At 40.3% G+C, this 61,233-nt stretch overlaps 1 protein-coding gene and 1 long non-coding RNA gene across 2 annotated transcripts; one reads left to right on the top strand and one right to left on the bottom strand.

The window, feature by feature from the left end:
- Positions 1-14,889: 14,889 nt before the first annotated feature.
- On the top strand, positions 14,890-18,994 carry LOC121857188. The gene is made up of 2 exons (XR_006087126.1): positions 14,890-15,268; positions 18,442-18,994. It is a non-coding gene; the product is annotated as an uncharacterized LOC121857188 (long non-coding RNA).
- A 4,436-nt stretch (positions 18,995-23,430) lies between these two features.
- Positions 23,431-59,106, bottom strand: LOC121857081 (very-long-chain 3-oxoacyl-CoA reductase-like). Its single transcript, XM_042352932.1, has 7 exons — positions 58,785-59,106; positions 52,254-52,300; positions 50,618-50,693; positions 50,253-50,424; positions 32,731-32,893; positions 26,833-27,048; positions 23,431-26,595 (listed from the first exon to the last, which is right to left on the bottom strand). The coding sequence occupies exons 1-7, from the start codon at positions 58,924-58,926 to the stop codon at positions 26,467-26,469; spliced, it is 945 nt and encodes a 314-aa protein (XP_042208866.1). The 5' UTR covers positions 58,927-59,106; the 3' UTR covers positions 23,431-26,466.
- Between the last annotated feature and the right edge of the window lie 2,127 nt (positions 59,107-61,233).

Raw genomic sequence — 61,233 nt, 5'->3', positions numbered from 1 at the left:
ACACACACACACACACACACACACACACACACACACACAAACACACACACACACACGTGTTTATAATAGTATATATAAAGTGAAGGATAATGTTATAGGTGAACACACACACACACACACACGTGTGTTTTATAATGAGTATATATAAAAGTGAAGGGATAATGTTATAGGTGAACACACACACACACACACACACACACACACACACACGTGTTTATAATAGTATATATAAAGTGAAGGGATAATGTACAGGTGAACACACACACACACACACACACACACACACACACACGTGTTTATAATAGTATATATAAAGTGAAGGGATAATGTTATGGGTGAACACACACACACACACACACACACACACACACACACACGTGTTTATAATAGTATATATAAAAGTGAAGGGATAATGTACAATTGAACACACACACACAAACACACACACACACACACACACACACACACACACGTGTTTATAATAGTATATATAAAGTGAAGGGATAATATTTACAGGTGAACACACACACACACAAACACACACACACACACACACACACACACACACACACACACACACACGTGTTTATAATAGTATATATAAAGTGAAGGGATAATGTTATGGGTGAACACACACACACACACACACACACACACACGTGTTTATATTAGTATATATATAGTGAAGGGATAATATTATAGAGGTGAACACACACACACACACACACACACACACACACACACACACACACACACACACGTGTTTATAATAGTATATATAAAAGTGAAGGATAATGTTACAGGTGAACACACACACACAAACACACACACACACACACACACACACACACACACACACACACACGTGTTTTATAATAGTATATATAAAGTGAAGGGATAATGTTATGGTGAACACACACACACACACACACACACACACACACACGTGTTTATAATAGTATATATAAAAATTGAAGGGATAATGTACAGGTGAACACACACACACACACACACACACACACACACACACACACGTGTTTATAATAGTATATATAAAGTGAGGGATAATGTTACAGGTGAACACACACACACACACACACACGTGTGTTTTATAATAGTATATATATAAAGTGAGAGGATAATAATGTGACAGGTGAACACACACACACACACACACACACACACACACACACACACACACACACACATGTTTTATAATAGTACTCTGCAAGTGAAGGATAATGTATAGGTGGTACACACACACACACACACACACACACACACACACACACACACACACACACGTGTTTATAATAGTATATATAAGTGAAGATAATGTTATGAAATTGAACACACACACACACACACACACACACACACACACACACACACGTGTTTATAATAGTATATATAAAGTGAAGGGATAATGTTATAGGTGAACACACACACACACACACACACACACACACACACACACGTGTTTAATAGTATATATAAAGTGAAGGGATAATGTTATAGGTGAACACACACACACACACACACACACACACACACACACACACACACACACAAGTTTATAATAGTATATATAAAGTGAAGGGATAATGTTACAGTGAACACACACACACACACACACACACACACACACACAAACAAAAACGTGTTTATAATAGTATATATAAAGTGAAGGATAATGTTACAGAACACACACACACACACACACACACACACGTGTTTATAATAGTATATAAAGTGAAGGATAATGTTACAGGCACACACACACACACACACACACACACACACACACACACACACGTGTTTATAATAGTATATATAAAGAAGGGATAATGTTACAGGTGAACACACACACACACACACACACACACACACACACACACACACACACACACACACACACGTGTTTATATATAGTATATATAAAGTGAAGGGATAATGTTACAGGTGAACACACACACACACACACACACACACACACACACACACACACGTGTTTATATAGTATATATAAAGTGAAGGATAATGTTACAGGTGAACACACACACACACACATATATATATAAAGTGAAGATAACAGGTGAACACACACACACACACACACACACACACACGTGTTTATAATAGATATATAAAGTGAAGGGATAATGTTACAGAACACACACACACACACACACACACACACACACACACGTGTTTATATAGTATATATAAAGTGAAGGGATAATGTTACAGGTGAACACACACACACACACACACACACACACACACGGTTTATAATAGTATATATAAAGGAAGGGATAATGTTACAGGTGAACACACACACACACACACACACACACACACACACACACACACACACGTGTTTATAATAGTATATATAAAGTGAAGGGATAATGTTACAGAACACACACACACACACACACACACACACACACACACACACACACACACACACACACACACACACACACACACACACGTGTTTATAATAGTATATATAAAGTGAAGGATAATGTTATAGGTGAACACACACACACACACACACACACACACACACACACACACACGTGTTTATAATAGTATATATAAAGTGAAGGATAATGTTACAGGTGAACACACACACACACACACACACACACACACACACACACACACACACACACACACGTGTTTATAATATATATATAAAGTGAAGGATAAGTTACAGGTGACACACACACACACACACACACACACACACACACACACACACACACACACACACACGTGTTTATAATAGTATATATAAAGTGAAGGATAATGTTATAGGTGAACACACACACACACACACACACACACACACACACACACACGTGTTTATAATAGTATATATAAAGTGAGGGATAATGTTAGGTGAACACACACACACACACACACACACACACACACACACACACACACACACACACGTGTTTATAATAGTATATATAAAGTGAGGATAATGTTATGGTGAACACACACACACACACACACACACACACACACACACACACCGTGTTTATAATATATATAAGTGAAGGATAATGTTACAGGTGAACACACACACACACACACACACACACATGACGAAGGGTCAGGCGTACCAGGCGCTCTCTCGGGCAGCCAGGTCAACTGTTAAGTTGGCCCCATACCATCCCTCACAGACCCTCCTCACCGGAATATCAACAAGTTCACCAGAAGTTGCTGTTTCATTTAGGAAAGGAATGGAACCAGTGTTAAACAGGGTGAACAGTGGTGAACGGTGCTTGGGTCGTGAGAACAACTCAACAGTAACAGTGGTACAGGTTGACCTTCACAGTGGTCCCAGGTACCAGTGATAACGCCCGACCAACCAGCGAGTGTTAATCCGTCTCACGATAGGCCTGGGACCACACCTCACTCATAGAACACCGTCTGTAGGGGGCTGCTACACCACGTGGGGCCCTCATGGCACCGTCTGTGATTGCTACACCCGTGAGGCCCTCATAGCACCATCTGTGGTGCTACCCGTGGGGCCCTCCTTAGCGTCTGTGAGGGTTGCTGCAGGTGAGGCCCTCATTGCACCATCTGTGAGAATTACTACACCACGTGAGGCCCTCATAACACCATCTGTGAGGAATTACTACACCACGTGAGGCCCATATAACACCATCTGTGTGAATCACTACACCCGTGAGGCCCTCATAACATCTGTGAGGAATTACTACACCATGTAGGGCCCTCATAACACCATCTGTGAGGAACTACTACACCACGTGAGGTCCTCTAACACCGTCTGGGAGGGTTTACTGCGTGTTTGCTGTTTCATTAATCTGTTTGTTCACTGTATGTTCCTTCTTTCTCTAATAGAGGCTTTTGTTAAACCACCAATGTATGTAATAAGTTATTTGTGTTCAATGTATTTTCAGCCTTAGGCTGCAGAGCTTTTCAATAAACCGTTAATTATTATTATTATTATTATACACACACGTGTTTATAATAGTATATATAAAGTGAGAGATAATGTTACAGGTAACACCACACACACACGTGTTTATAATAGTATATATAAGTGAAGGATAATGTTACAGGTGAACACACACACACACACACACACACACACACATTTTATAAATATATATAAGTGAAGGATAATGTTATAGGTGAACACACACACACACACACACACACACACACACACACACACACACACACGTGTTTATAATAGTATATATAAAAGTGAAGGATAATGTTACAGGTGGACACACACACACACACACACACACACACACCACACACACACACACGTGTTTTAATAATATATATAAAGTGAAGGATAATGTTATAGGTGAACACACACACACACACACACACACACACACACACACACACACACGTGTTTATAATAGTATATATAAGTGAGGATAATGTTACAGGTGAACACACACACACACACACACACACACACACACACACACACACACACACACACGTGTTTATAATAGTATATATAAAGTGAAGGATAATGTTACAGGTGAACACACACACACACACACACACACACACACACACGTGTTTATAATAGTATATATAAAGTGAGAGGATAATGTTACAGGTGAACACACACACACACACACACACACACACACACGTGTTTATAATAGTATATATAAAGTGAAGGGATAATGTTATAGGTGAACACACACACACACACACACACACACACACACACACACACACGTGTTTATAATAGTATATATAAAAGTGAATGGATAATGTTATTGGTGAACACACACACACACACACACACACACACACACACACACACACACGTGTTTATAATAGTATATATAAAGTGAAGGATAATGTTACAGGTGAACACACACACACACACACACACACACACACACACACACACACGTGTTTATAATAGTATATATAAAGTGAAGGGATAATAATGTTACAGGTGAACACACACACACACACACACACACACACACACACACACACACACAGTGTTTATAATAGTATATATAAAAGTGAAAGGATAATGTTACAGGTGAACACACACACACACACACACACACACACACACACACACACGTGTTTATAATAGTATATATAAGTGAAGGGATAATGTTACAGGTGAACACACACACACACACACACACACACACACACACACACACACACACACACACACACGTGTTTATAATAGTATATATAAAGTGAAGGGATAATGTTACAGGTGAACACACACACACACACACACACACACACACACACACACACACACACACACACACACGTGTTTATAATAGTATATATAAAAGTGAAGGGATAATGTTACAGGTGAACACACACACACACACACACACACACACACACATGTTTATAATAGTATATATAAGTGAAGGAATAATGTTATAGGTGAACACACACACACACACACACACGTGTTTATAATAGTATATATAAAGTGAAGGGATAATGTTATGGTGAACACACACACACACACACACACACACACACACACACGTGTTTATAATAGTATATATAAAGTGAAGGGATAATGTTACAGGTGAACACACACACACACACACACACACACACACACACACACACACACACACACACACACGTGTTTATAATAGTATATATAAAGTGAAGGGATAATGTTATAGGTGAACACACACACACACACACACACACACACACACACACACACGTGTTTATAATAGTATATATAAAGTGAAGGATAATGTTATAGGTGAACACACACACACACACACACACACATACACACACACACACACACACACACACATACTACTACTACTACTACTACTACTCTGTCACTCGGAATCGAGTATGACGATCATCCAGCTATGATAGAATGATATGGGTTATTAAGGATGTCGCCTTCATTGGTGAGTTTTGAGGTGACTAAAGAGGCCGATACGGGACCTGCAGCATCCTCAACATTCGTTGCACATGTGGAGGGCTCCATCTACTGTGGGAGGGGCTGTGGCAGCGTCTCTCCGACGTTGGCGCTTGTCTGCATCGGTTTGAAGTCGGGCTTACTTGAAAGTATTGACACTTTCTTGTGTGGTGCTTCTCCAAGCATTATGGTATGGAGTAATTGACTCCCAGGTGAGGGGGTCTATTTGGCACCTTTTCAGGTTTTTCTTAAGACTATCTTTATATCTTTTCAATTGCCCGCCGGCATTACATTTACTATTTGTTGGGTGACTGTAAAGTAGCTGCTTTGGCAGAATACTGTTGTCCATGCGGGTAACATGGCCAGCCCAACATAGTTTTTCATGGATAATGGTAGCCTCGATGCTCCTACAGTTGGTGTCAGCAAGAATACTGGCATTTGTTCTCCCAGTGAACTCGGAGGATGGAAGATAGACTACATTGGTGAAAGTTTTCAAGTGCCTTGAGGTGCCTCCTGTATGTGACCCATGTTTCATTGCCATATAGTTGGGTGGGCAGGACCACTGCTCGATATACATGCAGCTTTGTGGATAATTTCAGCTCCCTACAGCTGAAGACACGATTTTGGAGTCCTCCCAAGGCTTGAGATGCACATCTGATCCGATCATGAATCTCCTCATCGATGTTTGCGGTGGTGGACAGGTGGGAGCCGAGATACCGAAAGGAGTCAACATTAGAGAGGGTAGTACTGTTGAAAGAGAATCTGAGTCTTACCTACATTCACCTCAAGACAGAAGTGTGCATACTCACCTGCATAGGTGATCTCCTGTAGGTCGTGTTCAGTGTGAGCAACAAGGGTGAGGTCGCCTGCATACTGAAGCTCAGTAATGGAAGCTGCCGACACCTTTGTTATTGTCTGGAGTCATCTTATGTTGAAAAGACCCCCCTTTACCCAGTATTCGATTTTCACCCCACTGGCTAAATTGGCACTGGTACCAGTAAGGAAGGCAGCCAAGAAGATGTAAAGGCGAGTTGGTGCCAGTACACACCCTTGTTTAACCCCTGTTTGAATGTGGAAGAACTCTGACTGGGTGCCGTTGTGCAGGACACTGCTGTTCATGCCATTGTGGAGTTGCATCACAATGGCCCATAAAATGTTTTACTAGAATTGAAAAATTTTCACATCTTGTGCTGATCTGTAAGTTTTTGTGCTTCACATGCTTTATTTTTAAACCAGTTGTTCCCGCTGGGCTGCCATTTTCTTCTTGCGGAAGGTATCAGCTTCGATCCGAGACTGAAGGTTGTTCTGCCAGTCAGTAAAAGCATCACGTTTATCATTGATGTGTACTTTGATTGCCAGGTCATTTTCTTCAAACCAGTCCTGGTGTATTCTTTTGGTCTGGCCGAGGGTCTCTGCAGGTCTTTGTTAAAACAGTATTAAAAGTATCCCATTCGGCACTGGATTTACGTTGTTTGCTGTTGGGTTGTTTATAAGCCCATGTTCGAGCTGCTTTCTGAAAGCTTGTGCTACCGCTGGATCCTCCAGATGCTTAGTATTATAACCTCTTCTGGAGGCTTGCTGCCTTCGCCGTTTTGGGGCAACGTGAAGTGAGGGCTTGGATCTGACAAGTCAATGATCAGTGTCACAGTGGTCTGAGCCACGCATGGCACGGGTGATGAGGATATCTCGGCGATCTCTTTCTCTGACAATGATGATGCCAATGTTTGGATCGTGGGTGTTTCCACGATCCCTTGAACTTGTCGGCCTGCCTAAATAAGGCATTGGTGATAGTGAGGTTATGAGCAGCACACTTGCTGAGAAGGAGTAGGCCATTGGGATTACAGTGGCTAGTCCATTTCTCCCTATGGTTCCCTGCCAAATGTTAGCATCTCTGTCAACTCTGACATTGAAGTGACCAAGGAGCACAACCTTGTCTTCTCTGGGGATTGAGGTTAGCACTCTGTCAAGGTCGGCATAAAAGGCCTCCTTGATGTCATCCTCTGCATCCAGTGTTGGGGTACATGCACTGATGAAGAAGGCATGATGTGAGTGATTCAGTGGGACTCGAAGCGTCATGAGGCGCTCGTTGATCTCAATAGGCATATCAGTTAGCCTGTGTAGGATGCATTGACGGATGGCAAAGCCAACTCCATAAATGCGGTTTCTCTCCGCAGCAAGCTTACCCTTCCAGAAGAAGGTGTAGCTAGACCCCCGTTCTGTGAGTTGGCCCTCATCTGGGAGCCGGGACTCACTGATGGCTGCTATGTCGATGTTATACCTAGCCAGCTCTTTTGCCACAAGGGCAGTTCTTCTTTCAGGATGCGTATTTGTACCAGTATCCAGAAGGGTCCTGACATTCCATGCAGCGACCGTGAGAGGTTGTATGGTTTGTTTTTTGTTTGGATCTGTGATTTTGATTGTGTTTTCGACCGCATAAGGATGACCTTACTGGGTGCGGTTGCCCAGTCAGGTTGGGTTTTAGGCAGGCTATATTTAGGGCACCTTTTCTAGCCCCCTCCCCGTGTGGGGTGAGCAGAGTGGCTCCTCGTAAGGGCTGTTCAGGACCGGATTGCACTGCTGCCTACAGTAGATCCCAGTGCTTAAACGACCATCTTATCTCTGCCGCCCATGTGCAGAGTTGTGACTAGAGACTCCCGATAGTCATCTCTGCCTGTCCTCATCGCCACTCGTCCGTCGCCATAGGACTTTTGGGAGTATAAGGGGTTTTGATGATGATGAGAGATATGGTGAACTGGGTGATAGCTGTGCGTGAGTTGATTTATGTGGTGAGGCAGGAACGCAGGCTGCAACCACACATCTTGGTTCTTCCTTTTCCTGATCCAGTGGTGCAAGTGTTGCAACGACTGGAGAGAGGGAAAGTTGCAATGGACTGCTGATAGCCCAGTTTGCTGGGTTTCGCCTGGGTAGCCTGTCCATCAGGCATTGCCTTCGTCCGCCGGTGTAGTCGTTGGGTTTCCGTGGTGGTCACCTCTTCCGCCTATTCCGCCATTGGGGTCTTGTTGGAGCTCTGTAAGCATGTCTGCCTGATGCAGGGCTCCGCCGCAGATTTTTTGTTTGTGGTTTACTCCTGTAGCCATATACCTGCCAAGGTTAATCCGCAAGGCAGCGGGGCAGTGGTTGGTAGGCGCCAGGACATGTCCACATAACAGTGAGCCTATGCGCCATCCCTCTAGGGTCCACTGCTACTCCGAGATCCCCTGCTGATCTAGCCTGAGCCCACGAGGCACCCAGTTACCGTGTGTTGCCACGAGGAGGCACCCAGTTACCGTGTGTTGCCACGAGGAGGCACAGCAGGAATCTTGATGGTGAGGAGGCTGTGTACTGGCAGGGGAAGACTTATGTAAGTTTCTTCCCTGCTCACCACGAGAGCTAGCCAGCGGCGGCAGCTGAAAGCGGGATTGAGCAAGCAGTGCTTGCACCTTAACACACACACACACACCTCCCCCTGGGGAATTAAGACAGCAAGCATGAGGAGTGAGGGTCGTATTGTATGACAAATTTTCGTGTGTGTGGTTGCATGGTAGCGAGTTAAATATCAACTGTTGAGGAGCGCTTGGCAACACTCATTTCCACTCCATCTCTCTAATCACCCACACCTTTCTGCTTTCTCACTTCATATTTTATAATGTTATGTAAAGTAATGTTGAAGGGATACAACTCTGCTCATTTATACTTATCACAATCTCCCTAAAAATACTTTAGCTTTCGTGTTTATTCAAGACATCTTTAGGTCATAAGACCCACTCATCTCCCACCCAAGAAAGGATGACCTGACATTCCATCAGAAGGTCAGTAATATGAGACCACTAATCCCTCACAGCTCCAAGGGAGTGGGAAATACCAGTCTTTGCTGTAACACACAGCTTCATTTATGCTCATATCATATAAATTTTATATTTTTAAATGTGTTTATTTAACCAAACTTTTAGATTAACTATTCTGTATTATTATAGTAAAGAAATGGAGTTTCTAACTCATTAGAACTGCATTTACGGATTCTGGTAGTTTAGGCTCAAGGAAAACATCTCTAGCACCCAGAAACATTCTCGGGAAGTGGGCTAGTGTCTACCCGTGCAAGACTTCTAGTTTATACACTCAGAACCTTTCCGGTGACAAGGAATTTTTCCGAGTTTGAAAAAGTCTTCTGGTTAGCCAGAAATCTCTCATCCCTAGAAGTGTTCTGCACCAATTGTTTCCATACTCATACAATCTGTCTCACTTCATAGAGCTGGTTTTCCTGCATCTTCGTGGTGTAGATTAATATAACCTTTTCCTTTTCTATTTTTAATTTCTTTTTACTCGTATTTTTTTTGCCCCCTGGGCCCCGTTGTAGGTCGATGACATGTGCCTGGGTGGGCTATTCCCTGTAAAAAAATTATATATATACAGTCTCTCCTCGACTTACGACAGGGTTCCGTCCCGACGACCAGGTCGTAAGTCAATTTGGTCGTAATTCGAAAAGGCGAAAATAATTCACAGAAATTCTAAAATGGGTGTCTCTTTTTCATCTCAGCACCACGAGAACTTTCACTTTTAAGCTTGCCAGCCATTTTAAAGGGAATTACAAATGAAAATTTTGTCGGTACACAACGCGATCACTAACGTCAGGACTTGAAAATACGTAATGTGAAAAATATATTTTACGACCATGGCCGTCGTATGTCCGGGTTGCCGTAAGTCGAGGAGAGACTGTATATACAGGCATCCCCTATGTTACGGAAGGGTTGCGTCCCTGGAAAATTGACCGTATCGTGAAATTCCGGAACACGAAACCTATTTTCCCATTGACTTCCATTATAAAACTGGAGATGCGTTCCTTAGGAATTTTTTTCGGCCACAAAAAAGTAATTCGAGCACTTTTATGAATGAAAATAAACATTTATAAACACATACAATACAGTACATTAAATAATTTATGATATACTGTACCTTCTTAAAACACCAAGTTTAATATCCAATGTAATACCTTTGCGGCTTCTTTTTGCACTACTGCGGTCACTTCCACTTGATGGCCTCTTTCCAGTCACCTTGAATAAGGGTAATGCACTGTACTGTACTTACTGTATGTTTGTAAAAGTTAAACCCAACTGCTGGGGCGAGAAACATGCGAGCACAGTGGATGTAAACAATGGAGTGACTCTTGGCGGCAGCAAACACCAAGAAATCCACACCAAACAAATTATAATTTTTAACAAAAAATTATAATTTGATATAGTGATTTTTTTTAGATTGTTAAAATTTACCCTAATTTCCATAATAGCGGATTTACGGGCCGTATCACGAAATTATTGATCATAATTTACAAATTCCGTAAGAGCGAAATTCCGCAACCCGGGGTTCCGTAACGCGGGGGATGCCTGTATATTTCCCCGTTAGCCGGAACAATTGGTGCAGAGCACTACTGGGAATGAGAGATTTCCGGGTAACTAGACGACTCTGAAAGCCAGAAAAAAAATCCCTTATTCCCGGAATTTTCCGGGTAACGGAAAAATTTTCTCAGTAGTTCCAGAGATTGTCCATTGCATCATCTCTCGAACCCGGAAAAAAAAACTCCCCCATCCCGGGAATTTTCCAGAAAATTCCGACTTTGGGAACGATTTTCCGAGAAAATTTCAATTCTGGCTATCGGAGAGTTCCGGGTTTGAGGAAGATATTACTGTATGTATGTATGTACTGTATGTATGTATGTATGTACTGTATGTATGTATGTATGTACTGTATGTATGTATGTATGTACTGTATGTATGTATGTATGAATGTAATAATAATAAATAATTTTAATTAATGGTTTATTGAAAAAGTTCTGCAGCCCGAAGTCTGAAAATATACATTGGACAAAAATGACTTATTACATACAAAGACATAGGGTAGGTGGGTCGTTTAACAAAAGCTTTCATTACTGAAAGAAAAAGGAACATGAATTGAACATAAAAATTATTTTAGTTTGCAGTTGATGGCCCGGGCCTAGGCTGGTCATGGGAACACCGGGTGGTGTGGTGTTCATGTGGTGAAGTAACTCATCCTCGGTGATGATAGGAAGGACCTCACGTGGTCATGGGAACACCAGGTGGTGTGGGGTGGTGTCACAGTACCTCATTCTGCTGGATGGTGTTGTGTTTATCTCATAGTCAGGTGTGAAGCCAGTCCTCTGTTGTTCCCAGGGTGGACGGACTAGCACCTCCTGGTCAGAAGATGGTGGTCAGTTCCCAGGGGTACTTATCTCACTGGTGGGTCACGGCTCTCACTGGTACTGTCTGGTGCTGAATTCACTGGCCTAAACACTGTTCATCACTGTTCAACACTGATCCCACTTCTTCCCGAAACGAAATTGTCACTTTTGATTATGTAGATATCCCGGTGGTGAAGATGAGTCGGGGAGAGGGACTTGAGGAATGGGCTGAACATTGGCCAAGGGGGGCCGCTGCTCAGCAGCGCCTGGTAGGTCTTGACCCTCCGCTGGTCAAGGATGTAGTGTGTGTGTGTGCGTGTGTGTATGTGTGAGATTGATCATATGTCCCCTTTGAGGCTATGGGGACTTTTGTAGATGGAGTGGAGATGGCACTCTGACTCCCACACAACCTCTGGGGAGTCCGGAGAGGCTGGAGGCAGAGTGGGAGTCGGAGTCCTAGAAGGGGCTTTGTCTTGGCTTTATAGAAGGTGAAGTTCCTGGGTGAGACTGGAGAGGTGGCAGAAATCTGGTGCGCCTCCTTCTTCTGAAGGTAGAGCTCCTTGTAGCAGAGCATGCCCTTCTCCACCACTGCCCTCACAGACGATCTGTTGATGTTGGGGTCACTCTCAGCAACGTGGTTCATGGCTGTGTTCAACACCTTCAGAGTCAGCGTCACGGGTGCAGGGTTTTCCCCCCTCACCTGCTAACTCCTCCAATCTGTTGCTGTTCCAGGAGCAGCAGGTCCTCTGTGCTGAGCTCCTTAGAGTGGCTCTCCAAGACCTCAGCCACATTGTCTTCATCCACCTCCTGAAAGCTGGCTTCCTGGGAGATGCTGGCAATGTCACAGTGTACAGCTACAACATCAGTGAAGCCACTAAAGTCGTGCAAGCACTCGGGCCACACTGCATTCATGCAGCTTTGTGTGACCTTCCATGACTTGTTGATGTTGTGTATGGTGCTTCATCAACCTCCTCAAGTAGATGACACCCTGATCCATCGGCTGGAGGCCAGAAACATCACCCTGGTGCAATGGCACATTGTCAAGGATCGGGATAAGCTTGTTAGCGTTGTTCTGCTTCTCGGCGTACTCCTTGAGGTGCCTGGAGAGGTAGCCAACCATGTAACTCTGGCACAACACTATTGTTGTCCAGGCCTTCTCATTGGAGTGCCAGATGACTGGGAGATGCTCCTTAATAAACACCTTAAGAGCTCTAAGGTTCTCAGAATGGTACACCAGCATGGGAGTCAACTTAAGGTCCCCCTCAGCATTACTGCCAAGCAGCAAAGTAAGGTGACCCTTGGCTGCCTTGAAGCCTGGTGCAGTCTTCTTCTCTTTGGCCAGGAAAGTTCTTGATGGTATCCTTTTCCATAAGAGGCCAGTGCCTTTTTGATGATAGAAGTCATGGTAGTCTGGGCCAGGCCAAGTGCTCCAGCAATAGAGCACGCTCCTTCACCCATCTCATGCCACTGCACAAAGTTAAACTTCACCCCCAGAGACACAGTTTTCCGGGTGTTTTGGCCTTCATCGATGCAGGGTCTCAGCAACACACTTACTTGCCATTCTCACTAACTATACAGGTACTACAGGTAGTCACAAAAACTTAACAAAAATATTACTGTAATGTACAGTTTTAACCTGTAGTGTAATGTACTGTACTCCACTGTATATTTGCACTGCATCACTTCGAAGTTCCATTTAATGTGCCAAAATATTACTGTAATGTATAGTATTAACCTGTGGTGTTTAGTTAACTGTAAGAAAAAAACAGGGATGACAACGTAACCACAGTGATATCGGCCAGCTCGCACAGTACACATGTTCACGGAAACAGAGGCGACACACTTTACCATCACATAAACAAAGAAAATATCACTTCACAGTCACCATAAAACAGGTCAATCTAAAGGTTGGTGCTGTCCTTTCACTGTACAGTATAAGTAAAAATAAACACCGATGATTAGTACAATGTACGATGCTGGCCAATATTCGTGGAGCCATGTGATGGCGTGTTTTATGATCGACAAAGAACCAAACACAGGGCTGTAGTGGGAAGGTTGGCCATGTGGCGGTGCTTGGGTAGGCTGACAAGTGAAGGTAGAGATGCAGTGCTCGTTTATGCGTTTCTACATTTACGCGGTACCTTGCCAGAACTGGAATTCCCACTTTACGCGGTGCGTCTACACATATACGCGGGTGAAGTATAATTTTTTTATTTAGCTCATAAAATTCATACAAATTACCCGGCCAGAATATAATTTACATTGCTGGAATTCTTACAATATGATGATCATTTTGAATATAAACATCATAGATTTTGCATTAGACATACAAATTTTAGACCTAATGTAAGAATTTTGTTTACTCAGAGCAAATATGTTATCTTTTGTGCAAAATATATGAGGTGTATATTCAAAATATTCCTGGTCTTGCAAGGAAGCCAGCAATGTCAATTATATTATCCTAACTTTAGTTTGAGGTATTATTTATTACTATACCTTGAAATCTAGTGTTTTCTCCCAAACATTTCTCAGAGAGGGAGGAGCCAGCGAGCGTGGGAAGAGGGGGGGGGGCGGGCGGGAGTTGAGTCCATTATTTGAATGGACATTAACCTGGCGACTGTATTTCTCTTAAATATTAATTGTCTGTGCATACCATCATAGAATTAAGATGTTATTTTTACTACAACATAGGTATTGTGTAGGAAAAATGTGGAGTTTGGGAGTCGGCCCAGTCTCTATTTCAATTAATCCCATATGTTCTGTTACTCCATTTACACGTTTCTCGTTTTACGCGGGTTCAATTGACCGTGTAAATCGGGGTATTGCTGTAAATAACCCAGAGTTTGCATCACATTAAAACAAATCTGACCAATGGCTATCGGTGGCTATTTGATGGATGTCATTAAAGTGATTTGTTTTAATCGTATATAAGGAGATGGTGTTAATTTACATCATCGTTATAGTGAAATATCACATCTCGGGCTTTACCTGTATAAAGGTGTTTGTCTTGGCAGGTGAAGTGTGTTGAAGCAGCATTAAAGGAAACTGGTCAGAAGGAACAAGTGGCAGAGTTTGAGAACATTGTGAGAAGTCTTCAGGAAACCAACATAATTTCTGATAAGGTGAGTTACATAATTTTTCCTTGGTTGTAAGTTGTTTTGACTGATATAAATGAAGAGGAAAATTATGTTTGGTTTCTTATTATTATTGAGGTAAGGATTGTACAGAAGAGAAGGAGGAGGATTAGACAGAGCCAACAATAAAAGTTTGAAGTTGTGACTCCCCTTCATGGACTGTTACAGATAGAGGTCATAACACTGTACTGTACTGTTCTGTCACACTGGCTCCAAGTTATTTTTCTAGTCTGGCAAGCCATTTTGTGCCAAGAATACAGTAAATACAAACATTCTCCTTCTGTCAGTGTTATTTAATCATTTTCCTAAAAGATGTTATCGACTCAAAAACGGAAAAATACAGAAAGTCCCTCTGTGAACTTCATTCAGTATAACATTAAGGTAATGAAGTGATTCTCAGAGTGTTTAAGATCTGAACCCTACTTCTTTAAGTCTTATTATATGTAGGTACAGTACATATACAGTCGTGTTGCATCATACACACATTCAACTTTATACGCTTGGCTTTGGGGAAAAAACCCACTGAGTGTAGGTGGTGGACACAGTGGCCACCTGTTGTGAACAACAAGCTGGTGATTAGTGGCCACCAGGTTGTGAACAAAAAGCAGGTGACAGTGGCCACCTGTTGTGAACAAAAAGCAGGTGACAGTGGCCACCTGTTGTGAACAACAAGCTGGTGATAGTGGCCACCTGTTGTGAACAACAAGCTGGTGATAGTGGCCACCTGTTGTGAACAACAAGCTGGTGATAGTGGCCTGTTGTGAACAACAAGCTGGTGACGTGTACCTGTTGTGAACAACAAGCTGGTGATAGTAGCCACCTGTTGTGAACAACAAGCTGGTGACTGTGTTGTGAACAAAGTGTACCTGTTGTGAACAACAAGCTGGTGATAGTGGCCACCTGTTGTGAACAACAAAGCTGAGATAGGCTGGTGAAACAACAAGTTGGTGATTATGTTTACCCTGTCAGAACAATGTTGGTGATAGTAGCCACCTGTTGTGAACAACAAGCTGGTGACAAAAGTAGGTGACAGGGCTGTACCTGTTGTGAACAACAAGCTGGTGATAAGTGCCACCTGTTGTGAACAACAAGCTGGTGACAGTGGCCACCTGTTGTGAAATAAATAAGCTGGTGATGCGGGCCACCTGTTGTGAACAACTGGTGATAGTTAAGCGAAATAATAAATAAGTTGGTGGATAGTGGCCACCTTCAGAACAACTGTTGACCTGTTGTGAACAACAAGCTGGTGACGAAACCACCTTTTGTGAACAACAAGCTGGTGACGGGAGTGGCCACCTGTTGTGAACAACAAGCGGGTGACCCAATGGCCACCTGTTTGTGAACAACAAGCTGGATAGTGACCACCTGTTGTGAACAACAATTGATAGTGGCCACCTGTTGTGAACAACATAAGCTGGTGATAGTGGCCACCTGTTGTGAACAACAAGCTGGTGACAATGGGCTACCTGTTGTGAACAACAAGCTGGACAGTGGCCACCTGTCGTGAACAAATAAGCTGGTGATAGTGGCCACTGTTGTGAACAACAAGCTGGTGACAGTGGTGACAGTACCTGTTGTGAACAACAAGCTGGTGAGAGTGGCCACCTGTTGTGAACAACAAGCTGGTGATAGTGGCCACCTGTTGTGAACAACAAGCTGCCTGTTGTGACAACAAGCTGGTGACAGTAGCCACCTGTTTGTGAACAACAAGCTGGTGATAGTGGCCACCTTGCCAGAACAAAAGCTGGTGACAGTGGACACCTGTTGTGAACAAGCTGGTGACAGTGGCCACCTGTAAGTGAACTCTAACAAGCTGGTGACAGTGGCCCTGTCATGTACAAACAAGCTGGTGACAGTATTACCTGTTGTGAATAACAAGCTGGTGACAGTGGCCACCTGTCATGTACAACAAGCTGGTGACAGTGGCCACCTGTCATGTACACAAACTTGTGACACTGGCCACCTGTCATGTACAACAAGCTGGGTGACAGTGACAGTGGCCACCTGTTGCTGTACACAACAAGTTGGTGACAGTGGCCACCTGTCATGTACAACAAGCTGGTGACAGTGGCCACCTGTCGCCAGAACAACAAGCTGGTGACAGTGGCCACCTGTCGAGAACAACAAGCTGGTGACAGTGGCCATCTGTCATGTACAACAAGCTGGTGACAGTGGCCACCTGTTGTGAACAACAAGCTGGTGACAGTGGCCACCTGTTGTAAACAATGTTATGGTGACAGTGGCCACCTGTCATGTACAACAAACTGGTGTCACTGGCCACCTGTCATGTAACAAGCTGGTGACAGTGGCCACCTGTTGTGAACAAGCTGGTGAACACCTGTTGTACAACAAGCTGGTGACAGTGGCCACCTGTCATGCAACAGAAGCTGCAGTGGCCACCTGTCATAGAACAACAAACTGGTGACACTGGCCACCTGTCATGTACAACAAGCTGGTGACAGTGGCCACCTGTCATGTACAACAAGCTGGTGACAGTGGCCACCTGTCATGTACAACAAGCTGGTGACAGTGGCCATCTGTCATGTACAACAAGCTGGTGACAGTGGCCACTTGTCATGAACAACAAACTGGTAACAGTGGCCACCTGTCATGTACAACAAGCTGGTGACAGTGGTCACCTGTCATGTACAACAAGCTGGTGACAGTGGCCACCTGTCATGTACAACAAGCGGGTGACAGGGTCCACCTGTCATGTACAACAATCTGGTGACAGTGGCCACCTGTCATGTACAACAATCTGGTGACAGTGGCCACCTGTCATGAACAACAAGCTGGTAACAGGGTCCACCTGTCATAAACAAAAGCCAGGAGAATATTTGAAAAGATTTATGTTTTACCAAAGAACACTTTAATTATCGTAAATTATGAAGCAGGTGAAGAAACATCTTGCATTAAGCAGCCGGAAAACTAAGACCTTCTTTGCTTTCTATTTTAATATCAGTTTTGTGAAATTTTCCTAGGAGAAATTTAGACTTGTTGTAAACCATTAGTGTTTAAACCTCATTGTGTAGCACTAACTCATACATGATTGACAACTATTACTTTAATAAGTTTAAATTTATGATTGGCCATGTAAACTATTTTGGCAAGTTTACAGAATACTGTACAGGACATATACTTTAATCTATCTTGTTCCCCAGACTCTAGATATGATCCTGTCAGAGCCCATTGATGCATTTAAGAAGCATGAGAACACGAGACAAGACAAGGCGATGCTAGCGTCATTCCACGGTAAATATCAAGGGAGGGGACAGACCCGCAGTCGCCCACACCGGAGACAAGGCTGCTGATATGGAGTAGTACATGTTAAAGTTAGAGCCAGTCATGCCAGTGTTACAGTACATCAGAGCAACAATCAGGCATTAGTTCTATACATTGTTTAATTCTCCATATTTTATTGTACTGTACAGTGTATACATGTTAAATAGTTACCATAAGTCACTGCATAAATCATCAGAAGTTACTATAAGCAAAATAGGAAAAATAGGTCATTATAACAGAAGCAGAATTAGATAGTTATAGAGCCTTTTTGTCCTCTGTAAAACTGTTACTAAAGTGGCATGCCACCCATCTCTTACCCTCGAGGTGAGCCCAGTGTAGCAAGCTGTCCTTTGCCATGAGCATATGTTTACAAACACCTCTATCATACTATTATTTAAGGCAGAGAGAGCACCCACATAACCATTTACAAAGGCACCATAAAATATATTGCATCGATTCGCGAGCAAAACATTCTTTCGTTAATGACATATTGATCATTGGCTTGTGAGAGAGTAATATTGGAGTCTGTACAGTACAGGCTAATATAGAACTTTATGTGTTATTTGTCAAAGTATTGTTCCAGGAAGTGTCTGGCCGGAGGTTGTATATATTATGAACTGACCAAGTTTCCAGTGTTTTTTTGTTTTTTTTTTACCAATTGATACATGTTATTTTGTACAATATGTTACTTTACACTGCAATATAAATTAACAAAACTAAGGAAAATGTACAGAATACTGATTAAACAATTGAAAAAATATTTTGAGTTGTATTATTATACAGTATAGTACACGAGGAAATATTTTAAGATATGAATACTGTATACATGTTCTGGCACCATTGTTTATGTAGAGTATAAGAAAAACACCAATTAACTACTCAATAACCCTCACTACAAGGCCAGAGGTTGTCCTTCCTCTCTCTCCCTCTCTCTTCCTCACTCCCTCCCTCTCTTCCTTCCTCTCTCTTCCTTCCTCTCTCTCACTCTCTCTTCCTCCCTCCCACCCTCTCTTCCTTCCTTTCTCTCCCTCCCTTCCTTCCTCTCTCTGCCTCCCTCCCTCGATTCCCCTGTGCTTGTACAACAGTTCTATAACACGTACTACAGTATATTGGGTTGATGTACACTCGCAACAAAAAGTATCGGTGCATACTGTAGTGTGAACAATTTGAGACCAGTGACGATAGGCATTGGGAAAGGTGAGTTGTTCCAGCCGTATGTTGGCAGCTCTGGTCAAGTGAAACAAACCGTTATAAATGAGGTTGGGAAGTGATAAATAGAAAGTATGAAATATGAGGAGCTCCCTGTTAACAAAATTATTTGTGATACTTGTGAATATTGCCACATTAATTTATGCGACCAAATAAACCACTCAACCTGGTCATCCTGAGGGGTGGTGCAGCGTGGACGGCCGCTCCGAGACCTGTCGTCTGTAGCACCAGTTTCGAGGTATCGCCGAATCCATCGTGCAGCGGTGTTCCTGTGGACACCAACCCACTGACTAATCTGTGGCGCCGAACCCTTCGTTATGAAGGGCAATAATAGCTCCTCGTGTTCCCTCTGAGGTTTCCATGTCGTCTAGCATGTGTAGATCTCTACTGCTTCATATTGCCTCTGTTTTATACCCATGTTCACCGAGACCGAACCCTCGCTCATCATTCAGTCGACACAAAGCAACAATCCGAAAAGAGGAAACAAACACACTGATTGTCAGCCATATGGCAACACCTAGTGGAGGGGGGGGGTTATGAGGATACACTTGCCAACCTTCCCGGCATATCACAGTGTATACGTATCGTTTCGGAAGTCGTCGATCACACCCTGCACCGATACTTTTGGTGCGAGTGTACCTTCAGTAGTGTTTTAAACTCCTCTCTCTTATCAAGGAACGTGTCAGTACAGTATTAATGTACATGACTTTCAAGTCGGAATTTGTTCTCGGTAACGTCTCTGCTCTTGGTAGTGATTCCGGCCCCCCGCCATTCTCAGCAGCTTTTGCTAAATACTGTACTTTATATTTTGCAGGGTGTAGTCAGAGATGTCGTTGTTTACATGGCGCTCCTCTCCACCTGGGTGGGAAGTAGAGCGGGTGGGAGTGTCCTTCTGTCCCCCAGCTCTGTGGTGGCGCTCTTGCTTCCACTACCCTCCTGGATATAACCCATGTACGTACACCCGTTCCCGTTGCTCCTCGACTCCTCCCTCCTCTGCTTGAAGCCCTGTAGGAGTTTTTTGTGCTGTTCCCTCTGCATTACCGTGCAATCTGTGCGAATGAATATATTCCGAAATGCCTCGCTCCTCGCTAAGTGTTTGCCTGCCGAATAACTTCCCATTTCTTATTCTCACTCACTAACGTAATCTTGAGGGGTCGAGGCTTGTCCTCCTGCTTTTGTCCTAGCTTCCTCACATCCTGAGGGGGGTGGGGGGATGACATATTCAGAGCCTCTGTACAAATATTCTCAAATTGTAACTTATCGTGTGTTTTCCTACTCTCAACTTCCTCCGACTGGTTCTCAGGGACTTCTAAAACAAATACGTTGTTCCTACGTGCATGTGTTCTGGGTATCAAGTTCTATCTACAGGAGTGAACACAAACACTTGTAGAGTTTTCGTAGGTTCTATTTACTGGATAAACGAAGGTACACAAGGAAGGTGGCTCTCCTTACTCTGTATGGGGGGGTCAACTAGCCTCTCGGGCGACATGTGGTAAGTGATACATTAGCAGCTTCCATATGTCGCCAGGCACATTAATTAAGCATGTGGGACATGGTAAATACATCGCCACACGCTGCTAGCTAGGCTGAATAAATAATGTATATAAATGGAGCACATACATAATATGCATACATAATATACATACAGCATACATAATATACATACACCTCCCTCCTCCCTATACGCTCATAGCAAAGTCTTGAGCGGACCTTTTCTTTTGGATCCGTTCTGAGCGTCGAGGGACTTGATCACTGGGAAGAGTATGGGACTCAACACTGGTGGTGGGGTCAGCAGAAGGCATTGTTACGGGGCGGAGAAAACGACGGTTCCTCCGCCACACACTTCCACTGGGTAACCGCACCTGGTAGTCCCGTGACCTACCGAGACCCATGACTACGCCCACTTTGTCCCAACGTAGGGAGGTCGGGTCCTGAACACGGACTTCGGTGCCGACGCTCAACCTGGGGAGAGGACGGGCGTGGTCGTTGTAGTGGGCGACGACGTCATGAACACTTTCGGCGGCTCGGCGATCACAATCCTCTGTCTTGGCCTGCCACTCCTTGGAGAACGATTGAGGGTGAGCAGGGACACAAGAACGAAGGGGGCGTCCATACAAGACCTGGGCGGGGGAGCGTCCGGTGTAATTAGGTGGGAGTTCAAGGAGACCCCGGTCGAAGGCCTCGCAGTCAATATTCCCAGAAGGGGCCACCTTAAGGATGAGGTGCTTCAGGGATTTGACAGCAGCCTCAGCGTGGCCATTGGACTGCGGGTAATGGGGTGATGACAACACATGCCATACTCTCCATCGGTCAAGGAACACAGCAAAGTCCCGGCTTGTGAACTGGGGCCCTCCGTCTGTTCGCAGGCGCACAGGAACGCCCACATCACGGAAGTAGTGGCGGAACTTGCTGATGGTGGCGGCAGACGTCGTGTCATTACCGCACTTGATGACAACCGGCCAACCAGAGAAACGGTCGACGATAACAAGGAAGGACTTTCCTGACACACAGAAAAAGTCGGCCGACACAGACTCAAAGGGGCGGGTGGGGTTGTCGTCACTCATGAAGGGTTCCTGCTGCTGGCTGGGCTGTAATACTTGGCAGGGCTCGCACGCACGGACAACATTGGAGATGTCGGAGTCGATGCCGAGCCAGAACACAGTCTGTCGTGCACGTCGTTTGGTGGCCTCAGCTCCACGGTGACTGTCGTGAAGGCGAGCCAAGACGTGGGGACGTGAGGCAGCAGGGACAACTACACGTGCTCCGTACAGAACAAGGTCCCCGTCGCAGTAGAGTTCATCGCGGAGTTTCCAATACGGTAGCAGGGTGTTGTGAAGGTCGTAGCGGTTGCTAGGGAATCCATTCCTCACATACTCGACGAGTTGGACGCAGGAAGGGTCATCTCGGGCCGCTGTTCGAAGGCCCTCCATTGCCTTGTCGTCATCTGGTGACAGGTCCGAACGAAGGGATTGGACGGCGTGTAGAGTGACCACAGTCCTGACGGAAAGAGCGAGGTCGGCGTCGAGCACATGGTCTTCTAGAGTAGGGCGGCTGACAGGAGAGCAGGATAAGGCATCAGGGATGCAGAGCTCCTTACCAGCACGCCACACTGCTGTGAAGACGTACGCCGAGAGCTTCTCTTTCAGATGCTGGAGGCGAGGGTTCTCAACGGCGTCCAGCGTGTAGCGGTTGAGGATCGGAACAAGCGGGCGATGGTCGATCACTAGGTGAAAGTGTTGCAGGCCTATGAGGTAAAACCTGCACTTGGACATCGCCCAAACCACAGCCAACAGCTCCAACTCAATAGTGGCGTAGCACGTCTCGGTGTCAGAGAGGAAACGCGAGCCACACTGGACAAGCCAGAACTGCCCTCCACCATGTCTACTGAAGTGAGGGCTAGTAGACCTGTACCCTCCTCCTAGTCAGTGTCCAGTCCCCCCATTGGCGAGTTCCAAGGATATTGACACAGGCAGCTGGGACTGTACAATGGGGAGGTGACAATGAATGTGGAGGTTGGTAATTATCTGCTACTGTATATGGGAGATGTTTCATGTGCACTGACAAATTTGTGCACTGACAAATAGAGAGTTCATCAGGCCAGTTAAAATATATATCGATACACTGTTACTTCTTAGACACTAGGAAAATAATAAAATATATGGTGTATTAATTTATTTTTCTTTCTTCTCAAATTTATCCATACATTATTTTGTTTAATTTATATTTAACCAAAATATGATATTTTCAAGGAAAACTTCACCCTTTAAACATATTAATGACTGCAGACACCAGTTAAAATTACTTAACACAGAATGTGTGGAAGGTGATATAGAAACTATTTCCAATAAAATTCTGTAACTCCTACATCTTCTGTATGGGATGAAACAGAGGAAACAAACAGCAAGGTGGCAGAGTAGAGTACTGTGGTGAATGAACAGTGCAGAAAGAAGGTGCTAATACAAGATGTAGATATACTGTACAGTCTACACATTGACAACCAGACACCTACAGTCCTACAGAAGAATCCTCAATCTATAATTTCCTAGAAGATGAATTGAGGTAACAAGGATAGGAATACCTAGTGATAAATCCACCATTGCTATGGAGTTGTACTTTAACATGTGATTGTTTCATGGAATCAATACATCAGTACGATACAGCAGAGATAATTTCAATAGGTGCCCTATAAGTTCATAATTCCACTTGTTGTAGTCTTCAATTCGTTTCTCTTCAACATATAATAAATTTCAAAGGCTAAAATACATTATGAACAAAATATTAGCAGTAAATTATTTTCCGAATGATAATTAATTTTTTCTATGGAAAAATTGTATAACTTCAAGCAAGATTTTTCTGAAATGACACTTTCAACAAAGTAAGATAAAGATCTAGTGTACAGGATATTACAATAATTAATACAATAGAAATATGTAAGTAAACTATGTAAGGGTTATAAAAAAAAATAAATTAAAGTTACTAATTGTATAGACTTTATTATGAATGATACTAATAAAATGGGTTAAAATGTAAGAACTGTGTATTAAATAAATATAAATTAAACAGATGCTGGTATATATTACTTCACCTGAAAGAGAATTACCATACTGCAATATCATAATTCAGTTATTATCTCCTTGTCAAATGTACTGGTGATATATCAAGTACACTTGTGTTTTATCAACATCCACCTCCAAATAACATGATATACAGTACTGTACACTGGTAGCCTATTTAAGGGAAAGGCTTCCCAAAAAAGCCTCACATCATCCATAACTTAAACCAAACACTTGCCAAGAGACTGAAGCCATTCCAGAGGACAAGTTACATTGAACATTCACCAATATGGAAATAGCTTCATATATGACAGTCATACTTTACTGTAATAGTAGCAGAACTCTGGAGCTACCAGCGAGTGAGTCCCCCTGAATGTGCTACAAACTCTGTAGAATAGAATTTAAAGTCTCAGTCTAGTCTACAAAGAGAAGGTACAAATTACATCTCTTTATGAACATTTTTGGCACTATAATACCTTTAAAAATATTGAATTACTGTATACATTCCATGATCACAAACTTTACAGTACCTTATGTGACTAAGAAAATATTCTGTGTCAACATGTAGATCATTCACCTTTTTCTAAATTGAAGATTTTAAAATGTAAAAAGAAATGATCCCAGACATTTTAGTTTGTTCATGAGAGAGAAACACAATAATGATACCCAAGCGTCCTCGACCTTACTAAGGGTTTTATCTTTCCATTAATTCTGTTAATTTTAGCATCACATTCTTTATCCATATGGCAGTACCAAAGTCTCTAAATGGCTGAGAAGACTAAACAAGCACTGGGTACCACCAAGCAGTCATGCATAATTCAAAATGCTGACTATACAGTTGATAGCTTTTGCACAGACCATTGTTATACAATCAGATGAAAGTGTGGACATACAAATTTAGAGTTTTCATCCAAAATACAAGTAAGTAAATCATACAATATTTTTAACATTTGTTTTGCCTTTTAGAATTTATGTAATTTAAATGGTTTTATGGAATGTTTTTTATTAAAGCTCCCTAAATATAATCTTAAGAATGATGTCAGTTGGCATCATATTGTATGTTTTTTTTTTTTAAGTAACATCTTTCACCAAACAACATAACGCGGTAATAAATTTCTGCTTACTAAAGACCACGGTACAGTACAGCAGCACCATTTTGGCCAGGAGTCTTTATACAAGATGTAAAAGTTGCCTAATATGCTACAGGTAAGCAACAAGACAAAAGTTTACAGTATTAAAATTGTAATGTGTCCCCAGCACCAGGAGCCCCAGGGTGTCACAGGAATGTATGCTGTGAATACAATAACTAAAACAGTAATGAATTTACCTAAACACTGTATGGCTGTATCCACGAGACATCAGGTGAGTTTATTAATTAATGTAGTATTTTCTGTAATTATTGACTACAGCCACAGCCCTTCACTGTGGCATGGTGGGGGGCTTCAATGCCACCTTTGATCTACTGAGTACTGTATTCATTTAAATTAACCCATCAAGAACACAGAAAATAGATAATTAACTGTCAACATTAACTGATAAATATTAGTCACAAGCACCACAAATGATCAATATAAACACAAAATTCATACACAGTACAGAAATAAAATATGACCACTTCACTTTGTGCGTTAATGAGGAAACATGTACAGGTATTTAACTGCACGATCTAAAAATTAAATTGTGTTCTCTAACTTTCTATTGTAATCAAAGATTTTATTGTGCATAAGTTTAAACATAAGTATGTACAATACAGTATATGATGGTTGTGTATTTCTGAAGAATGTTTGTATCTGTATTCCCGCTTTCATTCTTCAATATTAATAAAATTACCCTTTAGTGACCTCTGGTTGAGTCCAGTACACATTGCTACATCTCACTTGCTGTTTAAACCGTCATAAAAGAGGTTGTGTAGTAAGTTTGTCTTTATAGATTATGCTTTACAAACAGTTGACATATTAATGTATAGTATAGTTCTCATTCTTGACACATTACATATGAGGGGAAATAACATAGCCATAATACATTACAACCATTCACCTTGTTCTTCCTGACCAAGGCAGCAGTCCAGTAAGAGCACTGTACAGTAATGGTTTTGGTCACAACTCATTACTGGACAACATAATTATACTGTATATGATGTGTTCACTGAGCTTTGGCTTCCCTTTCTCTCTTCTTCAGACCCTTGATGCGGATAGTCTTCAGCTGATTAAACACAATGTGTGTGAGGATCCCTCCAGGGAGGTAAGTCTTCATTACTTCAATCATGTAGATCTGAGGAAATAAATTAATTAGCAAAGGTACAAGAAATGGCATCTAAAATCAACTTGAAATGTTTGATGATGAAAGTGTGCATAAAGAGACCTAGACATTAGCTACAGGAAACAAAGTAATTAATACAATCAAATAAATTACTAAGGCAAATATATTAAAGGTAAACAATCATTATCATATGCAAATATGCTCATCAAATTTGGAGGAAAAAATCACCAACGCAACAATTCAACCAACCTGAAGCTTATGCATGTAGTAGCCAGCAGTACGTGCCTCAACACCAATAGTCTTTAGAGAAGACTTAACATATGCCATGGGTGTGGGGATCATGAGGGAAGGTCGCTTCACCTTGGACATGTTGGACACAACAAAACCTGGCAGTACACACTGCACAGTAATGCCTCTACTGCGGTACTCAGCGGCCAGGCTCACACTCAGGCTATCAACATAAGCCTATGGGAGAAAATCAAAATTAGACTATTCAGTACAGTATCAACCATACCATACACACATTTACCACTAATGATTGTCTCACAAGAAGTATAAATGTACAGTAGTTATTTTTTCCTCACCATTCACCTTACAGCTTTCAACACAATCATTTAAAATAGGCCAAAAATTAGACAAGAAAAAGAGTAATTTGATGTAAGGGCTGAAGAAAAATGGATTAACGTTAATAATCTGCACATTAATATACTTATTGTAAACTGATCATTATAAAAATTAAATAATGTACCTCATATCAAAAACTTCTTGAATACCATAAGCTTTATGCAATCTAAAAAATTAACAAAGAACCTGAAACCATTACTAGATGACAAGCCCCATTCTGCTCATTCTCACATCCATCGTGCCCAGATGTTCAAGAAGTTTTTGTTGAGTGTGTACATCCAGTACAATACTGTACTAACCTAACCAAATAATTATGTACACCCATCAAAACAAATTTCTGCACCTTTTCACCTTCAGTACAAACAATATCAAACAACAAACCAAGAATTCTGACAAGTGGCCATGAGTCCTGGTGCCTAATTCACAGTCTCACAGTTGACTTAGACACTCCAAGCAGCACAATCTCAGATTTTTTTTATTTTTTATTTTATTTTTTTGCCGGGCACAGGTCATCGACCCACAACAGGGCCTAGGAGGCGAAATAATAAGAGTAAAAACAAATTAAAAATAGAAAAGAAAAAGATTTTATTAATTTACTCCACGAAGATGCCGGAAAACCAGCTTCTTGAAGCAAGACAGATTGTATGAGTATGGAAATACAGACGGCAGAGCATTCCATAGTTTGGCTGTGTGAGGAAAGAAGGAGGTATTATAACAAGTTATTCTAGTGTGACCGACATCCACAGAGAAACGATGGGCACCGAAGCCAAGACGAGTGTTACGAGCCCATGGCCTTGACGGTGGTACACAGGATGCCAAATCCACCGAACATTGCCCGTTAAAGTACCTGTAAAAGAGAGAGCGAAGCAATATTGTTGCGAAGAGAAAGGGAAGAAAGATTATCAACTAAAGGAGAGAGTTAATAAGATGAAATGCCTTTGATTCCACCCAATCTAACAGTTGGGCAGAAGAAGAGCCACCCCAGATTTGAGAGCAGTACTCCAAGTTAGGGCGAATGAAACCTTTTTAAACTGAAGCAACTGCTCAGGAGTGAAGTAGCTACGGCATCTGTACAGCATTCCCAGCTTTCGGGAGGCAACTTTAGCAATGTTGTGGATGTGTGGCTTCCACGACATATTAGAGGAAATGGTGAGGCCTAGCATATCAGCCATGTTAATATTGTTATTATTATCCACTCTGTATCTGTATTTTTCTGGCTAAATAAACTGTTACTGTTACAATATTTATTTTACAATTTGGTAGCATGATTGCATCCTGAAATGTGATTGGTGGGAGTTCATCTAATTTGGAAAGTGTAATTGATTAATTCTGAGTTTTATTACAACTGAATTTAAACAAGCTTCTACCTCCCCATTTGGGGATGCTGTACAGATGTAATGATATCAGCTCTAGAAACAGATCTAGTTTGTGAATTAGGGGGAAGGGAAAAATGTGAAGAAGAGTGAAGAGTAGAATCATCAGCGTAAGAATTAGTCATAGAGTGAATGTAAATCATTGATAAAAAGAAGGAAGAGAGTAAGTGAAATAACAGAACCCTGTGGGATACCACTATTGGTAGAGAAAGAGAGAGAGATCCCTCGACAACAACTGCCATGAATTGGTTCTCAAGGAAGCTAAAAATTAGAGAACAAAGTGAGGGAGAGAAACCATAAAAGAAGCTTAGAAAGCAAAGACTTGTGCCATACCCTGTCAAATGCTTTGGAGATGTCAAGGGCCACAGCGAAAGTTTCCCCATTATCCCTAAGAGAGGATGACCAAGGATGGGTGCAATAGGAGAGCAGATCACCAGTAGATCTCGCCTGGCGAAAGCCTTACAGGTGATCCGACAAAAGAGAAAGGCATTCAAGGTGACGGAGAAAATGAGCTTAAGATAGTTTCGAAAATCTTAAGAGAGGGATGAAGTTAGGGCAATAGGGAGTTAGAGGGATAAGAATGGTCACCCTTCTTCAGGATGGGCTGAACCGGGGCATGCTTCCAAGAAGAAGGAAAAGTTTGGGTTTTGAGGCAAAGGCGAAAGAGGCGAGCAAGCACAGGGGGTAGAACTTCAGCACACTCTCTCAGATCACGAGGGGGCATTCCATCCGGTCCATGCGCCTTACTCATATCCAACCTGGATAACACACCAGCTACCCTACAAGAGGAGATTATAGGAAAGTGCATAGGTTCAGTAGAAGGAGCAGGAGGAACAGAGTTGAATCATCTAAAGTGGAGTTAAAGGAGAATAAGGTGCCAAAGAGACTGGCTTTGTCAGGGGGAGAGTTAGCTACAGAGTTATCAGGTTGGAAGAGTAGAGGAAAAGAGGGAGTGCAGAAGTTATTACACGTTTTTGTTTAAGGACCAGAAGGATTTACTGGAAGAAGAGTTAGTCAGGACAGCGGTCTTTCGTTTTATAAAGTTCCGCTTGGCCCTACGAAGAATAGTCTTACAATGATTCCTAGAAGTAATGAAAGAGGAGTGGGTAAAAGGAGGAGATAGTTTCATAGCTTGATATGCCCTATCTCTCTCCTTACATGCAAGAGAACAGGAGCGATCAAACCATGATTGTAAAGTAAAAGTTTTGGTATTAGAGGGGATAAATGCATTCACACCAGCCTGTTTTATCCCAGCAATGCTGTCAGCACCTACTGAGGCGTCCCGAGAGGAAAAGCAACATCCACTCCAAGGAAAGTCGGAGAAGAATTCTCACAAGGATTGCCAGTTTGCCCTCCAACAGTGCCATAGTTGGCATTTAGAAAGGGGTGGGGGAGGTGGTTGTGCCCAGTTTGATTTAATAGAAATAAGATTGTGATCAGAAGACCCTAAGTGGGCAGAAATTGAATATGAATAGTGTGAGGGGTTAGAGGTAAAACAAAGATCAAGAATGTTAATAAGTTGATCTTGTCGATCAGGAACGCATGTAGGGTGTTTGATTATTTGTTCCAGATCATTAAGTAAGGAAAAATAGAGTGCCTCAGCTCCACCTGGGTCATCCCTTGCAGAGACAGGCCACGCTCTGTGATGTACATTGAAATCCCCTCAGTAGAGGATCTCGGTGTTGGGGTGTGTGGATAGCAACGACTCATGGCAAGAAGTGAGATGCACAAAGAGTTGAGAGAACAGTATAGGAAACAAAGAAAAAGTCATAGTTGGTAGAGATATTTTGAGCCAGATGACATCAAAAAGAGAAGATTCAAGATCAGTGAGTCAAGCTATAGGTTGTGGAAGGCCATGATGGATGCCCACATAGAGTTGACATATGCTTGGTGAATGACAGAACCATGGTAGGAATAACAGACATGTCATCTGATACTTTACCATGCCCTTGTCTAATTTGTTGCTAATAAACTTCATGGCCACAAAACTTATTACCAACAGTAGGGTAAGGTTTGCCAGGTCTCTTAGGTTGGGTTTGAAAAGGTTTTGACTGTGACAAGTCTCAAAGCAGGTTTTACATCTATAATTTGAAGGAAGAATATAATATGTTTCATGCAAGATGGCTAGGGAACAACCTTTAAATAAATATAAATACAGTACTGAATACAGAAACATACAATATATGCATGTAGTCATAGTTTTATTCCCACTTCCTGTCATATATGCATGTTCCCATATGGCAACTCAACCTTATTGTTGAATGATAAAAGTTCTCAATGTTTGTTATCCAAATATATTATGCAGACTGTACTGTATTAAGCATAAGTACTGAATCATATCTACCACTGTAATTCAAGATTTAACCCTTACGCCCAAGGCTAGGGTGCCTCCAGCCATACCCCCAACGCGAGGTAAAACGAGAAAAATCAACTTTTCCAAAAATAATTTTTAACCTTTATAAACGATAAAACAATAAAAAAAGACGCAAGAAAAAACTATACATTGTCCCTCTATATTCTTCCATGGCGCCTCAGTAAAGAGACAAATAAAGGGTTTTTTTTTTTACATCGAGCGCTCGCTGTCACTACGCACTTAGGGGTCATTTTCCCGCTTGCCTTTGTGTCCGAGTTGGCCAGTAATGCATTTATTTACTGATCATAATACTTATTTCCTATAAATAATTCATTCAAACTTTATTTTATTTGCCTTACTCTTAAGAAGTTCTCAGCGCCACACACACAGTCTGTCGTCAGGCTTTATGTTTGGGAGACCACGTAGGTCATACAAATAATTATCGGAATAATAATTCCACAAATAAATACATTTATAACATAATCATACCATTAGCATCTAGTAAAATAAAGCCACACAACTTTTAGTAATATTACTTTAATACAACATGATAAAATATACCAGAAAATAAACAAACAAAAGAAGTTATTTACCAAGAAGCTTCCCTGTGACCACACATAAGAGGGTGGGAGATAAGAGGGCTATTTTAAGCCTGTCTTTGTGTCCGAAGTGGCCAATAATACATATATTTACTGATCATAATACTTCTCCTATAAATAATTCATTTAGAATTTTTTTTTTGCATTATTTTTCATAAAAAGCGTTTGGTGACACACCAGTCTGTCACCAGCTCCCTGGCTGTCTTTGTGTTTGGTATAGCAAGTAATACATAAAATAATAATAATTCCACAAATACATACATTTATAACAATCATAGCATTGTTTTACACTAATACTACACTACAATACAACTACACTACCTTTAGCAATATTACTTTAATACAACATGATAAAATGGACAATGAAACAAACAAAAGTAGGTAATTATGTTCAGGAAGCTTCCCTGTGGCCGAGGTGTGGCGTGACAGGCAAATAGTTACAAGGGAACCTGATAACCCGCGCTGGGCATTTAAACAGTGGCGGGAAAAGGCGCGCGTTCTGCAACGTTACCCGGGCTGCGCCAGTCGGACGTTCTGGAATGTCTCCCGGGGCCTAAGGGTTAATGCTATAGTACAGTACTGCATACAGAAGAGCTAACGGGATATTTACAGAGGTGTGTCTCACAGTCACGCTTGTCAGCCTTACTGAGACAACAGGAGGTGCAGCGCTCAAACTGAAAACCATCTTTTTTTTTCTTTTTTACAGGGATTAGCCCCCCCCGGGCACAGGTCACTGACCCACATCAGGGCCTAATAATAATAATAATAATAATAATAATAATAATAATAATAATAATAATAATAATAATAATAATAATAATAATAATAATAATAAACCATAAAGAAATACAAAAATGAAAAAAAGATCAAAAGTGAGAAACAATATATGTATGTTGTGATGTCAATAGTAAGTGAAACAACTGAGACCCTGTAATTGTGTGTAAATGAGGCAGAAAGTCAGATACAGGAGGGCAAATACTTTTTTGGTGGGTGTACATAACCTGTACTGTGCTGTATTCTACCTAAGGTAACCTAAGCAGGTACTCCAGGGATGTATAAAAAAAGCCTACAAAAGTTTAATGTTTTATAAAGGAAATGTTTTTTAGTTTAATCTTTCTCACAACTTTAGAATATATTCATGTTAAATGTGTAATATGGGTAACAACCACTGGTCAGGACACAAGTACAGTAAACAGACCTTGGTGGCCCCGTACACAGCCAGCAGTGGAGCCGGCACTATGGACGACAAGGACGACACGTTGATTATGAGACCTCGTTTTCTTTCTGCCATCCCGGGAAGGACGATGAGGGACATGTGAGTTAATGACTTGATGTTGCAGTTGATTATGCTGTTATACGTCCTTTAAGGAAGAAATGTTAATCAGAAGAAAGCAAAATGGAATTACATTGTACAGTACCTGTACAACTTTACATCTCACAAGAGTCCCTCAACTAAGAGAAATATTCTGTTGTCTCTCCATGGTGAGAGAGTTCCTGCACCATTACTGACTACTGTACTGTACTTCTATTTTGGGACACTATATTTCGATGAAGTTGAATCTGCAGTATTTCTGTCTGCCAAATTAATGATGTAAATGTTTTGTACACAATGTGCACTATCATATGAGCAACAGCTGCAGCACTGAGAATAACTGTTTTATATATAAGTAAAACCTTAATAAATTGGATTTCAGTACATCATAATTCACTTTTTTCGGACTCTCTGAGGTGCTCTGGGGAAAAAACAATTACCTATCTACCACTGCACATGTAAGCAGGTTGGGGGAGGGGGGCTGATCGGGTGTTGCCGGATTCCTAAGTAACAATACATGAGGCAGCTGGGCTGGTGCGTCGGCCACATAGTTTATAGCCAAGGCCTTGGGTAGAACCACCTCCATACACGTTCACTTCTCTTACATACACACCCAAGCTCTTCTTTTTTTTGTTTTATATTATATTTTATTTATTTTTAAGCCACATTAGAGTAGTGTAATGATTCTTTTCAAACTTTTCAAACGGCTAGGCTAGCGAGACATAGTTATAGCCCACCATACACACACGTTCACTTCTCACACAAACACACCCAGGCCCTTCATTTTATTATACTATAGTTTTATATTACAGTAAACCCTTGCTATTAGCGGGAGTTAGGTTCCAAGGAATGGCGCGAATGGACAAGTTGACGGTTCTGGGCAAACACAAGAAATACACTCTGCCACATTCGTAGAGTGATACGGTATAATGTACTGTATATAAATTGTAATAAAAGTTTGAAGTCCTGCTATAATAGTCGAGATAGCTTTGTTTCTCCTCCATTCTTATGGTCTTTTGGACATAAAAAACTCCCATGTTCACACCAGCTCAGCTGTCATGTATTCTTACCTGGTAGACTTTCTTCTTCTTTTTTTCAGTACATTTACAGAGTATAGTGGTCCCTCGGTTAACGAACACAATTCATTCCAGAGGGTCGTTCGTTAACCAAATCCATTGTTCCCATTGAATTCGTTTATGTGATTAGTGATATTTATATATTCAAAGTAGTATTACTGTGTTGCACAATAAAGCACAATTAATTATATAATAATATTTATTTTCCGAGCTGATCAGCCGAGATGTTGGACATTTACAGCTGGCTGCCTCCCGCTGGGAAGTTCACCCCAACCAGTGACATCACAACCAATCAAAGAGTTTTTCGCAGTCACGTGACTTTTTAGTAACTTTAACCCTTATTTTTTACATTTTTTAGCCCACTTTATTTTAAAATATCATTACCATAGTGAATTTAAGCATTTTCTTTACCCACTGACCTGCCATTTTAAAAAGAAATTCCGACCATCAACTCGTCCATTGGCAATACTGCGAATAGCGACTTGTACTACCTTAGTGCACTACTGTAGTGTATACCTTTACTGTGTATGTGAACCTTAGGTTACCAATACTACTCTCCTTCATATGTGGATGTTTGGAGCTTGATGAAGTGTACTGAGCAGTCTGAAATCTGGTTACTGAAGCATAGGGAAATCTTCAGGGTCACTGTTGGAAGAGGGTGATGTAGTGGTGGTTGGTGGAGAGGTGGGTTGTGAAAAGGCGGGAAGGCAAGTGGTGGGGAGGTGGGTTGCGGAGCGGCAGCAGCTGATCGAGCAGGTGAGGGAGACAATTCAGGTGGCCGAGCGGCTGGTTCTTTCTTGAAAAACAATGGTTGGTAGTTGCTTCCTCTTGGCTTTTAGGTCTCTTTAAACTTTTCACTTCAATAGCATCACTAGCACTGACACTAGGAAGTCTTTTAGGGGCCACTTCACACAGAAACACTAAAGTTTTCAGCAAAACATAAGAGATGCTGTGTCACAGGCAATGGCTGAACGCAAACAAAGGGAGAGACGCTGTGGTTACACGGGGTGACTCGTTGTGCTGCGGGTAGGCTCGTAAGCCATCATCTGGTTACCGCAAATAGTCGAAATCGTAAATCACAAACCCCCAAATAGCAGACATTTACTGCATATTCTCTTAATTTCTTAGCCACATCCTTTATAAAGAATAAAATAATTGTTAAAGAAGTCCATTTTTCTGAGAGCCACACCAGGAGTAGGACACCCCTTTGTAAATAAGTCTCTTCCAGTCCCTGTAAATTCAGTTGTCTCTGAAGATGTCTTGAGCAAAGATGAAAGCTAAGGTGCTCCAGTATTTCCCTTTTCCTGTGTGTTTTGTCAAGATTTATCTTAGCCACGTTTCCATTGTGAATCTTCAGGATATATATATATATATATATATATATATGTATGTTTGTATGTATGTATGTAAGTATGTATACATACATACAAACCGTATTTGCTGGCTTATGAGACGCTTTTTCTTTTAATGTATCACAAATTACAAATTACCCTGCGTCTAATGCGCTTGCGATACGGATGCGAGGCCGATTGCGGTAGGTGCCTAGCTAGGGAGTCTGGGACAAGCGTTAGTCCACTAAGCACAAACAATTGTGTTACTAATAATATTACTATTAATAAAATACTGAAAAACAAGCCAAATTATCACAATCAATTATCACAAACTTACGGCAAATTTGCCGAAGACGTAAATAATGGCTTACATTGGCTTAATGGCAGAGGGAAGCTCACAACATCTCACTGTACCTCCTTCATACGTAACCCACACTAGATACATGTCTAAATGAAAAATGCCCCTAGAAAGATTAAAGAAATGTTAACAGAAAGTTCAGCCGCCAGTCAGCCATTTGCAATGAGTCAATGAAGCCAAAACAATAGCGATGGTGCTACACTCTGGTGGCCGATCATGGCAACACAAAACATAACCGCTAAAAATACAAGTCCCACATTCTGTCGGTAATTCTCTTGACCAAAATATAAACAAGCCACACAGCTGCTCTGACCAGAGATAGGGTTGGGTTAGTATAATGTTACTACAGTGAACCCTCGCGTAAAACACGGTTTCACTTTACGCGTTTCTACATTTACATTTACGAGAAACATTTACACGGTACCCTGCCAGAACCGGAATTCCCACTTTACGCGGTGCATCTACTCATATACACAGGTGAAGTATATTTTTTTTTTATTTAGCTCATAAAATTCATACAAATTACCGGCCAGAATATAATTTACATTGCTGGAATTCTTACAATTTGATGATCATTTTGAATATAAACATCATAGATTTTGCATTAGACATACAAATTTTAGATCTAATGTAAGTATTTTGTTCACTGAGTAAATATGTTATCTTTTGTGCAAAATATATGACATTTATATTCAAAATATTCCTGGTCTTACAAGGAATCCAGCAATGTCAATTATATTATCCTAACTTTAATCTGAGGTATTATTTATTACTATACCTTAAAATCTAGTGTTTTCCCCCAAACATTTCTCAGAGAGGGAAGAGCCAGCGAGTGTGAGAAGAGGGGGAGGGAGTTGAGTCCATTATTTGAATGGACATTAACTTGGCGACTGTATTTCTCTATTTCTCTTAAATATTAATTGTGTGCATGTACCATCATAAAATTAAGATGTTATTTTTACTAGAACATAGGTATTGTGTCGGAAAAAGTGGAGTTTGGGGGTCGGCCCGGTCTCTATTTCAATTAATCCCATATGTTATGTTGTTCACTTTACACGTTTCGCTCGCCTCCGAGGGTTCAATTGACCGCGTAAAGTGAGAGTTCACTGTACAGTGACCCCTCGGTTAACGAACTCAATCCGTTCCAGATGGTCGTTCGTTAACCGAAAAGTTCGTTACCCGAAACCATTGTTTCAATGGGTTTTTGGGTAATTGGTTCCAGCTCACCGAAAATTGCCTAAATTCAACAAAAATGGTAGATAAGTTCACTTACTTTGAGGTGTGTATGTAGAAGGCTCCTGGATGATGATGATGATGGGAATTAGAATGGGGGTGGAGGAGAAGGAAGAAGAGAAGGCATTGGGGTGGAAGAGAAGTCACCCCATGGCACCATTTCACCCATAAAATTTTAGTTCTCTTGGTGTATTTCAAGATTATTTTCTTTAAATCAACACTGAACTGCATTATATAATTGTCAATATGTAAAATATATTTCAAAATGACCAATAATTTGCTTGGACACAGAAAAAAAGCATTTAGTTGAAGAGAGTCTCAAGCAAGATGTTACCTCCAGTGAAAACAGAGAGACTAACGCCTGTTTGCTGTGTTAAGAGGCTGGATGCCGCGCATTAAACTAGTCACTTTACCTTCAATTATGTTCAATAATTGTTAAAATGACAAAAAATTGAATATTAAACAAGGAAAACATGTTGAGGTCGGTGTTCGTAAGAAATTCGTTAACCGAATTTTTGTTCGTTAACCCGAATTGAAGATCCTATGGAAGGCAGTTCGTTAACCGAAATTCTGTTAATCGGTATGCTCGTTAAACGAGGGGTCACTGTATACTCATCGAGATGCATCTCAAGTGTGACCTTTTCATATCCCTTGTGTGGCTTTTTACCCTCTTTTCCCCCAAAACAATACAATTAATGAAAATTGCAAACTATATTCTTTGAATAATGTTTCTGAATGCACCTTACACAATATAAATGAATAATAATATGGTCACACAAGAGGAGATGGGACGCCATTGTTTTTGTTTGTGTTTACGTCCGGGACGATAGTTCTACACAAGAAAATTAAGAAAATAAGACCCTGGTTGTTGTTGTAGTAAATTAATGTAAAAAATTAATATATTAGTTGTACCCCCACTTAACGCCGTCAATTGAACTATATATACAGTTGTACCCCACTTAACGCGGTCAATTGAACCCAGAGGGTCCCGCGTTAAGTGAAATCCGCGTTAAGTGAACAACAGAACATATGGGATTAATTCCAATAGAAACCAGCCCGACCCCCAAACTCCACTTTTTGAAGGCACATACCTATGTTGTAGTAAAAATAACATCTTAATTTTATGATGGTACATGCACACAATTAATACTTAAGAGAAATAGAGAAATACAGTCGCCAAGTTAATGTCCATTCAAATAATGGACTCAACTCCCTCCCCCTCTCACACTACACTGCCGCCTCTTCCCTCTCAGAGAAATTTTTGGGGGAAAACCACTAAATTTTAATAAATAATACCTCAAACTAAAGTTAGGATAATACAATTGACATTGCTGGATTCCTTGTAAGACCAGGAATATTTTGAATATAAATGTCATATATTTTGCACAAAAGATAACATAGTTACCTAGAGAAAAATTTTATCTAAAATTTGTATGTTTAATGCAAAATATATGATGTTTATATTCAAAATGATCACCAAATTATAAGAATTCCAGCAATGTAAATTATATTCTGACTGGGTAATTTGTATGAATTTTATGAGCTAAAACAAATATCTTCAGTTAATAAAAAAAAAAATAATCTTCACGACACTATCTGTCAATCAAAGTACCCCACCTTGCCTCCCCCCCCTCTTCCAACCGTGCGGTCAGTCCCAACCCTTCCCCCCACCCCCCACCAATCCTCCCTTCCAGGGTTTTTAACATTAAGTATTAAATAATACCTCAGATTAAAGTTAGGATAATATAATTGACATTGCTGGATTCCTTGTAAGACCATGAATATTTTGAATATAAATGTCATATATTTTGCACAAAAGATAACATAGTTAATTTGAGTAAAATTTTTATCTAAAATTTGTATGTCTAATGCAAAATATATGATGTTTATATTCAAAATGATCATCAAATTATAAGAATTCCTGCAATGTAAATTATATTCAGACCGGGTAATTTGTATGAATTTTATGAGCTAAAACAAATATCTTCAGTTAATAAAAAAAATAATAATTCTTCACGGGGTAACAGATGGTCGGTCGGTCCCTCCCTCCCCCCCCCCACCTTCCACCAACCGTCCCAAGAAGATGTGTGGGATAACCACTAAATTTTAATAAATAATACCTCAAACTAAAGTTAGGATAATATAATTGACATTGCTGGATTCCTTGTAAGACCAGGAATATTTTGAATATAAATGTCACATATTTTGCACAAAAGATAACATAGTTACTCTGAGAAAAATTTTTATCTAAAATTTGTATGTCTAATGCAAAATATATGATGTTTATATTCAAAATGATCACCAAATTATAAGAATTCCAGCAATGTAAATTATATTCTGGCCGGGTAATTTGTATGAATTTTATGAGCTAAAACAGGCAGTCAGGCAGGGTGGCGGGTGGGGCAAATCTAAAAATAGCGACACTCACCGCGTATATGTGGAAAAAAATCCGTGTTAAGTGAAAGTTCAGCTCTGGCGAGGCACGGCGTATATGATAAAAAGCGTTAAGTGAAACGCGTTAGGCGGGAAGTAATACTGTATATGTTTTAAGTAACGTTATTTAACGTTAATAAATGGAACAATAGAAGTAGCTAACCACTAATGGCAATGAAAAAAAAAAAGAGATGGATTGGGAACGCCAACATATCATGCGCATTTAAGGATACCGCATCATTTATCTTTTTAAGAGTACGTATGTACTGTACAAAAGTTTCATTATTGTTTATAACTGAATATGTATTTGATTGAATTAATCTTTAAACAGTGGTCCCTCGGTTAACGAACGCCTCGGTTAACGAAATTTTGGTAAACAAATTACCTTCCATAAGAATCTTCATTTCGGTTAATGAACAAAAATTAGGTTAACGAAATTCTTACGAAAATGTTTCGACATGCTTTGGCTTGCTCACCAGCTGGAAGATTAGTCAGCCAATACATAAATCGGTTCTAGGGCTTACATTTGTTAAAATTGGAGTAAATATCAAGAAGGTTGTACTATTCAATAATTTTTCAAGTTTTATATTAAAATTTTTAGTCATTTTAACACTTATTTAACATAATTGCAGTACAACAAACTAGTTTTTGGTGCACCCATCAGCCACTTCACTCACCCACCAAGGCCTCAGTTTGTATCTCTGGTCAGTGGAGGAAACAACTTGCTTGTGGGTCTCTTGAACACAGAGTATTTTTACAGTACAATTATTGGTCATTCTTTAATTTATTTAACATACAGTATTGACAATATATAGTGCAGTGTTGATTTAAAGAAAATAATCTTGAATTACACCGAGTGAACTTAAAATTTTATGGGTGAAATGATGGCATCAAGCATGGGGTGATTTCTCTTCCACCCCCACTTCCTTCTCTTCTCCCTTCTCCTCCACCCTCATTTCTAATTCCCATCATCATCATCATCATCATCATCATCATCATCATCATCATCATCATCCAGGAGCCTTCTACATACACACCTCAAAGTAAGTGTACTTCACTGCATTTTTTTTTTTTTACTTTGTATGTAATTTTCGGTGAGCTGGAACCAATTACCCAAAATCCCATTGAAGCAATGGTTTTAGTTAACAAACGACCTTCTGGAATGAACTGTGTTCATTAACCGAGGGATCACTGTATATGCGAAATGAACAATACAATTCATTAATAATACGTAGAATATTAAAACACACAAGAGGATAAAAGACGGCATTGTTGTCAGTGTTTACACCCATAATGTCAGTTATACACCTAAAACTGATGAAAATAAGACCCTGGTTGTTATAGTAGTAAAATTAATGTAAAAAATTTATGTTTTAATTAATGTTATTTAATGTACAGGAGAAGTAACCACTGATATTAAAGAAAAAGTGAGACTGATAGTGGAACGCCAATGTATACGTGTGCACTCGAGGAAACAGTCATTTATCTTAAGAATATGTTCAAAAGATTCATTATTGTTTATTAATGAATATGTATTTGACTGAATTAATGTTTATACAGTGGTCCCTTGGTTAACGAGCACAATCTGTTCCAGCAGGTTGCTCGTTAACCGAAAAACTCGTTTACCGAAACCATTGTTTCAATGGGTTTTTGGGAAATTGGTTCCAGCTCACCGAAAATTGCCTAAATTCAACAAAAAAGGTAGAAAAGTACACTTACTTTGATGTGATGGGAATTAGAATGGGGGTGGAGAAGGGAAAGAGAAGGCATTGGGGTGGGAAAGTCACCCCATGGCACCATTTCACCCATAAAATTTTAGTTCTCTTGGTGTGATTATTTTTAAATCAACACTGCACTGCATTATATATTGTCAATATGTAAAATATATTTCAAAATGACCAATAATTTGCTTGGAAACACAGAAAAAAAGCATTTAGTTGAAGAGAGTCTCAAGCAAGATGTTACCTCCACTGAAAACAGAGAGAGACTAACGCCTGTCTGGTGTGTTAACAGGCTGGATGGCACGCCAGAAACTAGTTTCTTTACCTTCAATTATGTTCAATAATTGTTAAAATGACTAAAAAAGTTAATATTAAACTTTTAAAATCATTGAATAGTATAAACTTCTTGATATTTACTAAAATAGTAAGGAATTTAAGCCCTAAAACCGATTACTGTATTGGCAGACTAATACTAAAGCTGGTGGACCGCCAAATGCAAGCGAAAACATGTTGAAGTCAGCTCGTAAAAAACTCGTTAATCGAGGGATTGTTCGTTTACCGAAGTTAAGAATCTTATGGAAGGTAAATCGTTAACCGAAATCTCGTTAACCGAGGCGCTCGTTAACCAAGGGATCACTGTATATGCAAAATGAGCAATGCAATTCATTATTAATACGTAGACTATTAAAACACACATGAGGAGACAAGACGGCATTGTTTTCGTTAGTGATAATGGTTCTACATAAGAAGCTGAAGTAAATAAGACCCTGGTTGTAGCTGTAGTGAACTTAATTTTAAAAAATTTAATACGTGTATGTATGTTTTAAGTAATATTATTTAATGTTAATAAATGGAACACTAGAAGTGGCTAACCACTCATGGTAAAGAAATAAAGCGAGACGATTGGGAACGCCAACGTATGAACAGTAAGTGCGTACATGTGAAAGCATAACGTCATTTCTCTCCATATGAATACGAAAGCAACACTTATTTACTGTTCATATATGTTTTAAATAATATTTACGAATGTAAAACAAAAATTCTACTCACCAATGGTGGTAAAGTCTAAAACATTAGGACAGCCAATGAATATTGTGCGAGTTTTTACTCAGATGACGAAGTCATCAGGTTCAACTCTGGCTGAAGCTGTAGCTTTCCATAAAGCTGTTGCTGAAACTGTTACTGAACCTGAAGTTGATGTTGAAGCTGCTTATGATGCTGAATTTGATGGTGTAGCTGAAGTTGATGGTTTAGGCCTTCGAACAATAAAGCTCTCGAAAGAACCTTGCACAGCTGTTTTCTTTTCTCATTATACATCTTTATGTAAAGGTCATTTCATTTATTTAAATTCTTTCTTTGTTTTGTTCTGTTAATGGATTCACTTCAGAAAATATATTCATTGCTTGCTCCATATAATATCCACAGACCTCTCACCTTTTTGATATCGTTTAAACACATTTAGTTTCTCAGCTAAGCTTATACACTTTCTATTAGCTTTTGAAACAACACTACCACCACTGGCTCTTGCTCATGTTGAATGGGGATGCAAAAATGCTGTAAGAAACTTGAGAAAGTTTTTCTCCTGTTCCAGATACGTGAAAACAAAAGGCCCGCCAAGCTCCGACTGTTGTTTACCGCTCATTAGCAAGGGAGCTTCTTTGCACAAGGCGTTCTTAATTTTTTGTTTTAAATAATACATATAGATTTAATTATTATTTATATTAAAATGTAATTTTATTATATTTTTATTATATTTTGGTTGTAAATATTTTGGTCGTAAATACAAATGAAATAAGGACGTAAATTGAATTGGGTCCTAAATTAACTAGGGTTTTAAATATGAAAAAGTTGACATTATGTTATTACTACACTTCAACAACTAAAGTCTTTAAGTGTTTAACAAGGTTATTAAAAGAATGAACTCTCTGGGTTGAAAATCAGACATATAAGTCTGGTTGTCAACAACTGTTGTCACCAAAATGATTGTTACTTATTGTAAAGTGGTATATGCAAGCAGTGTTCTATGTTGACGCCGTTAATAGACGGCGGCAACTTTTTGTTAACACTGACGCTGACGCCATCAATTTTTTGGGCAGGTGACGCAATCAACTTTTCACCCAAGCGGAGCGTCAAGCGTCAATTTGTTCGTCAACTTCTATTTTTTTTTATTTTTCCAAGTTCGATTTTCAATTATCTTGTTATAAAGACGACTGGGAAAAATTTGGCCGCGCCCGCCCACCTATTTACAGATTTGAATTTTCAAGTCAGGAAAAAGACCACCAACCAGCTGTCCAGGTTGGTGGAGAAGTCCGTGCACGAGACTGAGAGCAGCAGCAGCGAGGGAGACGATAAAGACCATGACGTGAAGGACGAATTGTTCCAGGCCCTGTACGAGACCCCTCTAGTGTCACCGTGGAGCGCATGTTCTCCATGGACGTCTTGAGGCCCAAGCGCACCAGAATGATCGACAAGCATTTTGAGATGTTAGTGTTCTTGCCGGGGAACAAATGAATAAATAAAATGACAATATAAATCATAATAAATTATTAAAAATTAATGAATATTTTTTTATTTTGCATACTGTATGTTACTCCCATACACACGAGAATAGGCATTTCAGGGGTTGCATTTGTACATCATTGAAACCTCGTTGACGCTAGGTGTTGACGCTGACGCTAACGGCGTCAATTTATGAAATCGTTTACGCCGACGCTGACAGCATCAAATTTCTCGGTCGTTTATGCTGACGCTGGCAGCCCCACTCTTTTCCGTTGACGCGTACAACACTGTAAGTAAGTAACCCTAAAATTTGTCTAGAATAAAGAGAAAACTGTATACTGTACTGTACAGCACTATACAGATAAAAATAAGAACAAATAGGTGAAGGAGTATATTGTTTAGGATCATTTGGGGCCAGGTTGATAAAATATTATCTTAAAAGAAACAACTTTCCCGAAAAAAGAATCCCACGCTGAAAAGGCGTCATTTAATACTCATTTGTTTACAAAGAGCAAACAGCTGATTGGCTTACCACAATGTCTGTCTAACACTTAGTAAATTAGTACAGTACAGTTGTGTATTTATCACCACTTAATAAATACTATTGTAGTGTATTTATCACCACTTAATAAATACTAATGTAGTGTATTTATCACCACTTAATAAATACTATTGTAGTGTATTTATCACCACTTAATAAATACTATTGTAGTGTATTTATTACCACTTAATAAATACTATTGTAGTGTATTTATCACCACTTAATAAATACTATTGTACAGGTACACCACCAATTATCCGGCAACTGATGGACTGGCACTTCCTTTGGTTTGGCACCTCCTTTGGTCTGGAGAAAATTATGAGGGGGTACTTAACTTCCCTCCCTTCCTCCCAGCCTGGGTGAAGGTAGTCTAGGCTTAAAGTTTTTATCTTATAAAATGTAGCTGACTAGACTTAGCAGAATATAAAATGCATTGTTGGCATTCTTGTAAGATAGTGATTAATTTGAGTGTCAACAACATATAGATTGCACAAGAGATAATTTTTTTAGTCTAGTGTAGTACATTTGAGTACAAAGTGTGTACATTAATCTTGCTCAAAATTATGGCTTTTTCACACTTAATTTACATTTAATATTTGTTTAATTTAAGTTTCTAGCAGTCCATGGTGCTTTAGAGACACAGGAGGTGTATAATTAGTGGGTCAGAGGTGTATTGTTGAATTATTATTACCTGACCTTGTTTGGTCTGTGCAAAACGGATAATCTGGCAAGGCTTTGGAACCAAGGGTGCCGGAAAATCGGTGGTGGACCTGTAGTGTATTTATCATCACTTAATAAGTAATATTGTAGAGTAAAGTATTATGCATCTGCATATACCCTGGTTTATTCATTAATCATTTGTCTAAGTGTACAAGTAGCCAAACTGAGTCATCATATAACACCCATAGGCAGTAAATAACGTTTTTAAGAAGATCTGGACAAAAAACTTCAGGGGTTCTGGGCTAAGAAGCCTCCTAGAAGTTTCCCTGAGAAACATTCCCAAACCAGAGCAAAGAACATTTTAGGCCCGTGGGTTATGCTTGGACACAGGTGCCTGAGGAGGTGGGAAACATAAACAGAGTTGACAATTGTTGTTTGTGGGAATATTATTTCATTCACTCTTGTAATGATACTATGTTTCTTATCATGTTATCATAGGTAAATGCATGGTTTATATGTGGTAATTTGTTTATCACTACATTAGTACTGTATTTTTGGTGTTTCTTATATCATTCATTATTTGCCGGAAAATCTGGACAATCGGCTTTACCGGACAGGTGGTACTCACTTTTTGGTCCAGATCTTCGAGGATTCACTGTACACAGTGTTTTATAGTGACCCCTGTTGTAAGCTGGTCTACTGAAAGCTCTTGAATGCATCTGAGTAAACAACCTTCTGATACAGCTAATCCTTTTATTTTCAAGTCCTATTACAAATTACAGACAGTACTGTACAGTATTGTATTGTATTTTTCTCTATTACTGATGATGTTATATTAATCTATATTAATCATGATGAACCATAAACCATAAGAGGCCAATCATATGAGAATATAATACTGAATCAATAAATAAATAAACCTGATGAATGTAGCAGCACCTGATCAGCCACAGTCTGCTTACATACTGTTACGAGTGTCTGAATAAGAACCAATGAATGGAGTTCTGGTCGGTATATGAACTTCGACTGTTTCGTTGTGTACAAACTGAAGCGGTTTGAATTAAGATGTTATGTGTTATACAGTGGGATATCCTATAACGAACAGATCCTACTCCGAATATTCCTATAACGAACGGTTTTACCTATAAAATTGAGAATGCTATAACGAACGCATCTCCTACAACGAACGCGGGTGAATACGGGACTATTTCGTCTGGCGCATGAATATTGTTGTACCGCAACCCACAACAAGAGCGTCAGACGCCATCTTTGTCTCATTGTGTAGCCAGTGCACCACTGTTATTGTTGAAATTTCGTCTTTTGATGTAGAAATACGAGTTATTTGTATAAATATTTTGTTATACAAGTGTACAATTGTGACAATGAATCGTTCAAAGCGAGTGAGAAAGCTCATAACTCTTGAAACTAAGAAAGAAATCATAAAGAAATGTGAGGATGGAACAAGCATTGCGAAACTTAGTGATGAGTATGGGATGGCTAAATCGACTATATGTACGATTTTGAAGAATAAAGGAGTTGAAAACTGTGCAAGTGGCTAAGGGAATCTCTAGACTTAGCAAAGCAAGGTGTAATGTGATTGAGGAGACGGAAAATTTACTCTTAGTGTGGATAAAGGAGAAAGAAATGGCAGGTGATAGCATTAGTGAAGCTATAATTTGTGAGAAGGCCAGACAATTGTTTGAGGATCTTATAAGCCAAGACTCCCAGTGGAAGTGATAGTGATGTGCCAGTGTTTAGGGGTACCAAGGGGTGGTTTACTGGTTTCAGAAGAAATAAATTACATAGTGTTGTGAGACATGGTGATGCTGCTGGTGAAGATAAGGAAGCAGCTAAGGAAAACCATGGCATTTTTTTGAATGTGATTAAAGAGGGAGGCTTTGTTTCTCAGCAGGTATTCAACTGTGATGAAACTGGACTTTTTTGGAAAAAAATGCCTCGCCATACATACATTACCAGGGAGGAAACGTCTGTCCCTGGCCATAAGCCAATGAAAGACAGGCTTACCCTCCTTCTTTGTGCTAATGCTTCTGGTGTCTGCAAAATAAAACCACTCCTTGTGTACCATGCAGAAAACCTCAGAGCTTTCAAAAACATTAGGAAGAACCGCCTTGGTGTTATGTGGCGGTCAAACCCAAAGGCATGGGTGACCAGGATTCTTTTCTCTGAGTGGGTGATTGAGGTGTTTGGACCCAGTGTTCGGGAATACCTCAGGGAGAATAATCTTCCACTGAAAGCTTTGTTGGTGATGGACAATGCACCAGCCCACCCTCCTAATTTGATGGTTGAATTGCCAGAGGAGTTCAACTTCATCACTGTGCACTTCTTGCCACCCAACACAACACCTCTCATCCAGCTCATGGATCAACAGGTAATTTCTAACTTTAAGAAGCTGTACACAAAGGCACTGTTTAGAAAATGTTTTGCGACCACTTCTTCCAGTGATGTTAGTTTGAAGGAATTTTGGAAGAGTCACTTCAATATAGCAGATGCTGTGTTTTTAATTACCTCAGCCTGGAAAGAGGTTACTTTGAGGTGTCTTTGTGCTGCTTGGAGGCCATTGTGGCCTGAATGTGTGCTTCAAAGAGACTTTGAAGGCTTCGAAGAGGCTGTTGTACATGAAATTGTGTCTCTGGGCAATTCCATGGGTCTGGAAGTGGATGATGTTGAGGAGTTGGTGGAAGAGCACAGTAAGGAGCTGTCCACTGAGGAGCTGCTTGAGCTTCACAAAGAAGAAAATGAGACACTGAAGCGGAGCTTAACTTCTGAGGAGTCAGGGAAGGATGAGGACAAGGAGGAAAGCCACATCATTCCAGCCAAAGATCTCAAGGATGTGTTCTTTTGCTGGAGCAAACTGTCTAAGCTTGCGAGGATTATCATCCTGATGTTGGTTCTGTGGAAAAGGCCATCAGTGTGTTTAATGACACTATGATGAACTACTTTTGGAAGGTCCAGAAATCAAGGTTGAAGCAGCCAACCCTGGATTCCTTCTTTAAAAAAGTAGCAAAAGACCCTACAGACAAAGTGCCTGTAAGACAGTCACCAAAGAGGGCTAGGAAGGATGACTCCTCTCCTTCCACCTCTTCTCCATAATTCTCTCCTCCCCCCCTCCCCCTCTGCCTCCTGTCCTGCATGCTGAACAACACTAAGGTAAGATAAAGTACCGTATTTTTTACAATTTCCACAGCAAATTTTCAGTGTTAAGTGGTTGTATTTGGGGGCCTGGGACGGATTAATCCTATAACGAACGAATGCTATAACGAACGAGGTTCTAGAACCAATTAGATTCGTTATAGCATACCCCACTGTTCTTAAAATGTAGTAATATTAGTTTCAATTAGTTTCAATGTGTTCAGTAAAACAATGTACAGTCAACCCTCGTTAATTCGGACCCCTTTAATCCGGATTTCGGATAAATCGGACGAAATCTGAACTGTCCATATCAAATTTCTGGTTCTGGGATTGTCCCAGTTGCAATTGGGGTTGCAATTTCAAATTACTAAGAAATAAAGAAGTCACTGGTGTACTGCACTCTAAGATTAAGAGAAAACGGACGACTCAGGCGTCCTGAAGTGAGAGAAAACGGACTCCTATGACGGGGCACTCAAATAAACATACACATTGCTGTATAATACAATATTATGCAATATTAACCCCTAAATCGGTTACTTCGGACAATCGGCTAAAACGGACACCCCTTCCCCCCTATTAGTCCGTTTTAACGAGGGTCGACTGTTATGTTTATTGTATTAGTTTCGCATACTAATGAGGGAGTGAGCGTTTGATAACTATTTGTGGATTCGCAAGTTGAACGTCTTTTGTTGTGACATCATTTCCGTCCACCTCTGCTGCTTAGTTTTACCTCTCAGAGCCGGGCGGTTTTCAGTATTGGGCTGGCAGTTGTAAGATAAGTATCTCCTCTCCTATTGTATATTTTAGTGGTATACCGTGTTAACCTTGCTCGACTTTTGAGAACACCAAGTATTACATAGTGATTTATATGTGAGACTGTGTGTAGTCATACTGTAGAAATCAACGATAAATACCTAACTTGTTTATGAGTTACGTGTATTGGATAACCACGTTGTTTAGGGTAGTGTCTAGACTAAAGCCTTTAATTATTACGTTGATATTCGTTATTTTGTCACTCGGTTGAGTAGTTCATTTGTTCAGTTTTAATTTGTATTTATTTATTTTTGTACATACGGATATACTTGTTAGTTTGTTTATTTGTTAATATATATATTGTAATTAAAGCCACTGCAAGAATTTCAATATACCCCATAATAATGAGGTGATAATTTGGTGGAATTTATTCCTGGACCTATAGTACAAAGTGTAATTTGTGATATTGTTACACCCTAAGAGGCCAAGGGTCGTAACACATACTCAAGTGTCTTAGTTCTCAGTAAGGCTAAAGCAAATATGATATCTGATCAAATTTGCTTTCGCCTTTTTTGTTTAATCTTCCCCATTTCTTAAAACTTTTTATTATAGTATTTCTGGTGATCAGAGCATCTCAGAGCCTGAAAAAGGCAAATTCTGATATATTGAAGTCCGATTTATCGAGGCTTTACTAGTAAAACCTTCCATATCTGCCATTCCAAAACTGTTTCTACTACCCCTTGTACTGTATAAACTCGACTATTGAAAATATTACGTTTAAACTTATAAAACCTGGACACTTCTGTATTAGCCCGTCTAAAAGAGAGTAACTTACATAAATATGGGTTATATACATTAGGTTTATAAAATTACATCACTCACGGTAGTTTTCCATGAGCTGCGAGCTATCATGCACAGACCATATGATAGGTATTTTCTACTGGCAAGTCGCTTCTCTAAGATGCTAGAGTCAGCTATTAAAAGCCGGTTCTACAGCCAGTAAACACTCGGCTCTCAGAACGGATGGGCATGTGACATGAAGCTTATTCTTGGTAAGGTTTGTCCATCGCCAACACTCACAGCTCATAGTGTTAATTACAGTGATATCCTAATTGACTGTGCATAATTTTTATTTTTATAAATAAATGGAGAAAAGACTATTTGGGTTTACAAACTTAACCTATAAACTTTCTATTAATGTGACTGAAGTTATCTCTCATCGACAAGTCTCAGGTAACCAGAAATAGTTACACTTCACCCAAAAAGTGGGCCTTCTGGTTCCCCCCAAATATAACACCATTATGTCTTCAAAAAGACCATTAACCAGTGGGGGCCCCTGTGGTGCTGCCTAAAACTATTAACATCTTTCTCTCTCAAGTGCAGAATAAGTGGAATTACTATTAGACAAACTTGAGGATTTCCAAAAACAGTATACTAAAATAGCTGTAACTGCTGGGGCCTGAGGCTGCTGGAATTGAAAAGTTCTACTATGTAACAAAGCAGAAAGTCTTCAGAACTACTGTATACTAAACATTATCATGTATTCCTGAACAGCTGTAAAAAAATATAAAAGAAAAATATAGACCTGATTTAATGTACACCTGAAATTGATATAGTTGTAAATATATTCTTAAAGACCCACTAGATACTCACTTCTGACAGTCAAGAAGTTCATTAAAGTACTCAGGGTGCTCAAAGCCCATACCCACATTATTCACCAACACACCAACGTCCATCTCCCCAAGTTCTCTCTGTAGTCGGTCATAAATGTCATCCTTGGTGAAGTCCACATCAACAATCTTTGTCTCAACACCATATTTAGTGCCTGAAAAGTTTGTAAAGTCCATAAATAAAGTTACTGGAAATAATACTGAAATACAGTACTGTACTTTCCTTGTACAGTATAGAAGAAGTAAAACCATAAAACATTTGAGAATATATTTAGATGTTATATATCTGATATTTTGTGTTGAACATGATGAAGGTTTTCTTAGTCATCTGACAACAGGATATCTTACTTATTTCTGCAGCCACATTCTGAAGTTTAAAAGGATTCCGACTGACTAACACAATCTTGAGGCCTCGACGGGCCAGCTAGGAAAAGAGAAGACAAAATAAATTCAGTATTATGAGCATAAACTAGTAATTATTGTACACTGGTCATCTACAATTACATATTGTGAGAGATATACTCTACACCAGTGTTTTTCAAACTTTTTTTACTGCGACCCACAACCAGAACAACAATTTGAATTGCGACCCATTAAACCTAAGTGTAATGATATGAAATGCGCAAAACGGATGACATGAGAGGTAAAGAAAGAATCAGGAAATGCTCTCCTTGCAGTCGCTTCCTAGACTGTACATTACAATAACCAAGCCTAAATTATGGTGCATTTATATTTATTTTCTTATTTATTTTCACGACCCATTTTATTTTTTTTTCTTATTTATTTTCGCGACCCATTTTTATTTTGCGACCCAATTTATTTATTTCGCGACCCACTGAAGGGTCGGGACCCATAGTTTGAAAACCCCTGCTCTACACTACTGTACTGTACAGAGAAATAATGATGCCAAGTAACTGTTGACTAATACAGTACAGGATAAGGCTCGAGTCATACATAAACACATTCACACAACCAAAAATACACATACTGTACAACACACACATATATACACTATGTTGAAATGCCCTGTAGTTTGAGCTTCTCCCCACCTAATTATTATATATCATATTTGTATCACTTATGTTATTTGTATATTGTTTGTAAATCAAAAGACCCATTCCCCAATTATGTAACTGTATATTTTCAGCCTTCCTGCTGCCATGCTCTTTCAATAAACCGTTAATTATTATTTTTTTTTATTATAAACACACACACTTACAATATATACTGTACAACACACAAACAAACATCACAACACATACAGTAATGCCCATGATCTCAACTCAGAAACTGGATCCTTAACACAAAGGTTGCACCATGTTTCTCCCACCCCCAACAGGAGGAAAAAGATATACCTGTACAGTACTGTACTGTAATACTGTATACTAACAGGTGTGAGTGACATTACCCCAGATGATAAATTGGGACATATAAATTTTCTGTACGTACAACTTCAGAATATGGAGATTTTTAAGGAGGAGCAAACTTACTAAATACTGATCACTGTGAAAAATGCAAAACACTTCCTGTATTAACATTTGCATACACTGTAATTCTCAACTTACCACTACAGTATTTACAACAACAAAAGAAGAATAACTACAATATCATGGTTAGTTATAAGCTCTTCTATCATGCTAGTAATACAAAAAAGTGACACATTCCTTTACTGGTGAAAAATGAATTAATCCACCCGAGACCAAACTCTGGAATCATATAATATGACCTACAGTAACTACCCATTTTCACAGGTCTACACTAACTACTCTAAAATGATCCAACTAACAAACTTAGGAGAGAGTATTATATGGTCTCCTACATTCAGCTTATTTCACCTGAATACACCCTAATCCTAACCTAACCCCCTTAAGCAACATCAGGGTGTTTAATCTTCAGGTGAAATATGCTGGGGTGCCTAATCTTCAGGTCATCTGTATAAACTAAAACTTCCTATTTCATAATACTACTTCATCAAAATACTTACTTCAAATGCATAAGCTTTGCCAATACCGTCTGTAGCTCCCGTAACAACTGTAATAAAACAGATACAATATAATCTACAGTTTATATTCCAGTATGGTAGAGTATAAATAAAACAAGGACATAAACTACTCCATGTACTACACAATATTCAGACAGAGCTCTTCTGGAATTATACCTAATTTCAGTAGTAATTTTCCCTAGAAATTATACAATAGAATAAAAGTGTTGGTGGTAAAGTGTTAACACCTGTACAGAATCTCAGCCCAGGACAGATGTGAGAAGGGTGTTATCCAGTGTGACACTAAAAATACATGGCAGGATTTCTCTGGGTATGAGTTTCCTGGACAATAAGGTTCACAAAGTAACAAAGAAGAGACCAACCACCCAAATGGCCAGTACTGTAAGGTATTGAGTAGTGAAATGATAAATAAATTTGTCTCCTTAAGGTTTTCAATCAGGCATTGAAAATTTAGAATAGTATTTCATAATAATGGACATCAGTTCTGATATTAAGTCAACAAACTTTTGTTTAACATTGTCAGCCAGTGTCTTAAGCTGCAGTCACACTAGAGTTTCTACCTTGAATAAATCCACTGTAGCATTGACTTTTCAACAAACTCAAGCTGTCTCTACACTGACAACTTATTTGTTGTCGAAAGTGGGACAATACGGAGCGTCTGAAAATCAACGGTACGGTGGGTTGAAATTTGCTAACGAGTCTACAGTATTAATAAATTACTTCTTATTTTTCCTTATTAACATTAAAATGTAAAAAATTATAAAGAATTTCAATAACAAAACACAAGCAAACATGTCACAGTAAATAAAAAATAAGAATACTGTACATCACGACGGGGATTTCATTTGACTCTAGAGTACAGTGGGGTCTGGATACTGTATATCACGAGATAGGGTCTAAGGATATTTGCTCTACTGTATACTAAATCGAAAAATATAATTACATGTAATTAATGGGGAAAATAGGGTTAGGTTCTGGAGGCCAATAAAAGTGACTAAGCTTGACATAAAATGGCACAGTCTAAAGTTAGCAGAATATAAATTACATTGCTGGAATCCTTGCAAGACAGCGAATAATTTGAATATAGACATCATATATTTTGTACAAGAGATAAAATTTTAGTCTTTTTAGAGTACATTGGTCCCTCGGTTAACGAACACAATTCGTTCCAGAGGGTCGTTCGTTAACCGAAAATTTTGTTAACTGAATCCATTGTTTCAATATGATATTGGGTAATTCGTTCCAGCTCACCGAAAAGTACATAAGTGTACAAAGTAAAAAAAAATGCAGTAAACTACACTTACTTTGAGGTGTGTATGTAGAAGGTTCCTGGTTGATGATGATGGGAATTAAAAGTGGGGGTGGAGGAGAAGGGAGAAGAGAAGGAAGTGGAGATGGAGGAGAAATCACCTTTCAGGGGACCCATGCCAGATGCCGTCATTTCACCAATAAAATTATAAGTTCACTAGGTGTAATTCAAGATTACAGGTATTTTATTTAAATCAACACTGCACTGCGCTATATATTTTCAATATGTTAACTAAATTTCAGAATGATCAATAATTTCAATGAAAAATGCAAAATTATTCAAGACACCAACAAAATAGATGTTCACTCCACTGTCAACAAAGCCAAACTGACGCCTGGTGGCTGAGCCAAGCGGCTGATGGGCGCACAAAAAACTAGTTCCCTGTACTGCATATACAGTGATCCTCAGTTAACGAATTACCTTCAATTCGGTTAACGAACAAAAATTCAGTTGACGAAATTCTTACGAAATCATGTCAACATATTTTGGCTTGCTCACCAGCTGGAAGATTAGTCCGCCAACACAGTAATCGGTTCTAGGGCTTATATTCGTTTCCATTGGAGTAAATATCAAGAAGGTTATGTTATTCAATATTTTTCTAAGTTTTATACTAAAATTATTAGTCGTTTTAGCTTACTTAACACTTATTGTTGAGAAGACGCCAATTTACCAGCTGTGCCGTGTATATATACAAGACCCCACGCTTGACATCCAGTGTCTACACTCCCGACATTTGTTCCGGCCGACAGTCCGGCACTTCCATAACCACATATGTTTATGTTACTCTGCACTGTCTTCATGCCAACTATCAGTGTAAATACTTGTAAATAGACATTTTTTGTTACAAGTATCCATAATCTTGGTCAATATCCTTGGTGAAAGTGCAAGTTTTCCACCTGACAGTAATTCTTTAAGAGAATCAGAGGGCGTTAACATCTAAACCCTCGACAGAACGGATCCCCGCATCTCAGTTCTAGGTTGTTTGCGAGGGAAGCGTCATAGAAGAAAAGTGTCTTAGAAATGTCTAAGCTATTGATTACAAAAACAAAAGGTAAAACTATAGTTTTGGTCATCCCCGTATTTAGATATCAAAACTAATCTAACCTAACCATCCTAATCTAACTGTGGGCTTTGCCTCCCCCCCCCCCTAAGATTCCCCGGATGACTTTAACAATAATACTGTAATAAAGTACCAGATAAAATTCTTGACATTCAGTTGGTAGTAACAAGTGCAATAATACCTTTTCTAGTAGTTATCTGATTTTCAACTCAATATATATATCGGATATGCGTAAAATGCAAGAAAAGCGTCATAGAAGAAACTCGTCATGTTTTGTATGAAACTATCATTAAAACACAAACACTCTATATCCAATTATGTCCTCTACTATAAACTGACTCACAGCTCAGCATCACCTGCTCTGAGTTCTACTGGGTAGTGAGTTGGCTACATAGTTACAGGCAATCAACACGGATATTATCCTTGTTATCCCTCATGTTGGATAATTTTTTAGGGCGTTTTTTTGTTGTTTTTTTACGGGAAATAGCCCTCCCGGGCACAGGTCATAGACCCACAACGGGCCTGGGGAGCGAAAAAATAAGAGTAAAAAGAAATTAAAAATACTGTATAAGAGAAAAAGATAATCAAAATCTAAAAAATTACTTTTTTGCACATAAATAAGCATGTTTTTCTTTGGATACAGTACAGTACTACAATAAATACTGTACTATAATATCATTACAGTGAGCCATCGTTTAACGAACACCTCGGTTAACGTAATTTCGATTAACGAACTGCCTTCCATAAGGATCTTCAATTCGGTTAACCAAAAAAAATTCGGTAAACGAAGTTCTTACGAACCGACCTCAACATGTTTTTGCTTGCACTGACCGGGCAACCAGCTTTAGTATCAGTCCGCCAATACATTAATCGGTTCTAGGGCTTAAATTCCTTACTATTTTAGTAAATATCAAGTTGTTTATACTATTCAATAATTTTAAAAGTTTAATATTCAATTTTTTAGTCATTTTAACAATTATTGAATATAATTGAAGGTAAAGTGACTAGTTTAATGAGCGGCATCCAGCCTCTTAACACAGCAAACAGGAGTTAGTCTCTCTGTTTTCACTGGAGGTAACATCTTGCTTGAGACTCTCTTGAACTAAACGCTTTTTTTCTGTGTTTCCAAGCAAATTATTGGTCATTTTGAAATATATTTTACATATTGACAATATATAATGGGTGAAATGGCGCCATGGGGTGACTTCTCTTCCACCCCAATGCCTTCTCTTCTTCCTTCTCCTCCACCCCCATTCTAAATCCCATCATCATCCAGGAGCCTTCTCCATACACACTTCAAAGTAAGTGAATTTTTCTACCATTTTTGATGAATTTAGGAAATTTTCGGTGAGCTGGAACCAATTACCCAAAAACCCATTGAAACAATGGTTTCGGTTAACGAACAACCTTCTGGAACGGATTGAGTTCGTTAATGGAGGGGTCACTGTACTTCTATTATATAAACAATGGACTGGCAAAATAGCCCAAAACAGCCTGTCATGCCATTGCCTTCACACTAGACTTTCTACCGAGAATAAATCCACCGTAGCGTTGATTTTTCAATGAACTCCTCAAGTTGTCTCTACAGCGACAACTTATTTGCTGTCGAAAGTGGAACGATACGGAGAGTCTGAAAATCCACGGTACGTTGGGTTAAAATTTGCGGTTAATGCTGCCATAGAAACATACAATGAAACCATCCCACTTTCCAACCGAGCTCAAACTGTGCGGATCATAGCGTTGACTTACTGCCTGTGGATGAAATGCTATCATGGATTTAGTGCACGGAAAACTCTAGTGTGACCAGTAAAGTAGCCTATTCAAAATAAAAAGGAACTACGTACAGTACAGTATATGGTAAGTTCCCTACAACTGCTTTAAGTGATGGCTTTTGGACTAACAGTAACTCTACCTAATGCTCTTAGAATACTTTTGAGTTAAGTTAGATAAGTTAAGTTGGGTTTGGTTGAGGGAGAGGTTAACTTACCAGACCAAACACCAGTCTTTCTTCACTGAACAGACCAGTCACCCAGGGGCACATTCAAGGGGGGAGGGGGTTCCTGGGGGGTCCAGACCCTCCTTTTTCATCAGAAAACTCCAAAAAATTTTCTTTAATGCAGTATTGTTCTCAAGTATTTTTGTACAGTAAAAAGTAATTACTATTTACTTCAGAATATCTCATCTGTGCACATGGCTTCAAAATGGCCATGATATTGGTCAGATTTCAAAATAAATTTGTGGGGGTTTTAGCGCGCCCCAGCTGGACTGGCTCACTGAGCTCCCCAGGTTCTCCCACCTACAACTTCTTGGAACCCCCTTTTGATATTCCTGGATCTGCCCGTGACCAGTCTTCGTCTTCCTTACCAGACCAGTCTTCTCTTCCTTACCAGACCAGTCGCCAGTCTTCTCTCACTTGCCAGACCAGTTACCAGTCTTCTCTTCCTTACCAGACCAGTCACCAGTCTTCCCTCAGCCACCAATTACATTTCAGGACACTATCATCCTCCCAAATTCTGAAATAAATATGTTAGGCCTCACTATTTCCTCCAATATGTCCTGGAAATCACACATCCTTAGTATAACTAAAGCTGCCTCCCGAAAGTTGGGAATGCTGTACAGATGCCGCAGCTACTTCACTCCTGAGCAGTTGCTTCAAGTATATAGGGGATTCATTCGTCCTAACGGAGTACTGCTCTCATATCTGGGGTGGCTCTTCTTCTGTCCAACTGTTAGATAGGGTGAAATCAAAGGCATTTCGTCTTATTAACTCTCCTCCTTTAGTCGACAATCTCTCTCCCCTTTCTCTTCGCCGCAACGTTGCTTCACTCTCTCTTTTACAGGTACTTTAATGGGCAATGTTCGGTGGACTTGGCATCCTGTGTACCGCCGGCAAGGCCATGGATTCGTAACACACGTCTTGCCCGCGGTGCCCACCGTTTCTCTGTGGATGTCGGTCACACTAGAATAACCCGTTATAGTACCTCCTTCTTTCCTCACACAGCCAAACTGTGGAATGCTCTGCCTTCTTCTGTGTTTCCAAGCTCTTACAATCTGTCTCACTTTAAAAAGCTGGTTTTCCGGCATCTTCGTGGTGTAGATTAATACAGTACAACTTTTTTTTCTATAATTACAATTTCTTTCTGTTCTTTTTTTTTCGTCCCCCAGGCTCCGTTGTGGGTCATTTGACCTGTGCCCGGGTGGGCTAATTCCCGTGTAAAAAAAAAAAAAACATTCACCAGTCTTCTTAGAGGATAGATTAACTTACCTTTCAGTATTATTGCACTTACACACCGTTCATTCCTACCAGTAATCTATTATCATATTTGAATAAGACGTCTAATTATAAGATAATTTTCATCTATTACATTACCGGCAGAAATGTATAATAACGGAGATAGCATATCCAAAATTATCTCTATTTTCTTCCATTAATCTTCCTCCATTATCGCCTGCCTCACTTCCAACACTGCGTGTCTCCTTCATAAATCATCACGCGCATGCGTTCCCGTACACGTCACGCAGCCAATCAAAAGCGTTTTTGCTTTTGGAACCAATTAAAATGATTTTGGGTTTAATTCGCAGTATATTTGGCTCAATCAAATTCGAGTTTTATTTTGGGTCTCATATTTTGAAATTCAAGTTCAGTTCCGACTATGGAAGTCTGCGATGGGTGTCACTTAAAGTATATGGAGCTGAATTCGAGTTTTTGGGAAAAAAACATAGAAACTATAGCATTTTTTTGATCGCATGGTGTTCTTCCAACCTCAGTAAAGTGTACTACGAGCAAGACTGAATGTAAATATCACAAAGACCAACATATGTGGCCTTGTGTAAGAATCCCAGAATACAACGACGAACAAGAACCAGGCCAATAAGAACTACCGTAGGTGATTCCATCATATGTTGAGAGTCAGTTAGGTTAGGTTAGGTTAGGTTAGGTTAGGTTTTTGTTTTTCTAGTGTTTTTTGATGTATTTTGCTGTGATTTTTTTCGGCAAACATTCAACGAAAAAAAATCGAAAAAAACGGCTTTTTTCTGCCAGAAATGAAGGTCATATTCGGTCTAACCACACAAATACACTAGAAAAATATATTTTTGACTTTCTAACAAAGAAGAGTGAGACAATGCAAATTTACCAACTTACCAGCCCAGTCACCAGTTTTCTTGAGAGAAAGGTGAAGGCCGAGAGCCGCCGCCAGGAAGGAGCCGTAGACCCCCTTCAGGAGGGACCAACACACACGGGCCGCCAGCAACACCACCGCCGCTTTACCAACCACCTCCCACATCTTGTCTCCTGCTAAATGTCTTACCACTACACCACCAATAAGGCCTTCTTCTGGGGTGAAAGTGTGTGTGTTTTATGTAACTTTCTCTGGAGCTCGACACACAAAAAGTCTTTCGTCCAACTCCCTGACCGAGTGACTCTCAAGAGCCGTGACTCCCAAACACAATACTACAATGAGAGCTTATAGTGGATATAAAATAGAAAATAAGTGCTTAAATATATTACTATGAAGTTCTTTTATATTTTGTATACTTTTTAAAATATCATTAATCATCTTCAAAAATTATATTATTTTATTTTTTTTTTTTTTTTAGGTATCATACGACTGATATTTTCTCCATGTTCAAATCAACTGCCTTCACGCTCCCCTCTCTACCATGTGCAGGGGTTCCCTTGGTGCCACCATCCCTTTACTTCTCACCATGTACAAGTCTTTTGTCCGTTCCTGTGTCGACTACGCCGCCTCTGCCCTCGTCAACATTAGTCGGACTGCTGTCAACCGTCTCGAAGTTATCCAGAGGAATGCTGCTCGTATCCTTGGGGCTCCTCAGTGGACACGCTCTACTTCTCTTTATACCGAACTTGGTCTTTCCCTCTTACAGGATCGTGTCCAGGAGTTTTACCTAAAAACTGCCGTTTCCATTCTACGGGATCCGCGGGGCAACTATGTCCAAGCCAACTTGACTCCTGCTGTCCGAGGCCGACCTCCATCTAGAAGACAGTGGCGAGGGTCACTCATCCGAGCCCTTCAGGAACACGACCTCCTGCCTGATATTGTTGTCACATACATAAGAACATAAGAAAATAAGGAGTCTGCAATAGGCCGGTTGGCCTGTGCATGGCAGCTCCTGTCGAGAGTTACTACCACTCTCTATCATCCATGAATCTATCTTGCCTCCTTTTGAAACTTTCCAGAGTTCCCGCACTTACTACAAAGTTGCTAAGCTTGTTCCACTCGTCCACCACCCTATTTGTGAACCAGTTTCTTCCTATCACCCCTGCTGTTGGTTCGTCTCCTTCTCCCTGGCTGGATTTTCAACTCGGTGCCGTCACAACACATTCTGGTAGATTGTTCCAAGAGTTCACAACTCTCACTCCGAAAAAGTTTGCCCTCATAGATTTCTGAACTTGAGGCTTCTTCAATCTGGTCCCTGAGATATGCTATGGACTGTCAGTTGGTTGAAAATGTTCAAAGGAGGGCCACCAGACTGCCTGCACTTCGGCACCTCAGCTACCCTGAGAGATTGGAACGCCTGAGCTCGCCTAGCTTATACTACAGACGGGCAAGGAGTGACCTAATTGAGGTGTATAAGCATCTCAAGGGGCACTACTCAGTCGAGTGTTCTTACTTGGTCTAGATATCTGAACGACCTTCTTATAAGACCCAATAATTTATTTGCCTTTTTTTTTAACTTTTATCCTCTTCATCACTGATCGGCTCGTTAGCCACTTGGGCGATCAGTCACGTCTCTGATTACTTTTCCTTTTCTTTTATCCTCTTCACAAAAGATCGGCTCGTTAGCCACTTGGGCGATCGGTCACGTCTCTGTTACGAACTGTTGGCAAGTACTGGGCATGCACCGGCTCCTGAATGTACCTGAACCCGCTCCAGTGTTGGTCAAGTCTGGTCTTGAAAGAGCTCACACTCCGTGCCGTCACAACACTTTCTGGTAGATTGTTCCAAGAGTTCACAACTCTCACTCTGAAAAAGTTTGCCCGCATAGTTTTCTGGATTTGCTGCTTCTTCAATCTTGAGCTGTGACCCCTTGTGGGGCGAGCGCCTGCCAGCTCCAAGTAAGGACACTCGACTGAGTAGTGCCCCTTGAGATGCTTATACACCTCAATTTGGTCACCCCTTGCCCGTCTGTAGTATAAGCTAGGCAAGTTCAGGCGCTCCAATCCCTCAGGGTAGCTGAGGTGCCGAAGGGCAGGCACCAGTCTGGTGGCCCTCCTTTGAACATTTTCAACCAACTGACAAACCTAGCATATCTCGGGGACCAGACGGGGTTGTAGTGGATTTCTCCCCTACAAACGCTGTTTGTCGCTGAGTAGCCGACCCCACCAATTCCCCAGTGTATGCCTCGTGGTCTGGGTCAACCAGCGCCGCCATACATCACGGAGCGGGGGTCAACTACTAAGCCACGCCAACCCCCGCTATTTAAGACCAGACCTCGTTGTGACCTGCTCTTTCTACCTACAGCCGCAGCCAGCAACACCTCTTCCTCCGCCGCTGCCCGGCGGCCCTCGCTCCTCCTCCGCCTGCCTGGCGGTCCTCTCTCTCGCCGGCGACCCACAAGCTTGTAGTGGA

This window comes from Homarus americanus, unplaced genomic scaffold (genome assembly GCF_018991925.1).
Source record: "Homarus americanus isolate GMGI-L3 unplaced genomic scaffold, GMGI_Hamer_2.0 scaffold20465, whole genome shotgun sequence".
Lineage (NCBI taxonomy): Eukaryota > Metazoa > Arthropoda > Malacostraca > Decapoda > Nephropidae > Homarus > Homarus americanus.
Note: the sequence above shows the minus strand (reverse complement) of the source record. Positions and strands in the feature narration are given on the sequence as shown.

What these genes read in the sequence shown, in the direction of transcription:
- LOC121857081 (XM_042352932.1), bottom strand. Translation starts at nt 58,926, where the DNA reads ATGTGGGAGGTGGTTGGTAAAGCGGCGGTGGTGTTGCTGGCGGCCCGT. An exon ending in GCAAAGCTTATGCATTTGAA is followed by an intron (nt 50,694 to 52,253) that starts GTAAGTATTTTG and finishes CTCTTTTCCTAG; the next exon opens with CTGGCCCGTCGAGGCCTCAA. An exon ending in CTGTGTACGGGGCCACCAAG is followed by an intron (nt 27,049 to 32,730) that starts GTCTGTTTACTG and finishes TTTCTCCCATAG; the next exon opens with GCTTATGTTGATAGCCTGAG.